Source organism: Perna viridis, chromosome 8, assembly GCF_037379345.1.
Source record: "Perna viridis isolate PV_CMFRI_1.1 ecotype Kerala chromosome 8, ASM3737934v1, whole genome shotgun sequence".
Taxonomy (NCBI): domain Eukaryota; kingdom Metazoa; phylum Mollusca; class Bivalvia; order Mytilida; family Mytilidae; genus Perna; species Perna viridis.
The window spans coordinates 18,009,890-18,068,399 of NC_142452.1; the positions used below are offsets into that span (position 1 = coordinate 18,009,890).

General features: G+C 31.9%; 2 protein-coding genes across 4 annotated transcripts; both read right to left on the bottom strand.

Annotated features, from left to right (window-relative positions):
• Positions 1–276: 276 nt before the first annotated feature.
• Positions 277–3,973, bottom strand: LOC148609603 (vitelline membrane outer layer protein 1 homolog). The gene is made up of 4 exons (XM_088543132.1): positions 3,802–3,973; positions 3,205–3,311; positions 2,184–2,372; positions 277–626 (listed from the first exon to the last, which is right to left on the bottom strand). Exons 1-4 carry the CDS (start codon positions 3,971–3,973, stop codon positions 375–377), a joined length of 720 nt encoding a protein of 239 aa, XP_088399258.1. The 3' UTR covers positions 277–374.
• A 21,600-nt stretch (positions 3,974–25,573) lies between these two features.
• LOC148609604 (uncharacterized) lies at positions 25,574–38,709 on the bottom strand. 3 transcript variants are annotated; one of them, XM_088541925.1, is made up of 5 exons: positions 38,464–38,709; positions 29,128–29,230; positions 28,601–28,746; positions 27,014–27,427; positions 25,574–26,269 (listed from the first exon to the last, which is right to left on the bottom strand). In XM_088541925.1, exons 2-5 carry the CDS (start codon positions 29,205–29,207, stop codon positions 25,752–25,754), a joined length of 1,158 nt encoding a protein of 385 aa, XP_088398051.1. In that variant the 5' UTR covers positions 29,208–29,230; positions 38,464–38,709; the 3' UTR covers positions 25,574–25,751. The 3 variants fall into 3 exon arrangements, with proteins under 3 accessions (XP_088398051.1, XP_088398049.1, XP_088398050.1); XM_088541923.1 differs by having other exon boundaries at positions 38,263–38,709; XM_088541924.1 differs by lacking the exon at positions 38,464–38,709 and adding an exon at positions 35,035–36,090.
• Positions 38,710–58,510: the final 19,801 nt, after the last annotated feature.

Below are 58,510 nucleotides of genomic sequence, written 5' to 3' on the forward strand. Positions count from 1 at the left end.
ACATTGGTTATTTATATCGAATTAAAAGATAACCATACGCAATTCATTTTGCAGAAGTTTTTCTACAAGTAAGTATCATTCACCAATAACATGTTATTGTCTAAACATTCTGTTATCTTCTCGAGGTTCAAACTTATATGCTCATAACATCTTATATGTAAGTAATTAAAAAAAGGCGTTTTGTTAACATTTTGTCGAAAAGAAAGAGGAGTCATTTATGAAAGGAAGTACTAAATTTATTTTATCCTATGGTTGGATTCCATGATTCGTTAGATCCTGTTGAATGGAATCGTATAATGACCCACACTCGGTTTTTCATCACATAAAATTATGAAAAACTCAAAACAATCTATAAATGTTCAAACTGTATTATTTTAAAAACAACAGAAAAACTTTGCGTCAGTCAGAGCGATGTCATCACCTAAAAATTGAGCAGCTAAAATCCTTGTCTGAATTCCACAAATTGCTGTTCCAAGAGGACAACTATCACTCCAGTTACCATACACACCACGTAAGTATGTAAGGTCAGTATTGGTCGCCTCTATAACGCTGACACTTGTCAAGGAATGCAGATCACGGCATCTGAACTTAAACCAGTTTGGACCAGAATTATCAGCAAATGGCCCCTTACGAAAGAGAAAACAATTGCAAAATATTAGATACTAAAATTGATACAGAATGTACTTAGATATGTAATGAACAAATTATATATTTGACACGTGGTACTTTTATGACGTGTGAGTCATCAACATTAATTTCTTTTTACTGAAATATCAAAAAGTCAACATTGTAGGTAAAGTATAATGCAGATTTAGTATTACAGCACTTAAATCATAGATAATTGTCATTTATTGCATACTAGTGCTTCACGTGCTAAAAATCAAAAGTTGCATTGAAAAGATCATACACATTTTTAACGAGAATCTTTAATAGTCAAATTATTCTTGTAAAAGCAGTTCTCCAGGTCTGCCTGAAAAACCAATCACAATAACACAGTTTAATCTTTATTTAGATTCAAAATGATCTGTGGTTGGCTCGCATCTAGTGGTTAGTATTCCGCTATAGTAAAAGGTGTTTCTAGAAAGTCTCCGACAGACACCTATCCTTATTTTTTTTCTAATTGGAACTCGGAATGTTTGTTTAATTTTCCTTTCATTTAAGTATTTGATTTTCTGAGTAAATAATTGTTATAACCTCATTAATCACCGCAACGTTTTTAAATCCTGAATTCATATGCTATATAAATCAGATGACACTGGAAAATTACATGTAGTAAGTTTTACCAAATTGTCTCTTAAACTTTTGACTTCAAATAATATGATGAAGGTGAAACCTTTTAACGTTCCAGAAGAAACATGAATTAAAAACAACTTTTATAATTTTTGTCAACTGTGATTTGATATATTATACTTATAACCTTCAAATATGGTACATTTTGTAATGATATATGCCCTAAAGTATTAAACTAATTGTCATGGTCTGATATGTCTATTGGCCGAAATGTCCGGCATTCTTAACTTATAATTGGTATTGCCACGGTCCGAAATGTGTTTGGGTCCGAATTGTCCGGCTCTGGTTAACATTATGGTATTTATAACTTGCGAAACTTCTTTAAATATTTCTTTTAATTAAGTTTCGCTTCATTTTGTTTCGATTTGTAACATTTAATTGTGTTTTTTTTATTACGATTTGATTCATTTTATCGAATCGTTTCGTTTCGATTCTTTCTTTTATCGATTATTGTCTTTTCGTTTCGTTTCGCATTTTTTATTACCCGAGAATTATGGGTAATATTGATTACGTAATTGTAAGCATCAGGGTGCCATACTGCAGGCCCTATCTTGGAAAACCATGATTGGATTTGTATTTAATTATCGAAACTAGCGAATATTTTCCGAGATTGGTTTGGCTCTCAATTGAATATATACAAGTATACGCAAATGAAGCTGCCATTATGCTGTTTTTCAGCTCCTGAAAATGAACGTAGAAACCAGATACTGATGCTTTTTCTTGCCATAAGTATTCAGAACAAAGTTGATAAAAAAACCATAAACGCTCCCATCGGGAGCTTATAAAAGAAAACTGAATTGAGAGGAAAGAGAAAAAATAAAGAAAAAAAATATTAAATTATGAATGCACACATATTTTAGAAAAACATCGGAAACATATTTTGAAAATAACACCTTATATTCCTCGGCTTGAATGCTAAATGATTCCATGAAGGTTTTCTGTGGGCATAAGATATGCCTCTCATAGTCAACCCATAAACCATTGCCTGAAGAAACACTATCATCGCATGAATATCCTACTTTTGATCCACATATTATCTCTACAATATTGGTTCCAGTATAATCAGGCTTGAAATGCTCACCCTATAATAATAATTATATTAATCATTAATAATTTTATCCACTTTTGAAGTAGTCATTGGTATCCTAAGGTCGTAGTCAAATGGGCAAATGAGATAATTATATACTACAAGTCAAAACAGAAAATGCATGAAGGTCAATAAAAACGAGTTTGTGTAAGTGTGAGCGTAATAAGCCAAATTTGTGACAGTTAAAATAATTGTTAATAACTACAGACCGTAAGCATATATAAGGTATTTAGAGACGTATGATTGTTTTACTTTAAAGTTTTTCATTTGGTATTGTTTAAGTAAAATTAATTGTTACAGAAAATAAATTTCAAAGTTTAATTATCCCAAATGACAATTTTTCTCGTTTAAGTGTGAAAATTTAATACGAATAAAACGAGAATGGATATGTGAAAGAGAGAACAACTCCACCGGGATGAAAAATGTCAGCACAGTGTAACTAGTTATAGTTAAATTTAATTAGCGACTCATTTAGTATTAATATCTAACACGTCATAAAGCTATTATAAACAGACGGAAGATGCATTTAATAATTTGTATTGAGGTATTTTCGTATTTCGATTTCAAAAGGGCTATGCTCCAATGCTTCGGCATTGTAAAATCAAGAACATAATATTTCGATGGATATGATGTATAAAGCGTTCTAACTTAATATGGATGCAAGTAATGCGACCTTCGTTTGCATTTTGTTCCATCAGATTAATTAAAAATAAAAACAAATACTAAATACTTTGTTCAGCATTATGGGCTGATACCACGTAAAAAATTACAAATGCGTTATATATCTTAAGATAATATTCAGTGTCATTAAATAAGCATATTATTACTTTTATCTTATAGCCAATGGCATAGTGGCCCTTGTTGCAATAATCTTCTTCCATCCAAGTTCCGATATCTACGCCATTTGAAACAACCAGTGGATCAGCCAGAGACTCTGAAATAAAAGGCTTAATACTAAAACATTTCTGTCTGAGATCTTTAAAGAACAAATGCTTTATAAAGATCTGTAATTTTAAAACTTATTAGTGTTAGTCCTTAAATTAGATTAAAACAAACGTATTTCTTACATTAAAATCTGTTTTGATTACAAAACAGGCAAGAAAAAAGGTCTCAATAATATTACATGTCGATAGATTGAGTAAAACTGTACAGCATCCGAAACTATACTCAAATGGTTATAGCGAATTTCATTTCCAATTTGAAAATTAATAAGTTAACTTAGCAAGATGTTTAATAAAAACAAATAGTAAACACCTCCTTTTTGGGAGCTAGCGTGTTACGAAGTTATATTAAATAGAATTTTATATTTGTTCAAGATATTCTGCTTGCTTGATATTAATCCCCTCAAGTATCGGAGGCCTGAAAATTTCTATATTCTACTGATTAGTTGAATGAATTGAACACAACTTTGGGAAGAAACTTACCTTCGTTAGTTGGTTTTAACTGCAATACGGAGGCTCCTGGCGCTGGTTCCTCCAGTATAGTACAGCAACCAGTCAATCCTATTCTACATTCGTTCGTAGACCTGATATAAGTTGCTTTGCAACATTTATCGCCCAGCTCTGAACATTTCCCTGCGCATGCAACTCCAGACATATAACCCACTGATACAGTTCTCGACGTTATTATTTGTACATCAAGCCTTTGCATGTATAAGTTATGCTTTTTTGTACAGATGGCGTACAAATAAGATATTTGTAGAAGAAGAAGCCGAAAAATTAATATGATTGTTTTGTCCATGAGTGTAGTAATTTATACTAGCCTCTGGTATAGTCAAAATAAAATTTTAAACTGAAGAAAGTGTTATCGATATTTTTCTTGATGAAGCCTGATGAAGTAGTTTAAATAAGCAAGTGCACACGTCAGTAGGACTTATACAACGATAACCCTATGAATATTTAACCATGTTAATTATATCCAAGGTTTCTTTAACACAACTGACATTGTAATTATACTTGCGTTTTGATTCTATTATTTAATCACCTTTGATTAATGAAAAAATAAGTGGGCTCTTCTATTTTGGTATTGATTAACAGTTGTTTTTTCACCTCTTGTGTTCTGCTGTTAGCACCTAAAGAAGATTGTAAGGCCGACAATTTGGACATTCTTTTTCTTTAATGAAAGCCGATTAATGTTTTGTACTAGTATGTACTTTCATTTTACATTTTTTTTTTGGTTTCATAATCAACTAAGCCACATAACAACTATAATTATTTTTGTGTTGAAAGTTTTGCAGAGTAATCAAGGGAACCAAGGTTATAGCGGTAATCAAAAGAATAAAATCCAGGGACTAAGACCAGACATGGAAAACACACATACACAACAAAGCATAAAGTAACTCAAATCATACATACAAAGTAATAAAAGCAAATTAGCAACTCGGACTCCACTAAAACTGGGAGCATGGACCAGATGCACCGCTAGGGTAAGCGTCCTCTGCATTTCTAGAAACACCCGCCGAGTTGCTCATAAAAAGTCGAGTCCGGGGTAGACAAACGAGGAAAGGAAAACTATGACCCGTTGAATAAATCAGTTTTCATGGTGCAGATGGATACACCACAAAGATTCACGAGTTCATGATGACGACTATAAAACTTCTGTAGTGATGACTTCAATCTTGTAGCAACATAACCCTGTTCCAGAAGCCTATTTGTTAGAGTTCTAGCGCGATACAAAAAGTCTGCGTAGTTTCGGCAAGCTCTGGCATAACGTATGTTATATGATGATATGTGATATGAACACTCCATACGCAAGTGCTGAAGGGATGTTGCCACAGATGAAAGGAAAGTTGACAATTCTGAATGAAAAGTCATCACATTTGTCGTACAGTTTGGTCAATAGTTTTCCTTTATCATCGATTTCTAAGTGTAGGTGAGGCTGACTTCACAGTGTCTGTAGTATCCTTTATCTCAAGTTCTTTAGGGTAGATGCGATGTATCAAATCACCGAAATTAGGATTGTTTAAAGATAATACGTCATCTATATAGCGGAAACTTAGATTAAAGGATCTAGCCAAACGATATTCTTTCTTTCGGATCAAATCAGCTATAAAATCAGTCTCATAAGAGTGAAGGAATAGGTCAGCAACTAAAGGAGCAGACACTGAACAAATATGTTGTCGATTAAAAATTCCAGCATTTTGTAAACATATTCCTTTGTATATATGGAAGATGATTTGGAATTATTTCTCTACCAAGAACTATATATTTGTATCTAGGTGTACCATCTTTTTTGGAAAGAAAACGATGTATAATGTTTTAAGTCGAGATTTTAACTGAGTATGGGGAATGGAAGTATACAGTGTTGAAAAATCATAGATTTTAATGTTATTATATTCAGATAATAATCTTGAACCGATTGTCTCTAAAAGATCTTTGGAACTTTTCAGGATCCACATTGAATTAATACCACTACGGCTGTAACAAGTATTGTGGTAGGACTGCAAACGCTTTTGACAGCTGTGAGCTATGTAACGTTGTTTGTATGGGTTCTTGTGGAGTTAAGGAATCCAGTACATGGACGGTAAATCACAGTCATCGTCCTTGGTAGAGAGACCAAAAGAGGATAGCACAGATTCGTGATTTTCCACAATTTTTTATTTAGAGAGTGTGGTAGCAGTATAGGTTTTAGCACTACTATTATTTTCTACTAATACCTCTGATAATAAACGTTTGGTGTTAAACGTTTTGCAGACAAAAACAATGTTGTTTTGGGCTTTGTCTGCTGGTACGACAATATATTTGTCATGTATAGTAGACAATGTTTTTGCTACATCGGGGTTTTTGAAAATTGATGTAGCATTTGCACGCATTGACCTACTTAAAACTTTTATTCGTTGCAAAATTAAAGACTTCACGACCTTTAACCACCTAATGAGAACCAATGTCTTCTTGTTCTCGTTTTATCCATTTTCTTGCATAGTCCTCGACGGCATTCATAAGAACTTTGAAGTTATAACTTTAATTAAAGGAGCGTACAATCAATATTATCTTAATGTTAATGAAAATGTTAACCTTACTTTTTTCATGCATAAACCCACCCTGTCTATTAGGTTGGGTTTGTTAAAACTTTCGATATTTTAGACAGTCAACTGAAAGAAATATTATTATAGCTATTTTGTTTCTATTGTCATATTACGCAGAACTAAATCAAATTGGTTTGTTCTAGTATCGAATTTTTTTATCGAATCCAAAAAATCAAACTGTATGTGTAGCCGAATAGAGATTTTTAAAGGGGTTAAGAAAGGCTTATTTTCCATGGTATCAAACAAATGCTTTGTGTATTGTTGAATTGACGATATGATGATAAACATAACCGTCAGGAAAAATTAATAGATCTACACATATTCTAGTATTAGTATGGAAATTTAAGAAAATGATGCGTCACTGTAATTGAATATAACCAAAATAAACCTTTTTCATATTTCCGACTTTCACATCGTTTTTTTAATTAAAACCAAAGGGAAGTAACTCTCCAACTAGACAGACTGGTTAATCGTTCGTTTGAAGCAATGGACAACAGTAGAATTCAAATTTTTATATTTAATGTATTGGAGCTGCGGTAGTTAGTTGTATTGTTTTTTTAGAACTGTCATTGAATCTAAAAGTCTTTTTTTATTACCCACCTCACTTTTTTATTGTTAATCATAAGCGAATGGAAGTAACTCTCTAAATCGACAGACTGGTTTACTGTCCGATAGGAACAATGGACAGCAGTAAACTTTAAATCAAAATATTAGATTTATTGGAGCTGCGGTAAGTACTAACTTGGATACTTTTAAATAGCTTTATTCAAACTACTAATACACTTACCGAAGTGAAAATATTTAAAGTTAAAAAGAAAACGGTTAACTGCTGTTATTTCTTTTTCCTATGAGACTGCCAATTAGGTTGTCATGTGTTGGAGGATTTTACAAAATCTTGTTAAAATGGCTGGTATTCCGTAAATATGGTATATTGTAAATCATGCCTCATTTGTCACTTTCAAATATTGTTACTTTTCACATGCAAATTAAATGGATCTTTAGTGCATTGTTATTATTAGAAATAATAATCTATCAATGTACGAACAATAAAAAAATGTATTTGGCCCAATACCTCTAATGAACTTTGACATGAGTCAAATAAACTGGACAGACACTAACTTCCAACTAATACTGAGACGTCAATATCAGTTACATAATTAAATCAGAGTGAAGTGTATTAGAGACTATAAAATCTATGGGATGTTTGACAAAAAAGTTAGGAAATAAAATATCTCATAAAAGGAATTATTTCAGAAGGAAACCAAGAACCAGTTTCAATGACTATTTTGGTTATCCGGAGGACATTTAAAAATTACTTTGGGGTTTGGAGATTAGTTGAAAATGAATCTCCCTTCCTCCCGACATTTAAAATGGAGTATTCTAGGTGTAATCTGGTCAATATGAGTTGTTCCTGATATTCGTATGAATGATATGGTCCAAGGTACAGGCAAAAGTTCACAAGTGTTAGCGGAAATTATGAAACGCTATGGAATCAAATATTGACGGTCATTGTTAGCAATGTAGTTCAATCAAACAACAGTTAATTATCTTTTATTCTGAAGCACAATGAATTAGCATAAGTTTTGATTATCATTAGTTCAATTTAAAATAATCCAAGCTTTTTTTAACATAAGAACAAATTCCACGTTACCTTATCTATCTTTGATGTTAAAATGTTTATTAGTCCACTACATAAGTAGACTTTAAAAACTGCAAACCGTCGATGTGTAAAGAATTTAGCAACTCACCATGCGCAGTTTATGAAAAAATAAAATAAAGTAAAGTAATCCCATGTAACACATACGCACACATTCATCGTAATCGAATCTTTGAAAAGTTTTATGAATACGCACCGTTAATTCATTCACTTAATAACCGAGTGATGTTCAATCGATTGAAGCACAATCAAATTAAAGTATTTCTAATTGTCTAGTTTTAGAAAAAATATGATTTTCAATTAGCATGTCAACTCAAATTTAAAGTATTTCTTGTCGTATCGTGCTAAAATCATTAGAGGCCGACGAAAGAAAAAACAAATGCATTAACGCGCAATTTTATCTGAATACAAATCATTAGAAATAAAAGTAACAATATTTGAAAGTGACATAGATGTAATCATCACAAATGAGGCATGATTTACAATATACAATATTTACGAAATGCCAGCCATTTTAACAAGGTTTTTTTATATTTTCCCAGAGGGTATAATCAACCCAGTAATACATTTTTTTTAAATTCATGATTTTGTGCCTGAGGGTGTCATCAACCCAGTAATATATTTTTTGATTAATGGTTTTAACAAGAGGAATGAATGAAAAACTGGCTCGGACGTCGCCCAGTATAAACAAGGTCCGAACCTGACAGCAGATCGGACACTCTGTTGTCTTGTAAGAATGTGGTGTCCCCAGATGGTAATCTTAGCACACTCATATCTGGTATGGAAAGTGCCCCGACCATTTCAACTAAAAGTACCCAATCACAATCACACGTTCAGTCTGCAGACCATCTATTCCTGTGCAAAACTTCTGACTATTTCAAAATTATCAAACCATGTTCTACCACTTTAAATGATATATTTGACTATAACGATGACGAATCACATTTGTACCATATCAAAATGTGGTATCAAATGTTGCAAAACATGCAACATTCTTTTATCCGACTGTAACTTCTCTAGTTCCTTTACAAACAAAACCGTCCATACAAGAAGTCACGATGACCTAAGTTACAAATCAACAAACTTAATGTATGGATTAGAATGCAACTTATGTGGTTTAGTATATGTCGGAGAAACGCAAGAGCGATTAAACAAAAGAATGTGCGGTCATCGTTCGGGAATTAACACCACCAAATTGTCGACAGTTTATCAACACTTCCATCAAAAAGATCATTCAATCCTCTCTATGATAGTTTGTATTTTAGAAAAAAAAATTACCATCCTACGAACAGTCCCGTTTTAAGTAAAAATTATCGTAGGGAAAGGGAGTAGTACTGGATACGCAGACTAGGTACTACAATACCTTACGGATGCAATGAAAACATCAAAAGTATAGGAAACCTTCCAAAGCAATATAACAATAGCATAAATGTGATGAATTTATTTGACAAAAAATCCAAGACAGGAAAAGAGTCATGGCAATCGCCACTACACATCACCTAAGTTACATGATGTCTCCATAGATGGTCTCCTTCCTTTCACACAAAAACCTCTTGGACTTCATCACATTAGAACCAAACTTTATTCTGTACCTCTCACTTTACTACACTCCCTTTACAAAACAAGTCTTGACACTCCTGTTTCTGACCCCAGCTCATCATTATACAGACTTGTGGCCATCATTTTGGATATTGGTTTCCACAGACTCTTTAAACCAGTTTGTGTGAAAAGTCAAAATAAAGAAAAACGATCATTTCTTCTACTACCGTTTGTCAACAAAGGTATAGATGCAATTAATTTGGCTATCATCCTCCATCACAGAAACGTTACCAACAAAATCCCCCCATATTTCAAAGACAAATCCATACCAATTATTTCATATTCCTATACTTCACTCAGTGCATAAAAAATTTTTCGATTATAATAGGCTATTGCAGAACCTCGAGGTTGAGGACTTCAAGGCTGAACCACCTGAATGTTCTTGCAAAAACTCTCCATTCAAATATGATCCTTCTCGTCACGTCGTTACAGGAGATTTAACCATCATCGAAAACGAATCTCTGCGTAATATCCTTTCTAAAGGTCCCAAGTACTGTGAACCACGCTCCATAAATTGGAATTATAACTTTAAAGTTCTTATGGATGCCGTCGAGGACTATGTCCGAAAATTGATAAAACGAGATTAAGAAGACATTGATTCTCTGTTAGAGTGGTTAAAGGCCGTAAGGTTTTTAATTTTGAAACGAATGCATGTTTTAAGTAGGTCAATGAGTGCCAAGGCTAGATTGGTTTTCAAAGACCCCGATGTAGCAAAAACATTGTCTACTATACATGACAAATATGTTGTCGTACCAGCAGACAAAGCCCAAAACAACATTGATTTTGTCTGCACAACGTTTTACATCCTATGTTTATCATCAGAGGTAGACGTAGAAAATAATAGCAGTGATGAGACCTATACTGCTACCACACTATTCAAAGAAGAAATTGTGGACGAAAAGACCAAAGACGATGATTGTAATTTACCGTCTATGTACTAGATTCCTAAACTCCACAAGAATCCATACAAACAACATTATACATCGATGTTTTTTTCAAAAAAAGATGGTACACCTAGATACAAATATATAGTTCTTGGTAGAGATTCCTCATATTTTGTAAGAAATAATGCCAAATCATCTTCCAAATATACAGAGGAAGATGTTTAAAAAATGCTGGAAGTTTTAATCTACGACATATTTGTTCAATGTGGTGGACGTGTTTTTCAACAAACGGTCGGCATTCCAATGGGAACAAATTGTGCTCCTTTACTTGTTGACCTTTTCCTTCACTCTTATGAGTCTGATTTTATAGCTGATCTGATCCGAAAGAAAGAATATCGTTTACCTAGATCCTTTGATCTCAGTTTCCGCTATAAAGTTGATGTATTATCTTTAAACAATCCCAATTGAAGTGCTTTGATACATCGCATCTATCCAAAAGAACTTGAGATAAAGGATACTACAGACACTGTAAAGTCAGCCTCATATCTTGACCTACACTTAGAAATCGATGGTAAAGGAAAACTATTGACCAAACTTTACGACAAATGTGATGACTTTTCATTCAAAATTGTCAACTTTCCTTTCATCTGTGGCAACATCCCTTCAGCAATTGCGTATGGAGTGTTCATATCACAACTCATACGTTATGCCAGAGCTTGCCGAAACTACGGAGACGTTTTGTATCGAGCTAGAACTCTAACAAATAGGCTTCTGGAACAGGGTTATGTTGCTACAAGATTGATGTCATCACTACAGAAGTTTTATGGTCGTCATCATGAACACGTGAATGGTTATGGTGTATCCATCTGCAACATGAAAACTGATTTATTTTTTTGTCAAATATATTTTATTATGATCAAAAGTGACATTTTATGGTATTAACACAAAACAAAAGTGTATGAGAAAAAACATGTATGTTACATAAAGTATATATGGTAAACTGGTTTTATACTATTTTTTCATTCAACAACATATGACTTGTAAAAATTCACTCATCGGACTGAAAAAGATTGTCTATAGATTGCCATTTTAACTTGGTGAATAGAGACTGTCGGTTTGTTCATAGATATAATGATTTTAGATCAATATCTCTAAAATATTTTAAGGTCTCCAAACATTTTGTCCAATTCAGTTTTTGGATTCTACAAACATAAATGTAATATCTAATGATTATGAGCCACGTATTCAATATTTCACAATTTTCATAAAAAGGGGGATAACCTAATGTGTATGATATTGGAGTGATATCCATTGTAATATTACATTTTGATCTCAGTTCATCCCTAAGCTGGAGACAAAGAGTGCGCACTAAATTACATTCAAAGAATAAATGAATTAAGGATTCTTTTGTCTCAAAACAGTAGCTACATAGCTCTGTCTCAGAGAGTTTGCATTTCAAAAGAAGACTATTTGTATATAAAATTCTTAAATTTATTTTATATTGAAATGATTGCAGTTTTGTGCTAAGTAGGGTTTTAAATGGAATGTCATAGTAAATTTCAAAGTTTTCATCCTCCACTAGTCCCAGATCTCTAATCCATTTGTTTTTAGATTTTTTAGGTGATTCAAAACATCTTTCCAAAAGAATATTATAAAAAGGTCTCACAACTTTCTGGTTGACACGAATTAGAGATATATATTTATTTGTGATATTTTCAAGTCTTTCGACTCTATTATCAATTAAATAATTTCTCCACCTTTGTGGGATAGCATGCACCAAACTGTGATATTCTAAAAAGTTATGTGCTATATCATATTTTTCTTGTAATTCTTGTGGGGTTAGAAACATTCCAGCTTCTTTTATCATATCATTTACAAAAAATAGTTCTGGTTTAGCAAAACGAGAAAAAGGTATGGGTGGTCCACCAAACTTAATATTACTATTATTCCAAAGTGGTTGAAAAATTATATGCTCAGGGGCTGTGGATGGATCTTCTTTAATAGATGCCCATATATTAACAACATCTCTCCAGAATGGATTTAATCTATTTGAAAAATTGTTTAGTGCACTTTTAGTATAAAACCAAAACTTTTCTTGGCCATGATTGTTTAAAATATCAGCCAGTGGGACTTTCCATGGGGCAGCATTATTTGGATCCAAGATTTTCTTAATCCAAGAAAGTTTTAAAGCATGCATGAAAGACAGGATATGAGGCATCTTTAGCCCTTCCTCATCGTAAACTCCCACAACCGTGGTTCGCTTAACTTTATCAACTTGACTATTCCAAAGAAAGTTAAAGAATATGTCTTGAATTTCCTTAATAATGTGCCCCGGTGGATCAGGAAGAACTGATTGCACTAAAAATGGGTAAAGCCATGTATTTTATGACTGTAATTTTTCCTACTAGTGATATATTTCTTAATGACCAATTTTTTAAAAGTTTCTTTATCTTAGTGATATTTTGAGTGAAGTTATCAATATATTTCTCTTGTTTTGAAAGAGAATACTGAATCCCAAGTAACTTAAAACAACCTGAGTGATTCCATTTTACAGTAGTTTTTGTCGGAAGCTCCATTCCACAGCTCCTTCGAGCCCCTATCCATACAGCTAGTGTTTTATCAAAGTTAGCTCTCAACCCAGAACAAGTAGAGTAAGGCTCAATTAAATCTAATGCCTTATTAACAGACTGTAAATCATCATCAAGAATCAAAGACGAGTCGTCGGCGTATTGACTGATTAAAAATTCTGAATTGTTTACACTTATCCCTTTAATTTGCGGGTCAAATTAAATGGCAGCACTGAGTAACTCAACAGACAAAATAAAAAGATATGGAAAAACTGGTTTATTCAAAGGGTCATGATTTTCCTTTCCTCGTTTGTCTACCTCGGACTTGACTTTATGAGCAACTCGGCGGGTGTTTCTAGAAAAGCAGATGATGCTTAGCCTACCGGTGCATCTGGTCCATGCTCCCAGGTTTTAGTGGAGTCCGAGTTGCTCATTTGCTTTTGTTACTTTGTATGTATGATTTGAGTTACTTAATGTTCTTTGTTGTGTATGTCTGTTTTCCATGTCTAGTCTTTGTCCCTGGGATACACTCTTTTGATTACCGCTATAACCTTGGTTCCCTTGATTACTCTTCCAAAGACTAGGCCACCCTTTATACACCTTATATTATATCAGAACCAATGTGAAATCAAAGACTGAAGTCTTCAAAGTCGCTTATCGTCAAATAGTCTATGCCACTGATTTTGGCTTGCTTTCAGCATCCAAGTGAATTCAACGATCTACTGATATTAACTCCCAATCAATCAGTGGTTTACTCATATTCACCATTAACCCTGGCGTAGATATATGTGTATGGAATTGGTTCAGAATTCAAATTTTATTACTAATTTTAGTGAGCTGAAACTTGAAGATTTAAGTTCGATTGATAATATACATTCATGTTCTTTTCCATTTCACATCTTTTGACATATCGTGCAAAATAAGTATTCTTTTTTCGAACATACACTTGACATTTTAGAACTTTTTAAAAGCTTATGTCGGTTTTAAAAGCTTATTAGAGATTGCGTTGTAATTCTTTATATGTACCGACTTTGAATTTTTAACTTTGTTGTGTAAAGCAACATTTCGTCAATCGGCTAAGATCGGCAAACCTCAAGCGAATTTGCGATATGCTCTATTTCAAATAAGATAACCGTGATGACCCGAATGTTTCTCAATCAAAAGAATTCGGAGACTAGGCGTGTCTCATCTATATTACAGAAAGTTGAATGCTGATCAATCATTTCACCTTTTAATATTTCCAGCTCTCATACAAAAAAAGCAGACGTAGAACATATGTACATGTATGGTATTCACGAAGTACATTTTGATCACGTATGAAGTAACAATTGACGGTTCTTCGGCACTGACCAGCAGTTTAAGGGGTGCAGTAATACATAATAATGCAAATTATACACGAGTGCACAGTACTGAAATTATGAGTGCGAGAAGTCGCTTACAATATTAGAAACTTAATAAATCTGTTCTTCTGATTGTAAGGTTTATAGTGACGACGTGCAGCATTATTATAATTATTCTTATAATTTTTTTCATATTTATTTCCTTTAGGTCTTTTGAACCTTAATACCTAAGATCTTTCTTCTTATTGCTGAATAAATTGAAAACAAAAATAATTTAAAAAAAATTACTGTTTATAAATCTTAAAGGGGGGGTTTTAGTCGATTATTCAAAAACTTTAAAAGTCCCAATAATAGTCATTTATTACATTTTTTGCCGTAAATGTTCCATAAAAGGTTTTATTTTTAAATCAGTTAAATTAAATTGATGTTTTCTTTTCAAATATTCATTTGATATTGTTTTAGAATAAAAAAAACGAAATAAATGTAAAATTTCTTAAACAGTTGCAGCTAAATTTTAAGTGTGCCCTCCAGTTTTGCGCGAATTGCTGGGTTTGCCAGGACGTGCTTTTGAAGGGAACTTGTGCCAAACGAAAGGCTTGATTTTACATTATTCTGTTGTATATTTACTGCAAAGAATTACCGATCAGCTTTTTTATTATCTTTCATTTAATTTTAATTGTAGAGATTTGTTATCACAGACAGCTCTTAACTGATTACCGTTAGTCCACCAACGCAGAAAAAAATCCCGAAAAATTCCGCACCGTGATATATATGTAAAACTGTTGGATTTGTTCTCTTGTTTCAACCAAGGGTATTTAAACTTCTTTCGATTGATCTTTTCTTGTTATAAAGACAATGAATATAGTGAATATGTCAAAGAGTCAACCCCCCCCCCGGGGATGAATACTATCAGCTCAAGGCCACCCATGGGTCTTCAATGACCAACGAGCAAATTATCACATCACCGGGCAGGCTGCAGCTGGCCCCAAAACAAAAATTATACACAGGTAGAGCGAAAAAAATGCCTCTATATACCCCAGAAACATAAAGTAAACTGAAAGTGAAAACGAAGCATGACATTCATATACTGGAGCTAGAAATTTCTGACTTAGGACAAGCGCAGAAATGCGGTGGGATTAAAGTATTTTGGCATGATCCCTTTTAAAACTGACCAGTGTGGAAAAAAATATTATACAACTAACATACCTAAAAATCAATGAAAAAATGTCTTGGTCCAATGTTGAAACATAAAAAAAGAAACTGACTATACGTCACAAAAATGCACAATGATAGGACTACTAGCAGTTTACTGGCATGTCAACTCCAAACCAGTAGGTCACGCATTCATTGTGTGTATAATCAATTTCAATTTGTTACATGCGGGGTTCAGAACAGTGGTTAATCTCAAGTCATACACTAAGAAACAACCCATTTAATGCCAAAACTCCTTAAAAATAAAGTGTGTTATTTACCGAGCTGCATTTCCTTGTGTTAGATTAATCACCATCCCCCGGGGTGTCTTAAATCAAAGCTGACTCGCAAATATTAAACATTTGTTTTATACGATGAAACTTATACGACAAAAACGTGGGCCGTGATCTTAATCGATGAGACAGTCTTTCTGGAAAACCCGGCTTATTCAACCTTTCGAAATACAAGCATTTGATTACCGCATTTTGATTTTTGTTTTGAAAATTCAAAGAATCTGCTGAACAAGTATTAATCATTAGTATCACACAAATAACACGTAATCTTCTTTCGGAGAGAAAATAAAAAAAAACAAACAAAGAGTCATAACTCGAAATGTACATCAAGCCTACAAAAGAATTGTTTTTAAATATTTACATTTTATTAAAGGGCTACAAAAGAATTTGGTTAAAAATTTTAAATACTATACAGGCATCATAAGTTTACAAATTACAAATCTTCTAAGTGAAATTAATTTTCTGCCAGTACGACGGAAGCAAGTAAATTATCAATATGTACTCCAATTGTAAATACGAAGATGTGTCTGTAATAATTGACAAAAGGCATGATATGTCAATGTTGAATACCGTGAGTAGACGTCTGGATGATTCATATGACATGTCACTGTTGAATAACGTGAGTAGATGTGTGGATGGTTCATATGACATGTCACTGTCGAATAACATGATTAGATGTCTAGGTGGTTCACATGATATGGAATTTGCATGTGAATATGTCTTTTTTATTTATTCTTTTTGGTGTTAGCAAAACAGGAACAATTCAACTGATTTTAACTGTACTTTAAAACTAGAATTAATCATATTTTTTATGGCATGTGGTCTTTAAAATTTTCTTAACTCGACATTAAACATTTTTTTTTGTTGGTTTTTGACATGCTCTAATTACCTAATGTCTTCTTTGAAGCACTGTTTGCTAGGTATTAGTATTTTGCATGTGATGAGCATTCGGTGGTACCTTATAAGGTTAGGATCTTCCAGAATTAATAGTAGTTTTGTTTTTCTTGTCTGATAAAGATATCCATCAGATATTCTCGAATTCAATAATAGTAGATATTTCCAGTAATCTAATACAATGTTTGACACTATTTAATTTTATCAATTCTTCTCATGCTATCATATTGAAATTCCAATAACGATTTTGGAATAAAGTTTATTTTATATTAACGAGATAATGCGAAAAGATAAATAATACATTATATTGTAAATCAGATAAGACAGAGAAAAAAAGATTCAAGTTTTTCTTGATATTTGATGTAGTTTGTTTTAAGTATGAACACCCATTGTCAAAAGAGTCGATAATAATAAATATTAAAGCGCGTCTAAGTTATTCTATCATATTATTTTGAAGGTTGAGTCATAGGTATATTTTTAGCTATTTTTCTTAATTTGTATTCAGTCAAGATTATATTCGTCTTTCATGAGTTTTACATAATATCACAAACAGCCTCAAGAGGTACAGAAAGCAGAGGAAAAATCAGTTTGGATGGAGTTGCCTCTGTTATTAAAATCTTCTACTTTTATTAAGCTGGTTTTACAATTCGTAGCACGGGAATATTAATTTTCGGTGTGGAATGCACTGGGTATCATTCTGTTTTAGCCAAGGAAACATTTAATACCAACTATAAGCATAAATAAGGTAAAATAATAACACTGTCAGTTGTTGTATAAACACAAATATGATAAAATGATAACATAATCAATTGTAAGATTATATTTATTACACGTTTAATCCATTTTCTTGTCATTTCTATCAGTAAAACTGCAGTTATTGTTGTGTCCATATTTTCAGTTTCCGAAGTGTCTGCTGTTTAATTTCTTTCGTACTGTCTTTGGTTATAAATGTTTTTGAAAGTATATAAAATTTCCTTTTATTTGCATTCCGATATACAGAAAAATTGTGTGCATATGCATATACATGTATGGTGCCCTATAGTAAAGAAATAATTTTCAGAAAATTTAATTTCAAAAATGTTAAATCTGATAAGATAGGATTTATCATGGTAATGGCAAATTATATTATTGCTAAGGCTGAGTTTGACAGATCGAAAAACAGTAATTTGATTATTTAGCTTGATATGCACTCGTTCACATTTTGTATTAAATTCAATTAATATATTACGCATACTCCACCAGCGAACATTTGATATTAACTATAAGGAAGTTGATACGTATAAAATTATCAAATGGTAAGGTATGAGATTTAACGACATTTTTCACTCAATTGTCACACTAGACCTATTTAAAGACAAACACATATCTTTAATAAATACATATCTTAGGACAAAGAGTACAATGATGAATAATCAAGAACCATCAGGCATCGAGTAACCATGGTGCGTGCGAGATGAATATTCTAAAATAAACAATAACGACAATGCAAAATCAACTGAGTCACAAAATTGTAATACATCTCAAGAACCGGAAGAAAACACAAAATCTTGATTTTTTAATAAATGAGTGAATACTTTGATATTTGGGTCAGAAAGGTCTTATTCCAGGAGTTAGCTTTATTGGATACAACAAAAAAAAAAGCAAATTCGTTCAGCAGTGTAGGTTAAACGGAATGGAGAAGGATAGTCCCATGTGTAACGGAAGTATGAGCATATTTACAGATGAAAAAAACAGATATCACTATACACTTTTCAATTGGGTATAATAAGGGTATATTCAAATGAAATTTGTCCAATTTATTCAGTTTAGTTTGCTCTCAGATCCTTTGTTTCATTTATACATACTTCTAATTAACAGCCGCGGCGTGGTCGTAGTATATAAATAAAAACAAACTCCCACTCCTATCGAAGCGTTAACAAGTGCGAATTAATTTCTGAATAAATTAAAATTTATCAGAAAGTCATAACACTGTTTAACATGGTGCTAGTGTTAACGCTAAGCACGTTTCCTTAATCTACGTGATTATTACTTAATATTCCCTGCATCGTCTAAAATTTCAGCTATCTAATTTGTTAATATAAAATATGTTTGATTGGGAAACCTTTCCGAACTTGACGAAAATAGCATAAAAATAAATATTTCCCTGTATGAAATGATAATACTGATATATACAGTAATGAAGAGATTATAGTGGCTAAAAGATTTGTTCGCTAGACCTGAAATAAAATTAACTGGTTACTTGTTATACTAGTATTTTTCTTAACCTTCGAGAGAAAAATAATTTAACTGCAAATCGAATTGCCACTTTAAAATACAAATATTGTTCATAATTGTTCACGGTTACTTAATCTGTTTACGAAAAAAAGTGCCAATTATGTTTTACTGCAACTCATGCTGCAAAGATTTTTTTCAATAGTGGAATTTTTATGTGCATAGATATGTCTTAAACTACATTTATCAGCGAAAAGAAAGTATGTATTTCTTTGCTGCAGTTTGTGAATTTTGAAACCTGTAAAACGATATCCTTTTATAACAAGTTAGCCCAATTATTAACCCAATAAATCGTTACTTATTCCGTTGACTCGTAACATCAGTGAATATGTTCTATTATGAGTTTCCATATTTTTTATCGATATATTGATATATATTATAAACTTAAAATATTCTGTGTAAGCATTATGAAATTAAGTAATTATGATAGTAGCACATTTTTCTCTGCCTAAAGAAGGTTCAATTATAAGTAAGGAAAATGATTAGCTGTTTGCCTATTCCACTTTAAAAATACCAATTATCTTTTTCACATCAATCGGTAATGCATGGGCAAATTTTATAATTCTGATCATTAACTATTCCAGAACAATTTGCTTTGAACATTTAAGTTCATAAGTCAATTATACAGTTATAGATGTAAAACTCATAAACGTGTCCCGTTCCTCGAAATTAGAATTACTTCGAAAGACGACATTACGCTTCATTAGTTGTTATGACAAAACCTTTACTAAAATGAGAGAGGGCTAAATATTTCAGCTAGCAACTAGTCCTGATGCATGTATGTGTTCTAAGGGCATGAACAAACCAACAAACAATTATATTATATAAGAGTAATCAAGGAAACCAAGGTTGTAGCGGTAATAAAAAGAATGTAATCCAGGGACAAAGACCAGACATGGAAAACAGACATACACAACAAAGAATATTAAGTAACTAAAATCATACATACAAAGTAACAAAAGTAAATGAGCAACTCGGACTCCACTAAAAACTGGGAGCATGGACCAGGTGCACCGGTAGGGTAAGCGTCATCTGCTTTTCTAGAAACACCCGCCGAGTTGCTCATAAAAAGTCAAGTCCGGGTAGACAAACTAAGACCCGTTGAATAAATCAGTTTTCATGGTGCTGATGGATACACCAAAACGATCCACGAGTTCATGATGACGACCATAAAACTTCTGAAGTGATGACTTCAATCTTATAGCAACACGACCCTGTTCCAGAAGCCTATTTGTTAGAGTTCTAGCTCGATACAAAAAGTTTGCGCAGTTTCGGCAAGCTCTGGCATAACGTATGAGTTGTGATATGAACACTCCATACGCAAGAGCCGAAGGGATGTTGCCACAGATGAAAGGAAAGTTCTGAATGAAAAGTCATTTCGTTTGTCGTACAGTTTGGTCAATAGTTTTCCTTTACCATCGATTTTTAAGTGTAGGTCAAGATATGAGGCTGACTTCACAGTGTCTGTAGTATCCTTTATCTCAGTTCTTTTGGTAGTTGCAATGTATCAAATCCCCGAAATTAGGATTGTTTAAAGATAATACGTCATCTGTATAGCGGACACTGAGATTGAAGGATCTAGCCAAACGATATTCTTTCTTTCTGATCAGATCAGCTATACAGTCAGCCTCATAAGAGTGAATGAATAGGTCAGCAAGTAAAGGAGCACAATTTGTTCCCATTGGAATGCCGACCGTTTGTTGAAAAACACGTCCACTACACTGGACAAATGTATAAAAATCAAGCGCACAATTTATAATCCTTCACTTGCATTCAACGGTATGCAGGTTATTGTGTAAGTGTGTAAATTTTGTGAGAATACAAACTCCGATGCTTGGACGTTTGCAGTTCTGATGCGCCAGACATATTCAAAATTATATGTACATCTCTTTGCATTGTGCATTTCAACTCCTAAATATCCTTTTTGTATACTTTCATGTCTATCCCACTTCAATTTCAATACATATTCTTCATGCAACCTTTACATCTCCAATAGATTGTTATTTCAAAGATACATATACAAGAGCATGCTATTATTGTCTTAAGATAGTTCGTTGTTTATTAGGAGACGTATTAGCATAAGCTTGTTTCCGAATCCTTGTGTTCTATTATATTATTGTCATATTATATATTGATGTATTCTTTGAAATCTAATATGTTTACACTATGATTAAACTCATATTATAATATAAATTTTCAACCTACAATGAAATAAACAGGACTGATTAATGTACTGAACTATATAGGAGACATTCTTCACTATAAAAGCAAAATGATAATTAAATGCACGCTTGACTAAGAATTTCATCTTTACACCGGAGGTTGAACATAAACGATAATGGCGTTCGATGATCCTTGTCATTCGACCATTCCTTAAGTAGGTCAACATTTACAATCTTGATCATGTTTTCGACATTAATAAGAACAATATCTGTACTTCGTATATAGAACAAATGCCTATCAATTTTTGTTTTCATTTTTATCGGGGTCTATATATTTTAACCACTAACAAGGGGTTTACCCACTATGTTTCCTCTAATAAATGATTAAAAGATTTACAGGTCTTTAAACACATACATGTACATGTAGAACCTGTAATACATGTCAGATCATCATTGTTATTACCGCATACTACAAAATATAAAGAAGGATATTGGAAAATATATATGAAATTCCAAGCGTCAAATTCGGTGACGCACATTGGAGACCTGAATCTAGAAATGTCATCAATAAGCTCTGATTTAGGAGGGATTAACTAAGTTGATATTTCATATAAAAAATATAATGCCGTTCATATTTCTTCATTAATTACTTTATATACTGGGGAACATATTAAGACACTTCTATAACATGTTATCGATTTTAGCAAATGCTGCAAGGTTCAGATTGTATCAGATCTAGTTATGGTTTGCATTAAATGTGTCATATGATTTTGTTGTTTATACTTTTTTACAAGGTCATTCATCATCATAATTGAAATCTTCAAAAACAAATTTATAGTTTATCTTACATGTATTGTTATTTGAATAAACGTGATGGACTAAAGGCATTGGCTAATGAATAAATGAATTAAGTATTTATAGACACATAATAATTTGATGCAAAATATCAGGGTAATTACGATACGTTTATCAAAATACATCTTTTACTTTAACTTCCAGATATAAATCATAAGTTGGGATTCGGTATAATTAAGCTTTATGGTGAAATTACATTTAATATGAATTTGTAAGTATATAATATTATAATACCAATACAATTTAAATAGTACATCTCGGTAACGTGTATTTTAATTTGTTATTGTACCCTGTTCTCTAAGTTGCAATGTACCAATATCTCCGGTCTTTTGATAATATGATAGTCTGTCGTGAATATATAAGTTGTAGACTAGCTCAGGAGAGCGAGAATTTGTAAGACAAAGGTACATTCACCATTTCTTTAGACTACTATCATCACCACACACACACACACACACACACACACATATATATATATATATATATATATACAGACTGATAACTCGCTGGACTGTCGCGTGATTGGTTTTACTCATGGATGTCGCTAGCGGAACAGGACAAGCTTTTTCAACCGAAACGAAACCAAAATACAAACAAAAAATACACAGATATACAAAACAAGTCGCATAACATGAATAAGTAAACATAAGAAAATCCTTGATTCTTACAACGTAGTCGAAGGTGGTCTTCAAGTGAAATAGCGAATAACATTTATATATGACTTCCCCAATAAACCTGCGTCTACAGATGGCAAAGATGATTTGAAATTATGTAAGTGCTATAAATGATTAGTGAGAATTTGGCAGTATGGTCATTTTTATGTTGTAATATCCAATGAAATAAAATTCTTGAAAAGTAATATCGATTTCACTTAATGCAGACCTAAGACTTCAAAGCATGCATTTCTCGAAGTTTTATGATTTAAAATTGGATCTTCACTCAAAAACCTGCATTACATATCAGTCAACATTGGGTAATGTATCCTTTAGAAAATATACTAAAATCCTTTATGGTATTTGAAGAGTTCACCTAAATATCATCATTGCATAAACATCATATAAGGCCATTTAAATAATTTTCATTTTGATGCTACTTGAATTTAAACAAATAATAATGTACAGTTGCGATCATTTCTAACCATTCATAATGTCTGTCAGAATCTGTCAGGAAAACTGGGTCAGGACACATTTTGCCCTATTCCCAAACAGATCATGACAGAAAATATCCATGGTCGTGACAAAGAAATACGAAAAGTAGTTCTAAATTGTCACACCCCTGGACAGTTCCTGACACTGAATCTTTTTTAACGTGTGTGGCGTAATTTAGATCAGGAAGTCCGCGATTAATAATGGAAACTGAGTGACTAATGTAAATCCGTAAATCCGATTTGGAAAAAGATCTTGATTTCAAAATTTACATTGAATTTCAAATCATATCTGGCTTGTCTTTGTCATCATACCAAATTCACTCAGTCGTTGTTCATTTTCCAATTTTCGTCACTCACTGTCAAGTCAGTGATCGTTCAAAAATTATCATTGTTTATATATATATTAATTTTACATTTTGTCACAGACCTGTAATTAAATTAAATTATTTTTTAATATAAAATTAAAGGTCTATGTAAAAATTGTAGATACAAATATCATACTGGTAACTAAGATATATATATTTCAATCAAAATCCTTAAAATTCACAAATTTTTGCAAGATGAGTGCGAGCACTTTTAAATTCCATGAAGGTCTATAATTAATGATTAATTTTTTTTCCATATAACTATCATATTGGTGCCTGCGACACATATAATTTAATTAAAACTCTTAAAATTGACTTATATCTGCAAAATGTATGAGTGTGTACACTTTGAATTTCCATGATGGTCTAAAATTATTGACTTAAATGCTATTTTTATATAAGTATCATGTGGGTGGCTCCCACACATATATTTCAATCACATTTTTTTTAAATTGACATATTCCTGCAAAATCTATGAATGTGCACTAGTTTAATTTACTTTAGCCAATGAGGGTCTAAAATTATTGACTTAAATGCTAATTTTTTTTCAGGAGGGTGGCTGCGACACTTATATTTCAGTCAGAATTCTCAAAACGGATATGTATGAGTGCCAGCGCTTTTAACTTTCATAAGGGTCTTACATTATTGACTAAAATTCTAATTTTGTTCATATAATTATCTTAAGGGTGGCTCCGAAACATATATTTCAGTCAAAATTCTTGAACAATTGTATGCGTACAAACACTTTTAATTTCCATGAGGGTCTAAAGTTAACGACAAAAATGCTAAATTTTGCCATATACATATAACTGTCATGTGGGTGACTGCGACACTTGTATACCAAAATTGACATATTTCTGCAAAAATGTATGAATGCTCGCATTTTTAACATCCATGAGTGTCTAAAATTGTTGCCTTAATTGCTATTTCTTTTAATGTAACTATCATGTGGATGACTGCGGCTTCAAAAATGTCATATTCTTGCAACATGTATGAGTGTGAACACTTTTAAGTTCCAAATAGGTCTAAACTTTCTTTATTACATGTTTACAAAAGTCATCACTACATAAGTTTTATGGTCGTCATCATGAACTCGTGGATCGTTATGGTGTATCGATCAGCACCATGAAAACTGATTTATTCAACGGGTCATAGTTTTCCTTTCCTCGTTTGTCTACCCCGGACTTTTTATGAGCAACTCGGCGGGTATTTCTAGAAAAGCAGAGGACGCTTACCCTACCGGTGCACCTGGTCCATGCTCCCAGTTTTTAGTGGAGTCCGAGTTGCTCATTTACTTTTGTTACATTGTATGTATGATTTTAGTTACTTTATGTTCTTTGTTGTGTATGTCTGTTTTCCATGTCTGGTCTTTGTCCCTGGATTACATTCTTTTGATTACCGCTATAACCTTGGTTCCCTTGATTACTCTTTCAATATAGACCCTGTATCATACTGGTGACTGTGACGAAAAAAATCAGTCTAAATGCTTTAAAGTCAAGGGCGTAGCACCTAGTTACTTGGTACGACAGGCAATAATTTTTTTATGATTCTGCATGCCATACATAAAAGTTTTCAAACATAGCAAAGCTACCTCCCCGTCGCCCGAATCGGGATTTGGGAGCTACGTCTGTTTTTGGAATTATGTACATGTACTGTATGTAATTCAGTCAGAGAATTATTCTCTAACTAGTAACTGTCTGAATCTGTCAGAAACTATTCTTATCCATGTCTCAGTTCTACCTAAAACAGTTTCTGACAGAAGAGTGTCACGAGCCATGACAGATTATGACAGATCTTGTCTAAAGTCCTGACAGATCCTGACATGACCTGTCGTAGGTCAGAACAGTTTCTGACAGTTTAGAACTGTTCTATGACAACGAATCCTGACAGAATCGAGGGGGGGTAGATGTGATCACAACTGTACTGAAATAAGGATTTCGAGACATTTTAAAAGATCAAAGTACTCACAGGATATTTAATTCGAATTCAGACATTCAAAGAGCTACTATGTTGAAAAGATACGAATATAATAATTGATTTTTTATATAAAGCAAAAAGCATGTTACTGTTAATTATGTGGTAAAACCCGATTTACAATGGACATTGTTTAATTAGTGACATTGTGTTACACATAACTTGGATGACGGAGGGAAGCTTGTGACAGGATTTCTGTAGTTTCATTTCGTAAAGATAAATCTGATAACTCGTATGCTGATTCATCATCAGGACAATAACAAAACATCCTACAGTTCGGTTTCATTCTGTGACAATGACATCTCTTTGTAATGAAAAGACTAACAAGATAAAACACGCCATTTCCATAATAAATGTAGCTAATAGCAAATATGGCATCACCAGAAATAAACGTCCCATTAGCGTTCACCAAAATAACCACATGATAAATAAATGTCACCACAAAACACATAACCGACGCTGAACTAAACCAGTTCAGTACAAAAATGTCATCTTCGTTAACAGTTTTATCCAATACCATTATAGAACGTGGGTGTTTCGAGTATATTGTGACATAACAAACTAGTATAATGACGTAAGGTATGACAGTTGAAATAATAAGTTGATAACCAGACCATATAATGGCATGACTGTTGTAAGATGTAAAATCTACACTGCACATTCCAATTTCTGAAAATGAAATAGTTACATTAATTTTCCGCTCATTAATTATTCAATGGGAATGTGGAATAAAGGATAAAGATAAAGAAATCAAAGTGACAAAATATGATATTATATTGTAAAAACCAATAATGAGATTGCTGAAAGTCGACTGACAATAAATCGAAAGTCATCATAAAGACAGACATCGTTAATTCATCGTATATATACCCAATGATGCATGCGTCGAATGAAATGTTAGGCATTAACACGTCTTCAATAGACTTCATATACATATAAATCGTTAGAAATCGGAGAAGACAATGCTTTCATACGTTAATTGGGTACATTTATATGCATTTCGCTTGACTAAATCATGATGAATATCAGTTAATTTCAAAACTAAGTTCGGAACTTACACAAAATTTAAGACATGATTAATATAAGATTCTTGCTTAGGACGCGAGGTTTTAGTTCTCATATATAGACCTATAGAAAATGAAGACTGGTTACACACAACATACCAGAGAAACAAACGCTTAATAAAAACATATTTAAGTTAGAATTAATTGTGGCGAAGAAAACAGTTATTACTGATATAAAATAAACACTCTTCTTTAAAATTTCATCAATATTTGATAATTTTATATCAGCTTTTGCCAATTATTAAGTTTTTCCTTGTTCTTTTTCGAACGCTGAGAATATTACAAACGGATGAAATGTTTCTATTCTAACGTGAACCATATGATGTATTGATATAAAACATAATAATACCTTGAGCTTCTTGGAAAATCGTCGTGTATTGAATTAGCTGGCTTTTGTCTAACTCAGCTGATAATTTCATGTTGGTAATACCACATTTTTGACCAATGTTTTGTATCCAGAGGGCTGAGTGTAGTAATTGTTTAATGGAGCCATTTGAATATTTTGTCCATAATACATCAATACCTGCCCTGTTAGGGGATCTGATTATAACTCGTACCCCTTGTGACAGAACAATGACACGTGATGCAACTCCGACTTGTGATTCTAAATTGTTTGAAATTAAATATGTGGGGTCGTGAATTTTTCCTTGTTTCACAGCCTCTTGTACAGATGATAAATACATCATTATTGCATCAGAAGGAGCTGATACTTCTGTTTGATTGTTCATATATAGTTCAAAGGTTGCCTGAAGATTGACATGTCCTACAAATAAATAGCAAAGTATAGTATATTCTAAAGCACCAGAAATTGATTCGTAGGTCTTCATTGCTCTGGCTACTATTTCTGACTTTCTTGGAACATCGTCGTCGCTATAGACTTTTAATATTTACAAAGATAGTTGTAATGTCTTTATAACTGTCAATTGATTCTTGCAAGAACTCGTGAGCTGGGTTTTTTAAAAAGAAAATATGTTAATCATTCTGTATTAATATGTCAGTTTAGTGTAATCATTCCGTATTAATGAGTTAACTTAGTGTTATCATTCCGTATTAATGAGTCAGTTTAGTGTAATCATTCCGTATTAATATAAGAGTAAGTTTAGTGTTACTTCATCTTTCGTGTTTTCTTATGATATTTCTGAATTAATTTTGCCATTGTTTATTTAAGAAATAAATCACGGAAACTTGCTATCGCTCGTGGTAAAATAATGCGACATAAATGGTCATTCCGTGGTAAAACAATGATAAAATGGAGTTTCCGTGATGTATTTCGATCGGTACGTTTTTACATTTTCATTACCTATTACAGTAACCTTAGACCCGTCATTTTTTTTTCATATTTGACTGACACTTTACGCTATGTCAGTTAAAATGATCGCTAGTGAAACGTTGCTTTGTTTTTTTTTATAACAAAAAAAGGGCGTTTTAAGTAGGACGATTCTAGATATTGTACAGTTATTTGTATTATAAATTTACAGTGTTCATACATGGACAGGTAAAATGTTTCATCATTGAAGATGTTATTGTTTGTTTTCATACTTGATTGATCACGTTGAGAGTAGTACCGCATACGAGTGTAAGTTATTTTTACGGAATATAATACAACGTTTCTAAAACATAACATTTAAAATTTTATCATATATGAATTAACGCTACTAAAATGAATGACAACACCTGATACATATCGAAATGTCACGTGTGTTTGTTTACATGATTAAAGTGGACAGTACAGTAATTTTCATACACAAATAATACACGCCAATATAGCAATCGAAATTCAACCACTGTCGAGGTCTCAAAGCCTTTTAAGGACGTTATAAATATATACAAAACTTTGTTATAAACATCTTTCGATAAAGATAATTCGCCGAATCATTTTGGCATCTAACTAAAATCGAATATTGTAGTTAAAAAAGTACTTATTAAGATCACTAACCTCTAAAATATGAATATTCACCCAACCCGTACAGCGGACCTGATGATAAGAGTAGAACTAAAATGTATATACCACAGGTTATGATGTTGACATTTCTTGTTGAAAAGGTTGACGGATGATCTAAGACCGCCAGGAACCTATGATATCTGTAAAATAACTTAGTATGTAATAACTAATATCGAAAAATCAACAGGGCTAGAAGATAAATTGAAGAATAGGTAATGGGATTATTTCTAATAAATGTTATTGTCATCCTCTTGGTATTCTCTGATGAAGAAGCGATAACACTTGAGGAGGACTTCTTGGTATTTGAAAAATTTCGACAGAAGAGAAACTTCTATATATTTTATTTTTTTTATTTTTGATACTGTAATTATTTTTACAATTATCAGGCGAGTCCTTACAGTAACGCTAGGGTAAAGACGTTAACTTTGTTCCCTCGTCCTTAAAAAAACAAACATTACTTCTCTGTGTTTAAAAATTAAATCATATTTATATATTTAATTTGTTGAAAATTAATGCATTACCTTTCTATTGAGACAACTGCCATTACCCAAACACTTCCTGAGGTTAAAACCAGATTAACAAATCCAAATATCTGGCACATAAAATTCCCAAGTATCCATCCTCCTACAAAAATAGAATACTAGTAATTCAGAATCATGAGAATTTTATTTAACATCTTTGCGCTCTATGGTGTTATTTTCGTTAATAATGAGTTTATAATGAGACTTTTCATAAAAAGAAAACAAGCAACATCAAACTTATCCGAAATCGTAACTTAGGTGTGCTTGTGTAAATTTTTAAACTGTGTTATATGATCATCCGTAACACGCAGTTTCTTATAAGCTCATTTTGGCGTCATCAAGATGATTGGAAATATATCTGTGGTTTTTAAGAATAACTACCATTAATTTTGAAAAATGATTTTCCGACAAAACCAACATGACTACTGGCAGTAAATGATAAAGACGAACCTGAACAATTGCGAGTGTGTCCATTGTACGCCCAGGCAATGGATAGCACATGACAAATTGGTAGCACATGACACAGTTTGTTTTTCAAACATTTTTTCTTCAATTGGATATCACAAATTCAGATTTTCTAAGAAATGAATATGTGTTCATAATTTACATAAATTGTAAAAAGGAAATAAATTTCATAGGAAGCAAGCACTGTAAATTTTGAAATAAAGGGTAAAACTCTTTGATCTGTTTATAATTTCAGAGATTTGTTTATGACAAAGAGTCGTCTATTTTCGATACGGAAGAATTCCTGTTCTTTTCTGACATCATAATGAGTTTAACATTGTATTGGAAAGAAATAAAATGTATGTGATAAAATTTACTCTGTGTCGCCCATGCCACAGGTTCTGCCTTGCTTTTTATATGGACAGTCTTGAATGAAAATATCTTATTCCCTTTCTTTAAATAGGTAGATTTGCAAGAACATAAAAGTTTTAGAGGCTGTCCATGTAAAAATCAGGCATATAATATTGGTGACACAAGGTAAATTTTATCTCCTTGTTTTTTGGGGGTTCTGTTTTGTTTTTGTTTTTGTTTCATATTTGTTTTTGTTTTTTTGTTGTTTTTTTTTGTTTTGTTTTGTTTTTTTTGTTTTTTGTTTTTTGTTTTTTTTCTTCGTCTTTTTTTAAAAGATTTTCGTTGTAATATTACAAGTGATGAGAATGATAACGAAAAAATATCCTTTAACCGAAAACACTGATGCATTCTTAACAAATACATTTTAAAGTCGAAACCTCGATTATACACCGCAATAGTATGAGGTTAACGAGACTACAAAATGTTTAGCTCAAAGGCATGATGTTTTTTTGTTTTTTGTTTTTTTTGTTTTGGTAATTGTTTTTTCAATTTTATTATAAATATCTTGAATTTGATGGGAATAGGTTTTTATTCAAAACAATCTGTTTATTTAACAAATTGTTACGTGAAAAAAGTTCATACATTTAGTCTTTTATAGTTTCCAAGTGGGGCTGTTTTATCCGTTGTATGGACAATCCTTGCTAATCCATTCGACAACTGCTTTTAAAAAATGGTATTTGGTATTACTTGCGTTGTAATTGTGTTCCAAATAAAAAGTAGTGGTACAAATATTGTTTTCAGTTGATAATTTTCCAAATCGACTACAGTAGTGTGTTATTCGTGTCAAGGAGAATTCGTTCAACTAAGATTAAATACGTATGAAGTTTTAGATGCATTAGATGTACTCTATTAAGAATCCCCTTAACAGATAATGCCAATCGCTCATTTTCGGCAGAATGCAATATTTTTGACTGATTATTAAACAATTGTTTTAGAGAAAGTTTGTCTACTAAATACAGTGATAAATTAAGGTTGTAATTTCCGACGCAAACAAGAGGCTTCCAATGATCTGATTGTTAAACTAATATCCGTTGAGTCACTTGTATGCCTATTACATATATTTTCTGTCTCTATATGCTCCTTTGTTAGATCCATAAATGAAACAAATCAGTTTGATATATCCTGTGATAAATCAATCTACAGGCTTTTTAGCATTCGTAATTAATAGAAGAAACCTTGAGTAAAGGAAAACAATACCAATAAATTCAATAAATACCGACGTAAATGTCATCAAATGTGTCTAACCACAATTGATGGTAATGACTGGTTATTTGATTTTAAAAATCTAATGAATTTGATTAATTCTCTTTCTTTGCTGTATGCAAAGTGGAGCTATGTAAAAATTAATTGATCGGAGGTATTTTATTTGTATTTTTTTTTTTACTATTTTTTTATTTTTCATTCTCTCACTCTTGTATTTTTTATTAAAAAAAATCATTTCAATGGGTTCTATATTGGTGAGTATTTTTATTTCAACTTCGACATTGTGAATTATTGATAGTGCATTAAGCATTAACGAGCACATCATTGTTCCAAATTAATTACATGTACATATATTAATTGCCAACCTTTGTATCTATACCTTATGCTTTCTGGACACATGAATATATAAAAGACTAGATGTTATTATAATCAGTATGTAATATTTCGTAAACAGCTCCATGATGACTTTTATAGATTGTTTATATCATAGAACTGATGATTCAGCCTGGACTAAAAATCAGTGTTGTGCTGACAACTTATCATATGCATCCTTGAATTAACACATTATGCGTCGTTTTATCGTTCTAGTCGTCATCAATAAGTGTAATAGTAAATATTTTCTTCAGTGAATACAAGTTTCACCCTTGAGGCTCGATTTAATGTTTTGCGACCTTATTTCATATCTGAAGAACAAAGTATGTAGCAAATTAATGTAGTAATACATGTAAATTTCAAGTTGATTTTGAGCTGCCTTTCGTCTGATTATTAAAGCGATTTATCGTCGTGATTTATCGTCGTTCCTCTTAGTTTCATTATGTTCCACGATTCATATCGTCAATTACACCCTATCAGGACATTTTATATGGCATTGCTGCCTCGTTTGGGGTATCGCATATTACAAAATTTGCATGATTCTTATAAAGACTGATACTTAAAACAAAACAAACAAAAAGTAAATTGTGCTCATTGCCCTACCAGTGACACCGTATGTCGTGACCTTTGATTTAAAATAATTTGTTCTGAAATTGGGTTTAATTGATACATTCAACAAGTCTAAACATTATAAGATGACAAAAGTGCTAACAGTTCACGCAAAGAGATCATTTATTTAAGACACGTGGTTCATGTCCAATGAAAGAAAAAAACGTTCGTTATTAGGTAATTCTTACAACTTTTAAGTAGCTGTCTTTGTAAGAATCGTGCAAAATCTGAAAAATGGGATATATCCCAAAAAATGCTACATATTTTTATTTTTGTAATTAAGTTGTTTATGGGTCTATATTATGAAATTTGTAATTATTCATTCAAATCTGCCTGCTTTTAAGGGATAATCAACATTAAAAATCTGATAGATTCTATTGTATTTGAGTGTCATTTACAGAGTTATCTCCCTCAATTTTGAATTCTACAGTGTATTCTGTACAATTTTTATCTGCTATGAGCACCGGTTATATGAAAAAGCAAGTGTTAATTTCTGTTTACTAAAGCATTTTAAACAAAATATCAAAAAACAAATATGTAGGCTTTCCAACCATGTATCACATTTGCATGATTCTTAGCTGAAATGCTACTTAAGTAACAGTCTTTGTACGACTCATGTGCGATACACTACTAAGATGCTACTTTGTTATTAGGTTGATTTATGAATCCATATGATGAAATGTATAATAATTCTTACTAATCTGTCTGGTTTAAGATAATTCACATGAAAAATCCAAAATATTCTATTTTAATCCAGTGTCAGTTACATAATTGTCTCCCCTAATTTTGAATTCTACAATATAATTCATATTATTTATTTCGCCTCAGATTAAGTGGTATACGAAAAGCTACCTGTTAATTTCTTTTAATTGAAAAATTTTTAACAAGATTTAAAAAATAAAGTTATGTTGACTTTTCAACCAAGTATTACATTTTGCATGATTCTCTGCAAGAGTGCTACTTAAGAATAATTCAATGTGATGTCTTAGTTCTTGTACGATGCATATCTCAAATCTATGTTTATATTTTATGCTCTTAGTATTTGCTCTTTAGAACATATGCACTATTTAACTGTGGTAATGGATTTAAAAAATGTGAGAAAGAATGCATGGAACTAAAAGGACTGTCAAGTACATTCTGTGTACGAATCAGGCAATGAGTAGCACCTCATTTTTCTCAGTTTGGTCTTCCATTTCTCAAATATTTAAATACACCAAGAAACAACCAAAAAACTGTTTAAGTTTATCCTAAAACATCCGTAAGGTAGATAATTTTCTGGGTGCTTATATTGGGAAAAGTGCAGCAAAATGTTCCTGCTCTTTCCCAAAGAGTAATCATGGTAACCAAGGTTATAGCAGTAATCAGAAGAATGTAATCCAGGGCCAAAGACCAGACATGGAAAACAGACATGCACAACAAAGAACATAAAGTAACTAAAATCATACATACAAAGTAACAAAAGCAAATGAGCAACTCGGACTCCACTAAAAACTGGGAGCATTGACCAGATGCAACGTTAGGGTAAGCGTCCTCTGCTTTTCTAGGAGCACTCGTCGAGTTGCTCATAAAAAGTCGAGTCCATACACCTCATACTCAAGTGCTGGTGGGATGTTCCCACAGATGAAAGTGGAAGGAAGGTTGACAATTCTGAATGAAAAATCATATCATCACATTTGTCGTAAAGTTTTGGTCAATAGTTTTCCTTTACCATCGATTTCTAAGTTTAGGTCAAGATATGAGGCTGACTTCACAGTATCTGTAGTATTCTTCATTTCAAGTTCTTTTGGGAAGGATGCAATGTGTCAAATCCCCGTAATTAGGATTGTTTAAAGATAATACGTCATCTGTATAGCGGAAACTGAGAATAAAGGATCTAGCCAAACGATATTCTTTCTTTCGGATCAAATCAGCTATAAAGTCAGCCTCATCAGAATGAAGGAATAGGTCAGCAAGTAAAGGAGCACAATTTGTTCCCATTGGAATGCCGACCATTGAAAAACACCTCCACTACACTGGATAAGTATGTTGTCGATTGAAAATTCCAGCATTGTGTAAACACTTTCCTCTGTATATTGAAGATGATTTGGAATTATTTCTTACAAAGTATGATGAATTGCTACCAAGAAGAAAGAGCATTTTAACTTAGCTTGACTTGTCAATATATGAAAAAGGGAAATTGTATAAGCCCTTTTATAAAATCTCTACGGTTTTTTCCTTCATGCGCCACACCGTGTACACATTTTGCCTGATTCTTAGACGGATAATAACTTAATTTCTTTTCTATCAGACAACAGTGCCTTATAGACAAGGAAATAAAAATTCAATGTTTCATAATACATTTTTAAATTGGCATCAGATAAAAAGTCTGATATGTATTTAAAAGTTGCTTTGTTACTTAAAGCAAAGCAGACATGTGCCTTTCTTCAGCCTAAAACCATGCTTGAATTAGAATAAGAAAAGGAAGAAGTTCAATTGACAGAACATAAAAAGGAAGATAAAATAATTAGTAAGTGTCAAATCGAGCCTTTTTTGTCAGACTAGTTAAAATACCAACTTTTTACCAAATATTAGCTCAATTATAATGTTAGAAAAAGGTTTTCGGTATATTTTTCGTATATGAAATGCATTCGGAATAATTGCGATTAACCAACATTTTTAAAATTTGTGTATCTTTTTACATGAAAATACAACCTGCAACAATAAACAAATTGGTTTTTTAACTGAAAGAACCTGTTTTACATGAGATACAGATTAGATTAAGATAATTAACAAACAAATATGTAACAACTATGTAAAATGAGCACTAATTTTTAAAACTTTAATTAAGTTAATTCAAAGAAATATAATAATATTGAAAGTTAATTCTACCTGCACAAGTTGAGGTAAGAAATCCTGTTAGGTTCCACAGACTGCTTATAAGTTGAGATATAAGAAATATCTTGATCATTTGCCTTGAGATTGCGTCATGGTAAATTGTAAGTTTCTTGAACACGTAAAAAAGTAGTCCGATTATAATGACAACCCACAGTATAATTACACTTGTGATTTTTAAAGATTCTCCTTCCATTGTTCATAAACTGAAAATTTCTGATAATTTTGAACCAAAACACACTTTGTGACAAATTGATACTTTAAGTTTCTACCATTGTTTAATTGGCCTCGTATTTGTTTATGAACCAGCGACGTCTATTTATCAATAAAGTGTATTAAATAAGTAAGCAAACACATATTTATACGAATATTTCTAGCAGCATGTCTTCGGTGTTTACGATGGCTGAAAGCGGTAAATGTGATGATAAATCAGCATATCGATTTCAATATTGTTCCGGGTTCTGACGAATTATTATCAAATAAAATAAAAGGCGTATACAAAGAATAGGCTTACAGATTAAAACAATTAGATGAGGTCGGAATTTATTGGTTGGCCATGAACCGATGATTTAAAAACGAAGTAAAATAGGTTTAGACACGATTTGTGTTGACATAAAAAATTAAACGTATAGTTCACCAGCCCCGATGAAAGCATTAGTACATAAAAGAGCTACATTTATTTACAAAACTACGAAAAACTTTATGAAACAATTTCTTAATGAAGTGAAAAAAGAAGTCTTTAAGAAGCGATGAAAAGTTTATCTATACTATACTCAGAAATGTACCCCCTCTTTTTAATTTTTTTAAAAGAAAAGAACAACATGAACATTGTTACTTTATACAAGTATACAAATATGACAATTCCAAACATAACGCCGACATTGCGATTAAAAAACACATCACTCGCTGGAAACAAATATAAACTAAATTGGTATTTCGTAATTAAGAAACAAATCTCAGGAGACTTGTTATAGAGATCACATAGATATTTATCATATGATTGAAATGAGAGTGTTTACAATCACTTGCTAAAGAAAAAAAGCGCCGCTTAAGCAAACCTCCACCTACGTTCTCGATTGTCGATTGTATATGAAATCTTGCTCAAATGAAAAGATGACGTATGTCAATAGGCTTAACTTTATTTCCTGCCATAAAAATATGCCTTATTTAACTATACACAATTCCTTGATGATTGATACATGAATGAGCCTTCAATTTAGGAAAACATATACATTTTTAGTATGTACAATATACTAATGTACTAGCTCTATTGAATGATGGATCTCTAGGTGACGCCATGAATATTAACCCATTTTGTAAAATTTAAGACGTGTTTTCTATATCCAGACACATGTCTTGTTGAAGATCTTACCATATTTATCTTCCCTGACTTCTTACAAAACGTATAAAGTTTACAAGGCATGACATAACACATTGGTTGCAAACATTGTTTTCAAATAAATATATTGTATGATCTGATGATTCTCACTTTATAATTTAGTGTTGATACTAATGCTGTAACGACATCAATAAATTAGTTCATTATTTGTTTAAACATATCCTGGGATTAAATATGTTTTAACCGTGAGAGAAACCATCAATCAACAAAAATTACATTGTCAATAATATGGTTTCTTTTACTTTTAAACAGAAAATAAGACTGAAAATATATTACCAAATTTCATGCAAAACTAACATTGATCTGGTAAACTTGATTATAATTATTTCAATGGATGACAAACTTATGCGTAAAAACCAAACCTTTTCTTTCTATTTATTGTTCGGCATATTTAATTTAATACAGACTTACAGGATGGTAGTTGTCTTAGTAAAAAACATGGGCGCCATTCCATTCCGGAGATCCGGCATTTTTTACCGTTTTTAATCGGTATTTTTTATGTTAGTTTTCCTGTGTGTGTTGATAAAATTATTTGTATTGTTGATTTTCTCTTTCTCGTTGTCCCATTTGTGTTTCCAGCTTTGTTCAGTCCATGTAATCCCCATAGTCTGTATATTTTTATTGTTTCTTCATTTTAAACCAAATCATTCATATACCATAATGAATGGTTAAAGACGTGTATTTATCTCTGTTTGACCATTTACATTTCGAATTAACATGTCGATTCATTATACGTTTTTACAAACAATAAGTTTTCCATGTAAAATTGATCATTCGTTGGAAAACAAAACAAATGAAAAGAGAAGTACTGTAGGAGCAACTGAGACTTGCCAAATTGAGTGCAACCCGTCTACCGTTCTCTTTAAATACAATTTAAAGAATTATTTTCAATCTTGTTATAGTCTAAAGATGTACATTTTTTAAATATTTTTTAAATATTTGAAGTTTATATTCTAACTGATTTACTCCTATTGTAATATCCTATTATATTTATTTTCAGAGTTGTTAGTGATATTGAACCAAAGGCATTTAACAAACATTGAAATACTTGTCATCGTTTTTGTAATAGAAAAGACAACATACCCGAGTTAGTTTATTGTTCTATAATATTGCATTTTCTCAGTCTGTCTTGAATGATATTGAATAAAAGATGTGTTAATTGTAGAACACAAATACCAATATAACATACTTGTTGTTGATAGCAGGACCGTAGCTAATACTGTTCATCTCATAGAGAACATTGATACATTGATATATAAACTCTACAATCACAATTTGAATACATAGTTCACACCATTTGATTTTGAGAATATTGAGTCATTTCTTTAAAATTCTAAAAGAAAATTTTAAATGCTTATAACTGTCATTTATAACTTTATGTAATCTCCATCCATGGACTAGGAGCACCGGTAGGATAAGCGTCCTCCGTTATTTTTTTTTTTTTTTTTTTTTTTTTTTTTTGTTTTTTTCGTTTTTTTTTTTTTTTTTTTGTTTTTTTTGTTTTTTTTTTGTTTGTTTTTTTTTTTTCTAGAAACACCTGCCAAATTGCCCGTAATAAGTCAAGTCCAGGATAGACAAAAGAGGAAAAGAAAATTGTGACACGTTGAACACATCAGTTCTCATTATATAGATGGATACACCGTAAGAGAGGTCGTACACACAGTTTTGTCCTTTTGTCCTATGATATTTCAAGGATAGGATCTAATTTATGGTTATCCCGAGTTTATTGAAAATAAATTGTTATTTTTACTTAATCGAGACAGATGACAAATTGATTTGTTAAGTCTATGACTAAATGACAAATGAATTCATGCGATGAGACCTACCTGCTATAGTTGAAGTAAGAAATCCAGTAAGATTCCATAAACTACAGATCAGTTGAGTAATAAGAAATATCCGAATCATCTTTTTTAAAATAATGTCATTATAAAGAGTGAAGTTTTTAAAAATACAAATAAAAAGTCCTATCACAACCGGAAGCCACAAAATAAAAACACAAACAATTCGTAAAACTTCGCCTTCCATACCTTTAACCTCGAAATCGGGTATTTAAAAAAAAAACTGGAGCCTAAATAACAGACATTCGGTCTGTTACAATCGATTCAAACATTTTGATAGTTCCTATGCCTGGAAGCTATATAACTGTTAAGGATGACTTATATGACCCAAGTAGGTCTGTTTCATCAATAATGTTATTGTCATGTCTCCCGTAGTTGGAAGCTGTTTGCGGGTGATGTGAAACTGTAAAACGGGATATTGATTTCGTTACTAATCAGAATACTGACAGATCCAAAATACAACGGACTATTTGATTAGAATTACGGTTTAATATGACATGCATGAGGACCCACAAATTGCTCTTCTCTTGACACAACAAATTATACTTTCTCGTTTATTTTTCATTCAAATAATCAATCATTAACATGTTTTGTCAATTAAAGGAGATTTAATTCTGTTTAAGATTGTGAGGCTTCCAATGCATGCACATCATCAATCATTCTTGAAAAAAAGAAAAATATTTAAAACAGTATTTTCTCAATAAAAGTGGTAAACAAAGGTATGAAAACAAATAGTTCATATTTTGGAAAACCTGTTCAATTTAAACATATTTCAAATAAACAGATTGTCACGCCATTCTATTGATGAAAACAATTTGTTTGCCAATCTATTTCATTTAGTTTCGAAAAATTTAAGTTTGAAATGACTTCATCCTTACAAAATACAGTGAAACTTCCCCGAACCGCACCCTCAGAAAACCGGTCTTCCCTTCAAACCAGCCGATATAGCTTAAAACCTGTCTGTTTTGTCTGCAATAGACCAGCCATACTCCTAACACCGTACATCAGCCGGTTTTTTACAGTTTTATTTACATATTTCAAATAAAAACCGCCCGGTTATTGTTCGCATTTACCGACTGGTTTGCATTTCATCGGTAGACAGATGATAATTAAGAAGACACAGTATTTTAAAAAAACAAATTTAATCCAGACATCACATTTTGTCACTGGATGGGTGTTAATTAGTGTGTACACACGTCAGGCAATTGGGGTCATTTAATAGTACGATCTTAAAACTGTCAATTTGAGTGATCTGTACCCAAGTCAAAACAATAGAGGGGTGAAATTATTAGACTTTGTTGATAGGTTATTTACGAAAACAATACAAATGATTAATTACCATCAACAGCCCTTTGATCTTTAATATACTTTCTTTCAAAACCGTGAACATTATTTTGTCGGCAATACCGTTTGTAAAACAATCATTTACAAGTGATGCAAGTTTTGAAATGTAATAAAAGGCATAAAGTTTGGAATTAGCATGAAACATGTCTCGACCAACAAACTGACCAGGTGTGGGATTATAGAACACATTGATGGAAACAACTCTTAGAATGCATTGCTTTTTTTCCACAAAACCGTCCACCCCTATAAACCGGCCATTATTTCTTGTCTCAGTGGTGGCCGGTTTGGAGAAGTTTCACTGTACTAGTGTAATGCTTTCGATATCCTTTTTATTCATTTTGAAAACAAACCAACCAAGTTAATGAGTAGTAAAAGTCTTATTGTGAGGGCTACTGTATCAACCAAATGAAAATACATATTTCTTGTCTTTACGGAAGAAAGGTTTTATGTGCTTTTTCCCAGATTTCGTGTGTATAATATCAAAGGAAATATTTCATAATTGCCTTTCGCCAATTCATTATAACTTTCAATCAAATTCATCTTTAGATGTTTCTCACCTTTGATAATTTATTAATTGGTTATGTTAAAAAAAACTTGAAGAAAATCAAATAAAACATCTCACCAAAATTAATGCAGAATCGAAACTCTTTAGCTATTTGCTTATGTTATCAATATTTGCCTGTTTGTTATGTATTGAAAAAAAGATAAAAGTTCATCACTATAAAAACGATATGACAACTCTGAACAAATAAGTTTACATATAACGGAATGCCAGCTATATTCCTTTAACTACAATTATAATCTAATAAATTGTTTGATCTTGTTATCTCGTAGTATTTTCTATAAGTCATTAATTGTTTATACTAGTAGTTGACAGTGACTCACAAATGTTTTTATGTGTGTTCAGACATATCGAAAATGAAAACAAAGTTTAAAGACATTGTTGTAAATCATAGGGTATCTGAACCAACATTATTTATATTTTTATCAACAAAATACAAAATACTTATCAAACTCCTAATGAGTAAATGTCTTGATGGTTCATTTCCTGGTCTACGATGGATTTCCTATTCTAAATTTCATCTTTTGTTCCATATTTCACATGATGCTAGTTGTTACAGGCAAAGTAGTTTATCTAAGGTATAAGAAAATTATTAAGATATGTCGTTTCACTGATCTGTACACCGTGTACATAGATTTCGGTTTTTTGTAAAGTTTGCTTTTTGAAAATTCAAAACTAAGCAAAACGTAATCAATGGAACGCAGATTCTGCCGCAAATCAAAAGAATGTAATCCAGGAGCAAAGACAAGACATGGAAAATGAACAAACACAACAAAAAACATAAAATAACCAAAATAATACGCACTAAACAATAAAAGTAAATGAGCAACTCGGAATCCTCTAAAAACAACGGACCAGGTGCACCGGTAGGGTAAGCCTCCTCTGCTTTTTTTATAGAAACACCAACCGAATTGCTCATATAACTCAAGTCTGGGTTAGAAACGAAGATTAAACCGATATTTTAACACACGAATACGCACACAACAAAAAAATTGAAAAAACATAACATACTTAAATTACTCATACTAACAACGTTGTCACCACAAAAAAGAACAAAAAGCATAAACATATTTATATTTTTTAACGTCAGAATATACTCAAGCCTTTAAGGATGCACAAGCAAGGTTGTTGAATTAAGCATTAACCATACGTTAAAAATATCCTTCTTATCTAACAATTGTTTTCTCAACATATTTTCTCAAAATTATGTAATCAGATTTGTAATCGTTTTGTGACAAATAAATATATGCTGCAGTTCACATCGCTGTTAAGTCTTGTTTCCATTTCTCGACAGTTTTGAAACATACACTCAATGTTAATATAACGTAAAGTATTAAGTACTTCTCCGTCCAAGAATCGGGCAAAATATTATAAGGTGTGGTACATGAAGGATAAAAAAAAAATTATTTGTATTAACCAAGTATTTACACCCGATAATCCCCATAAATAACCATCAAATTGTTTGTTAAAATGCCTTTTTAAGATATTGGTGGTTTACATTCAGTTGAAATGTACCTTGACAAAATTGCTTCGCATCTGAGAAAGGGTTAAGCTAATTTTATAAAACTTCAACAATGATGATTTTTCAACAATTCTTTCATAGTAAAGAAAGAGGTGTAGAATTATTTTAGGATGATTCCAGAGAGTATTACTATCACGACCCGATTGCCCGATATGGCTGTTTTGAATAAGACAAGTGAAATCCATCTGTCACTGATATGTTTCCTGCTTTAAACTTCAACAATCAATAATGCAGTTGATGTTCTAATGGAAGAAACAGTTCGCTAACTACTTAGGAGTACTTTAGTTTTCCAATGAATTTGGGTGGAATTGTAAAAAGGCCTTCCAAGGCAAACAATGAATTGCATGAATATTCGGAAATGTTGTGAAAGGGGGATAATGTTATATTTAACTCCCGCTTGAATTATCAGAATCAAAGCCTCGCCATTGGAAAGGTTTGCCCAGTGGGTTAAATCTTCCGGCTACAATCGTGTGTAAAACAATCAATTTATTGTTTTATTAGAAATTTGTTCCGGTGAAAAACATTTCATTTTAATATTAGAAGTGCATATATGTTTTACCATTAAGTTCAAAGTTGATGTATTTTTGAAGACCACATCAGTGAATACAGTCAGGTTTTTCTCTATCCCATCCGGCTTCTTCCAGCTCTGACGAAGACCGTAAGACTTATATTTTTGTCAACATGATTTAAATGTTTTAAAATTTAGTTTCGATTTTACCTTTTGAATGTGGTTTCCGTTAGCTTGTTTATTATTCATACGCTACCGTTCAATAAAATCAGTGACAGTAATTAGTGAGATATGTTTCATGAGATATGTCCTGTTTAAACTTTTGTAGCAATGTTTCATATCACCCACTGATAGATGTCATGACAATATCCCAGTATTATTCCAGGCTTTTGCTATTTCCGATGTACAAGAGTTGGTAGTTAATTCTCTGGCATTAACACAGATATTGATTTACCATCCATTTAGCTGATCTTCGACCGATTTTAGTAATATACAAATAATGAGAGAATAAATTCAATCAGTCATCTCTGGAAAGGTACTTATAAATCTAAATGTTTTGATTTATTGCATGAAATTTGTTTTTCACCATAAGCAAAACAGAACGTTTGGGACAACATTGTGTCTTGACATTATAAAACAAAATAAACGACCAAAACTTACTTCCGGTATTTTTTTTTTGTAACTTTTATCACTTTAATTGTACAGGATGTTTTTGTACATTGTTGTTTTGTTTTTAGTATTTCGTACGATTTTAAGGAATGAGAAATGAATATATTTATGTAAACGGCAGCTTGAATGGAAGTAGATGGGACGTTTTAACTAGCTGTTCTCGGGGTCAATTCTCTCTTCTTGTCAGATTGTTATTGTTGCTGTTGTTTTCTGTGTGATCTCTTTTAATTTCTGAGTGTGGTTAGGTGTTCCTGTTGTCCTGTTTCTACTGCCAATAATCACATTCGAGCTGAGCTATCATTGTGGTACCCTATTTTCCTCTGTGCTACCCCCTCCATGATTCACAATGACTCAACAACAGTCGATATATACATGTACTTACAAAAAAAATATAAAACGAAATAAACGACCACAGCTTATTTTCCACCATTTTTGAGCGTTCTTGTTTATATATATATATATATATATATATATATATATATATATATATATATATATATATATATTGGTGATTATTCATATCTTTGATTTTAACTACGACTTTCTATTTTTCTCGTTCAAGTAAGAAGTTGTATTGCACTGCGACCTGTACAAAAGTCATTTTTATAATCTACCTTAGTCAACTGCACAATTATTGCAACAATTTGTACGAAGCATTACTGCTTTTGTTGAAATCATTTTATTGGTCAATCTTTTCAAAAAAAAAATAGTCATGGAAAAGATGAAATTATTCCGTTTTAATTGAATAAAAAATGAGATACAGACAGACTCAAAATTTTATCATACTTTATAAACTAGTTTTACTTTCAAAGGATTACTTAATGAGGATATTGAACAGATGCATTCGACGGACGTCATACATAACCTAAAACTAAAAGCAGCTTTCAAGCATTGAATTAGAGTAACTAAACCTTCATTCATTGTCAAACAAATATGTTTATATTTAAAATCCCTTATACCAATTACTATACTGTCTAAAACATATTTTGTTTCGAAGGATATTAAAACTCCAAAATTAGATAGTCACGTGTATACTTGTAAAAGAGTAATCAAGAGAATCTAGATTCCACATCAAAAGAACAGTCATGGAAAACAGACAAACATAACAAATAAATAAACATAATAGTACGTACAAAGTAACAAAAGTAAATGAGCAACTTCGGCACCCTAAAAACTGGAGGCATGGACCAGATGCACCTCTGTAAGCGTCCTCTGTTTTTCTAGGCACACCAGCCTGGCTGCTCATAAAATTTCAACTCAGGGGTTAGACGAAAGAGGAAAGGAAAACAATGACACTTTGAATAAATCAGTTTTCACGGTGCAGATGAATACACCGTAACTTTCCATCAGTTATGATGGTAAATGATAAATATAAATGATATAACAAAACAAGGAAGTATTCTTGTAGCATTTGTATTCGTTTTATATATTTGTTATCTATGATCCCTCGACAATAAAACATGATTACATCTGTAAATGTATGGAAGCATGTAGAGATAGACTATTGATCATTACTACTGAAACTAAGACTGTTAAACTTGTGACTGTGCTGGTTAAATATAAAAATATATATATATATATATATATATATATACGTAAAACGCCTCCTTCTCGAGACTTAATTCATCAAAATTGATAAATACTCGCCTTGTTGTCGTCGGTCTTTCCTGCCATAAGGCAAAAGTCATTACTCTTGTTGTAATAACACCATCAACCTAAAGAATAAGATCGGAACTAATCGTATCAGGAAGTCATTTGTTACCAAAGAAGCGTTAGTCAATCAATTTTTATTGTTGGATAATGAGCCGAGAGTACATTTAAGTATACAATACAAGTAAGTGTCAGACAAAACAAATGCATGAGGTTTATGCTTATAAATTTCTTTAGAAAAATGTTCATAGACTACACGTATAGTATAATTTAATTCACAAGGAAGGGTGTCGTTACTAAAGTCCTATTATTGTTGTGGGATCTTGTATCGATTATTTTTTTATAAAGTCTAAGGAAAAAAATTGCATCGAAACATGAATATCTCTTGTATGTAGTAAGAATATGTAATATAGGTACCGATTCTAGATAATAAAACTTTTCAGGCATGTGTGAAACAATCATTTGCTTTAATGCATCAAGTATGGTATCTTTCTTTCAATAGAAACACATAACGTTTCACATAATAGTTCACAGCAATGTAGTGAGCTGTTCCTTATGAAATTTTGTTTAAACAAACTGCCGAGAACTTTTTCAATTAATTTTTTTTTATACAAGGTGTATTAAGGTTGGCGGAAAGGTGTTTGTTTCTTTTTTTGTTTTGGTTTTTTGCTTTTGTGTTTTTTATTCATACATTTTAAAACTTAATTGAGTAGTTATCAAAAAATTAAAACCAAACGCGAGATTCGAGCAGAATTCAAAAAGTATAATCCAAGGAAAAGAACACAGAAAACAAGCACAAGAACATGAATAAGTAAAATAGCACAAAGAAAAAAAGGTCTTACTTAAGGAGGTAGACTTAGGGTAAGGAACACAACGTTTATATTCAGCATTTAACATCAATATCATGTAAGCATCACAATTAAAGGCGTTCGGGAAAAACAAAATTTAAGCGTTTATAATTTTGATTCAATGTATGTCTTGATCATCTGCTTGCCACAAATATCCTGGTAAAATGCGGTCACTGTTGCAGTATATATCTTTGTTTGTATTATATCAGTCGTTAAGTCGTTCATGAAATAAATATACACGAAGTCTTGATTAAATACAACAACGACTTGTATCGGGACGATGCTTCCTCATCAGGTCTATTCCTATAACAAATTACATTCCGAGTAAAGAAGACTCATGTTTACTTAAGTGGTATTGTTGGCAATCAGGAAAATAGTCAAATAAATTCAATTAGTTTGCTTAAGGAAAATCCTCGTAGCTCTTTACAGTTCACCAGCGCGACGTAATGATAGAAATATAGCAAGATTGGGTAAAGAACTATCTATGCAAAAAAAAATACAAATGGTACTTCTATGTTCATGAATTTTTCCAGATAAACACTATCATGTTTCTGTTGTAATATTGATAACAGTGAAATTGTTTTTGTATTGAAAATTTTGACCATGTCAGGTCATTACGAATACAGATGAAATGATCAACAGCAAGTCAATTGTTGTATTAAGTAGAACTTTTCTGTTGATGAAGCAGTCTTTAAGAAAAATTATCATTTATATTACAGAATATTTTGTTAATACAAAATGATAAGAATCAGTTTACGAGTCAAATGGCAAAGCCAGCACAACCGAACAAAGTCTGTCTGTCGTTAAAATATTGACATAATTCGGTTACGAAGTAACAGTTGATAAGACAAACAGGTGTCACATAAATTTACCGGTATGATTAAGTACCACAGCAAGAGCTTACTTGAGCTCGATTAAAAGGTGAAGAACAATTGTAGTTGATTATCTTCTTAACAATATTAATTTATGTTTCCTTCACTATAAATTAAAAATATGCCTTTAAAATTTGATTATATTTTTAATGATTTGTGCTAAAGCTGTTTTTATTATATTATTTGCATGTTTCTAATACTTTTTTCTAATTACCTTTAATTTGTTTTGCTCTTCGTTTTGATTTGAAATTCGAACTTTGGGTTTTTTACATCCTGTGTTCTTTAAAGCAGTGTTCCATTCTCAATTGCTCTTAATACTTCTGCAAATGTCAAACGGACGTGTTTACTGCTTACCAGGAACATAATTAGGATGTTATACAGATGGAAAGTATAATTTAGTTTAGTACACTGGTTTGTTTTAATTACCTCTAAATAAGCTTGAAAATTACCACTGGAGCGTCAAAAGGAAATAATTTCCACAGAGAACGGCCCAAAACAGTAGTTTATTTTAAAATGTGTATGTAGTGCGCTGACTTATATATAATGTCCAATACTACACAAAGTGCGACTCTTCCTAAGTACGAGAGGACTATCAATATTTTGTATATAGTTCAATGCTATTTCTAGAAAAGCAGAGGACGTTTACCCTGCTGGTGCACTCAGTTTTCAGTGGAGTCCAAGTTGCTCATTTGCTTTTGTTACTTTGTATGTATGATTTTAGTTACTATATGTTCTTTGTTGTGTATGTCTGCTTTTCATGTCTGGTTTTTGTCCCTAGATTACATTCTTTTGAATACCACTATAACCTTGTATCCCTTGATTACTCTATAATCCTACAAAATAACAAACGTTCATCCAGATAGCCATCTAATGCTGAGTATTGATATTTCGAATGTGAGTTATCATTATAAGTTATATTGTAACCTGCAATTTATGTTTCCCTCAGTCGTGGATAGTTAAAAATAGTTTAGGGTATTAAGGTACTAAGATAAAATATTTATAGAGAGATATTCCTTTAATCCGATTAACACGTAAGAGGGCAAAAACCAGGCAGTGGTGGCACATGACAATTTCTTTTCTTTAAAATATTCACCCATTTCATACATTATGATACTGTATGAAATGGATGAATATTCTAAGGAAAAGTATAACAATTGTCATTTTTTCCTCCTGGGAAACCTATCTACCGAAAACATCAATGCAAAATAATTGATTTTGAAGCCGTTGTCTCTTTCTGTGCCTTATTACACCTTAATTCTTCTCAAAAAGAATATCTGAATAGAAGTATAAAATTGTTTTATGAACATTTTTTGTTGTATTACTTGATTTTTATAATCGTATTACAGATATTCTAATACAAAAATCTTGAAAAGCAAGTCTTATCTACTCAAACTGAACGAATTTATCACTAAATGTTAAAGACCTTCCTGTATGAACTTACAGGAACTGACTAATTTACAGATAGAAATTTTATTATTCAATTTTATCATTCTGTCAAATTAATGGCATCTTGTTTATAGATTTCACGACTTTGAATATATTTAGGTGATTGAATTGCCTTATCTGTTTTCAAGGGGTAACATTTGCCTGACATGTTATTTATCCAGGATGGACATTGATGTAGTAAATATTGGCAATAGTCTGCTTAAAATGGAAACAGGACAATAAAGTTTTGATGGGTTCTCAATAATACGTTCTAGCATGCAGTAAGTCTCAGCCAGGAACGTATAGTCCAGTGGTTGTCGTTGTTTTTGTTTTTGTTTTTTTGTTTTTTTGTTGTTGTTTTTGTTGTTGTTTTTTTGTTGGTTTTTTTTTGTTTTTTTTTCTTATTTGTTTCTTTGTTTTTTTTTACTTTGTGTTCATTGTTATTCAATTTGCTTTTTTTCTATAGATAAGGTCGATTTCCGTCTTTTAAGTATAGTTTCCTTGTCTCTGTTTTTGGACCTTTTATAACTCGCTTTATGGTATGGTTTTTTGCCCATCATTGAAGACCGTTATGTGACCTGTTGAAGTTTTGTTGTAACTGGTTATTTGGGCGATGCCTGTCTTATTGGCACACTTGTAATATAGTTTCATATCTGCGCTTTCGTTGTGAAATATAATTATAGAATCAATTGTATTGTGTGATATGTTTTACATACAATATGGATAATTTCTTTATTTTCTTTATTCAGAATGATTTTTGTTGAAGAAATGAAGACATTATTGTTTCATATATATAAATATATATATTTATAGTAATCTGGTCATATGGTATCAAATATCATAAACCATATGATATTACAGCAGACATTGCAGTCGTAAGAAATCAGTATATGATTTTTATTTAATTTTATTATCTCTTTGGTAGTGTGAAAAAAAGAACACCAATCGGAGAAAACATCCTACACACAAAGGATGGTTGGAATAAATATTGTACTGGCAGATATTAGTAGAAAAAATATTCCCACACAATGTTTTAGATTACTGTCCTGAAACATAATAATACGATAAATAATTTGAAAGAGTGAATAACAGAATTCGGCACGAGTGATAATAGTTTGGTTATTTATGACAACCATTTGACTGTCCGCAGTTTTTATCATAACCACACATTAATTTTTGGGGTTTTTTTCTGTAGAAAAGATAATGTCCATCAGAAAATTCATGTTGATAACTAGGTAAATTGTGTAACAAGGGAATTACACCAATCATTAATTGTTAACAAACGTATCATCTTACTGCTTTTAGGATGACATCACGTTAAAGTCTTATGAAAATAGTCAAATTTAAGGGAAGAGAAACAAGAGAACACTTCAAATATAGAATAAAAAAGTAAATCGGTACACTAGATTCTTAGCAATAATATTTCATAATTTAAATTGATTATTTATTTCTCATCCTGGCAAGATAGATTATTTTCCATGAACTAACTGGGTACTTTGACGTCATTAACGTCGATCAGTCTGCGGTTGAATCAAAACAATTCCAAGCTAAATAAGGCTTTGAAGGCTAAATAAGATAAGAAATCTTGTCATTATCTTTTATCAATTACATTGTAGAAATTAAATTTTAAGGATTGTTTTTAATTTTTGACTACGTCATGTTCGCATATCAAACTTGGGAACAGATTACAATTGTTCATGAAGCCTAAACTGTTGTCATAATGTTACATGGTAAAAAAATCAAAAACAATCCAACAATCATGTATTAACTTTGAAACAGAGACTAAGATATATGGTTAATCAACATCTACGGTAAACTAAAACTATTTGCCATGATATCGACTGTGGCACAGTAAGTAATTACTCAACATTGAATGTGAAAAGATAACATTATACTTAAAGATTATTTCCTGAAGCGTCCATTTAGTACTATAAGATACAAATATAGATGTTTACAATCTCATTTGTAAAATGTTCAGCATATTTAAAAAGTGTTATTTTTTATTTGTTATTTTTTGGCTGTCATGAATCTAATTGAAACAGGAACAGATATGGTGAAACGTAACGAATGCATGATCGTATAACCTTAATAGAAAGAGTAAATACTACAATTTAAGGTGAAAGGGATGATTTTTCATTCCCTATTGTTAACTATCTGTTTTTAGATTGTGAAATCTCCTTTCCACCTTTTTATGGTGTTTACATATTACAATTCTTTTGAATTTGCTCGTATGTATAACATTGTTTCGGATTTTAACGAAAGGAATCTTTTTATAACCGAAAAATTACTACGCCTACGATATCACAAGCTCGTAAAAAAAATTCAAAACTGTTTTCAACTGATACAATGAACTCATTCTTAAATACAGATTAATTTGTAAACGATTTACTTGCGGGTATCTCCAACCCTATTCCTCATGGTAATATTCATCACAAAGCACGGAAAGCTCAATACTAACCCAATAAGTTGATTTAAAAGTTAAGTAGACTAATTCGTGAGGGATATGATATTGATATTGTTGTGAAATCAATTTAAAAATAGTTTTTTCATAGGATCTTTACATAGAAACTAACACTGTATTTAAAAGTAGTTTTCGACTTACACGGGTTGTGTCCATATAGTATGACTTAATATGTACCGTGGTTTTCAACCCCGCATGGGACGAATTGGGTTTTTTAATATACGATTAGGGCGTATCTTTTTGTTGGTATAAACTGGTCTGGAGCTGGCATGCCAGTTAACTGTAACTTGTCCTTTCTTTGTTCTTTTACGTAACGTATAATCAGTTTAACCCATGCCCCCCTTCCGCATTTTTTGAGCCTGTCCCAAGTCAGGAATTCCTGGCCTCTGTATGTATTGTTTCATTTTCATTTTCAGTTTACTTTTTTTGTTGATGGAGTACGCAGAGGCAATTCTTTCATTATACTTGTGTATAATGTTGTTTTGTGACCGTCTACAGCCTGCCCTGTTTTGTGAAGTTTTTTTGGTCGTTCATTGAAGACTCATGGGTATCCTTGAGCTAACATTTTTCATCCCTGTGGAGTTGTTGTCTCTTTGACATATTCACAATTCCCATTCTCGTTATATTACAGCGATCACCAAAAGGTTTTCAATAAATATAAACACACCTTTAAGTTAGCTCTAAAAAGCCCGACAAAAAAGTAATAAAATAATAAAATCCACGGTAACATATCGATGGCACTTCTTCATAATAAACTAAAAAGTCAAAATATCGCACGAAGACACACTTACAGTTTTACATGAAGCAGAAACAATCCACCTTCCTCCACTTCCGGGTTTTGTTTTATTCATGACTTCTTCATGTGTGCGTTTTTAGTGTCCTTTATGTTAAATGTTTTGTACTCCGTTTTTTTTTTTTTTTTTTTTTTGTATGTTAAGTTTTAATAGATGTGTTTATCTGATGAATTCTTATTGTGTTACCTTTGGTATAACTTCTTTATCAATGTATGATGTTTATTACTGACTCAACCAATCTACCAATAACATAACTAAGCAAATCTTGAGGCCGAATAAATTTTATGTCCATAATTCACTTGTGTATACAAGGTACTTCTAGATACATGCAAGTGCTACTTGTATATTTCTTTTATAATTCACTGCTTTTGTTGTGAACAGTTATATAAAACAATGAATAAAGACTAATTATGTAAATGTGGTCATAGCTTATATTTTTGTGCAGATAGATGGTGTAAGGTATAGGCAACTTATATCATACTGTGGCTTGCTCGTATTTTACCGGGTGTCAGTAAAAACGAAATGCTCTTCGTAAGTACATAGTAGATAAATTACCAGACCATTAACCGAAAAATTGACCCCAAAGAACTCTTTGGTATGCTGCAGACATATTGAAAAAAGGAGGCCAGAGCTGAGAACTTATTCAGGAAAACGGTCACCTAGTTAATTCAGATAAGACCTTGTTCCCTTGAGGGGAACAGAAGGAACTAACCCTATTTTATAGTTGATAAATTTGTTCCATCCTTCAACTTGCACCATTTAACAGAATCTATTATTTTGATATTTATTCCAACAAAATATGTAGAAGTGAAAATTATTTACACACGGAAAGAAAGATAACTTGAAAGTTGTTTGTTTTTTAATTGCATGTTAAACGGTGTGTACGATGCTACAAACATCAAATGACATATGTGTGGTATGGACATTAAATGGTATTTACTTTCCCACATACATTCAAATGGTTTCCACGTTGCTGCAAACATTACATGATTTTATCGTAGTATTATTTTTGGTAATTTTATGTCCTCGTTATATTTGTCTGTTCCCTTTTCTGGTCTTTGTCCCTGGATTGCGTTATGTTGATATGCCCTAGAATCTTGGTCTTATAATCAACCTTGATTGGCGCATTGCTATGGACATAAAATAAGATGTAAGCAGCAAAAGACAAAGAATAATGTTAACGTTGCTACAAGCATCGGATGCAATGTACTTTAGCAGACAAACAATGATTTGTACGTAATCTTATAGCGTGTACGTTTATTGGATTCCACATTGTTTGCATAGTGATAATTTATAAATTCAATTGCGGAAAACTGCAAGAATGGCCCACCCGTTTAAATGAATAGTTAAAAGACATTCCTATAATTTAGTACAGTACTATTAAGTATTATTCATTATTACCGTTTATTTCCATTTAATATTTTATGCTTAAGCCTAAGGTTAATCTGAAGGAAAACTGAAATGAAAACTATATCGAATAAGTAATGAGCAGTATATGGTTTAGTGGTACAGTTACCACATGATACATGATTAAAAATTAAAACAATACAGACGTGATACCCAAATTTCTTCATTTTTTTTTATTAAAACATTTAATAGAACATATCAATACGCAGGTAAATATGAACACTCGAATATAACCTTCTTGAATAAGTCTACAGTCAGTAGTATTTATTGAATTATTATTTTGTTTCTTTTGCAAATAAACTTTGATATCATAAATAATCATGCTCTGCTATCCCACACGTTCAATCATGAAATAATTCTGAACGAATGCATTTTTAACAGTATTCAATTTTCTGCTTTTTCTTTTTCTACATATCTTTCCTTTATTCTTGAGATATTGTATTACAGAGATGTCTTCCTGTGAAAAAAACGCGGTTTTGTAATATGACTGATGATATAATTCAGAAAACAAAAATTAAAAATTTAATTCAAACAAACTTATTTGAGTTATCTTTCTTTCCCTACAGTAATTCTACTAAAATAGGCTAAAACAAGATGAATTGAATACATTCATCAATGTATAAACGGTAAATCTCACGCGACAATCATTTTTATCTTCAAAATGATTCATTGCCTCTTCTTGTGTAAATGAATAAATTCACTTAGTATTACAAGTTTAATTGTGATATATTGAATAAATTGAATAATGAATAGGAAACAAATGACGTATCTTGGTATCAAATAGAGTGATAAGAAATAGACCGCCTGAAGTGTTACTTTCAATATCTTATAGACTCTGGCAACGTCTTGTTTATATAGGTATCTGAAATATGAACTTCTCCAAAATGACGTACCACGGAAGTTATATACATGTATTTAAACATTTAATAAAAGACAAAGCGAATGTATCTTTTATTAATTCAACGATAGAAGCAAACAGGATATAGAACTACACACTTACAATTAAACATAATTGCAAAATTTGGGCTGTGAATGTAATCAGCCTTTTAATAATGGTGTCGCACATATCCCGGCTGGTCCAAATATCACGAATAGCATCATAAGTAAATTTGTATTGAGTGTTTCAACTGTTCAATGAAATGTTTATTGACACATGTAAGTCATTATTATTTCCATTAGCGCTAAGCACTTTTAATAAAGTATTTTAAAAAAAGTGTATGACTCTTATTTTAGCTTAGTAACCACTGAAATTATGTCAAATATTAGACCTAAAATTATATTTTATGTAGTAGGAAAACAGAATGCCCGAGAATACATGAATGTGTTTGGTATTTTTGGTAATTTGACATTGAAACGCATGAATAGTATCAACGGCGACACCAATCAATGATTAAAAGAAAATAAAAAAACAATTCCAAGTTAATAGATGAAAGCCTTATTATGGAATGACTGAATTAAAATGATAAAACTGTAGGCTTTGGTTCAGAATAACGTGAATAAAAATGTCTGAGATCTACATTATTATCTTAAAAAATTGGTATACGGATTTCTAAACCTCAGTTATATTCATCCAGCATTATTTATATTAACATTTCCTTATGTGCTGACAATCTTCCTATTATGAATGGAGTATGTTTTCATGATTAATGACAGTTAATTTCATGACTCACAAGTTTGTAATGAAACAATAATTTCCGATGTCTATACAGGGTATTATAATATGTTTTATCCCATTTCCCACATAGATACTACCATAGTATGCATTTAAGTTTCTGTGCCCTTTTCTTCTTTCAACGTTACACCTCTGCCAAACTCAGTGCTATAGGCCACCCCTTTATGCAAATTAGTACTGTATACCGAAACAACATCCGTGAATTTGTTCTTAGTGGTACTTTTGTCCTGTGATTTTGTTTACATCCAACATAGCCTAGCGAAGTGATACGTAGTACATTAGGAAGCGATCTTAAATGAATAAAGTTAACAATATGATATTCCCATAACCATATTACGAACTTATTCTACACCTATTTCTTGTAGTAGTGGGTGTTCCAGTGGAAAACATTTAGAAGATTTTATATCACCGAGACAGTTTGGGTGCAATTTTCCGTTGTAACATCTTCTACTACCTAACTTTTTAGGTATCATATCAAATTTGTGTGTGCGGAAATTATAAAGGATTTCCGGTCAACAGGACGATATATTTCATATCCATGGTGGTATATACAGTGGGGTGATACATGTATTGTCGTGAATATTGCAGTAGTACAACGTAATTGTAACCATGGTAGACGTTGTCATAACATAAAAGTTGAGTTCTGAAAGTAAACGTGAAACTCTACACTTTCTGGTCTAAAATATTATCATCGCTAACTCCCCGAAATGTATATCATGTTGATTTACTATGACGGTTCATCATTTGACCAATCATTGTGGAGTGAACAAAGAATAGAACATAATAGTTTATGCTGATTCTGCTATACTTTAAAAATAGGGGTGTCACCACTCCCGTAGTGGTATTATTTCAATCTGGATCCTGAAAAGTTCGAAAGATCTTTCGGAGACAATCAGTTCAAGACTATTATCTGAATATAATAGCATTAAAACCTATGATTTTTCAACTCTGTATACTTCTATTCCCAGATATTCAGTTAAAATCCCGACTTAAAAACATTATACATCATTGTTTTTTTCTAAAAGAGATGGTACACCTAGATACAAATATATAGTTCTTGGTAGAGATTCCTCATACATTGTAAGAAATAATCCCAAATCATCTTCCAAATATAGAGAGGAAGATGTTTACAAAATGCTGGAATTTTGAATCGACAACACATTTGTCCAGTGTGGTGGACGTGTTTTTCCACAAACGGTCAGCATTCCAATGGGAACAAATTGTGCTCCTTTACTTGCTGACATTTTCCTTCACTCTTATAAAGCTGACTTTATAGCTGACCTGATCAGAAAGAAAGAATATCGTTTAGCTAGATCCTTTGATCTCAGTTTCCGCTATATAGATGACGTATTATCTTTAAACAATCCTAATTTCGGGAATTTGATACATCGCATCTACCCCAAAGAACTTGAGATAAAGAATACTACAGACACTGTGAAGTCAGCCTCATATTTTGACCTACAAGAAATTGATGGTAAATGAAACCTATTGACTAAACTTTACGACAAACGTGATGACTTTACATTCAAAATTATCAACCTTCCTTTCATCTGTGGCATTATCTCTTCAGCACCTGCATGTGGAGTGTTCATATCACAACTCATACGTTATGCCAGAGCTTGCCGAAACTACGCAGATTTTTTGTATCGCGCTAGAACACTAACAGATATGCTTCTGGAACAGGGTTATGTTGCTACAAGATTGAAGTCATCACTACAAAAGTTTTAGGTCGTCATCATGAACTCGTGGATCGTTATAGTGTATCCATCTGCACCATGAAAACTGATTTATTCAACTGGTCATAGTTTTCCTTTCCTCGTTTGTCAACCCCGGACTTCAATTTTTATGAGCAACTTGGCGGATGTTCCTAGAAAAAAAAAGACGTTTACCCTACCGGTGCACTTGGTTCATGCTCCCTATATTTAGTGGAGTCCGAGTTGCTCATTTGCTTTTGTTACTTTGTATGTATGATTTTAGTTACTTTATGTTCTTAGTTGTGTATGTCTGTTTTCCATGTCTGGTCTTTGTCCCGGGATTACATTATTTTGAATACCGCTATAACCTTGGTTCTCTTGATTAATTGTTATTATAAAACCTCTGAATAAATGTTTTTTGTTTACTGTCAAGACTTTTATATGACATTTTGCTATAATCAATTGTATTATTTAGCCATGTCAACCACTTAAAAATACTTACAATGCTTAGAGAATGTCATATATAGTAACAACAGTACATGCGATTTTGTTAGCATTTGGTCAAATAAGCATGATTTATATATAATAACGAAATGATGTTCCCAAAAGAGGTTGATCAGCAATTAATTCTTGTGACTAACAATACATGATACACTCTTAGATCGGGTGTGATATAGTTATCTATGAAAAGTGATTCAAATCTGATTAGCACAGACAAGCTCTAATGTAGACACGAAAGACGTTGCTCGTGATTTTACTTTCATATGTGTTACTGTTTTGGGTGATTGAAGTTATTCACTATGCTTTCGTCCATCTTTAGTTTTGTTTTGTTTTTTTTATTTTATTTTGCTTTGTTTTGTTTTGTTTTTGTTTTTGTTTTTTTGTTTTTTTGTTGTTTTTTTTTTGTCTATGTTTATGTTCTTTGAGTGTGTGTAATTATGTGTCTAATTTTCTTATCTTATTGTTGTCTTAATCTATTTTACTGCTCTAATCGACGGAATAAAAGTTTTTAACTGATAAGTGATATATATGTCCTTGCTTCTACTGAAATTACTGAAATTCTTACAAAAATAAGGCAACGACACTATGACGTCAAAATTCAAACATTTTGTACTGACAGTAAGCAATTAAATCAATGCCCACAGCAGGTACTAAATGGTCGTCCTTCGATAGTTTGGTCTCACCAATGAATTATCATATGCGTAAACTATGATCAATTTGTATTAAACCAATCGAGAAATTACATTAACTTAGAAAAGGTAATTAGCAGTTTTTTGTTGTTGTTGTTGTTTTTTTTTTGGTTTTTTGGTTTTTTGGTTTTTTTGTTTTTTTGTTTTTTGTTTTTTCTGTTTTTCTGTTTTTTTTTTTTTTAATGTTTAAGTTACAATATATTTTTATTTATAGATATGTAGATTAATTGAATTACTTTCAGTGCATATAATGTTGAATTACCTCCATTTTGTGAAAAGAAAATACCAAAGCATCAAAATAGTAAGACAATTGGTACAAACCATGGAAAACACAGACAATCAACATGTACACTATAGACAGATATAAAAAGTGAAGATAAGAAAGGTAGACAGCACATAAACATTTAAAGCACTTGTAATTGAAACTTCCATAGTTACTGTGACGTCAGTCTCATATCTCGACCTACACTTAGGGATCTACAGCAAAGGAAAACTATTTACCAAACTATTCGACAAACGCGATGACTTTTCATTCCGTATTGGCAATTTTCCTTTCACCTGTGGCAGCACCATCCCTTCAGCACATGGGTATGGAGTTTTCATGTCATAACTCATACGTTATGCGAGAACTTACCGTTACTACGCAGACTTTTTGTATCGCGCTGGACTTCTTACAATTATATTTCGAGAACAGGGTCATGTTGCTACAAGATTGAAGTCATTACTACAGAAGTTTTTGGTTGTCATCATAACCTCGTGCGTCGTTACCATAAAAACTTATTTGTTCAACGTGTCTTAGTTTTCCTGTTATCTTTCGTTTACCCGGGACTTGACTTTTTAATGAGCAGCTAAGCGGGTGTTCTTGACAGCAGAGGACACGTACCCTACCGGTGCATCTGTACCCATTTTTTAGTTTAATCCGAGTAGCTTATTTACCTTTTTACTTTGTTTGTATTCTTTTGGTGATTTATATTCTTTTTTGTGTTTGTGTTCCTGGTGTGGTCCCTGGATTACATTATTTTGATTTCCGCTGGAATCTGGGTTCCCTATATTACTCTTCCATTAAACTACAGCAATGAAATCTGGTGATGATCAGATCTTCTGCTCCGCTAGTGATCAATGTCAAAATGCAAATGAGTAAAACCAGGTAATCGATCGTCGAATTCGACGAGTTGTCAATCTGGAAAAGCGTTAAAACATACTGAAGATATTGTAAAATCAATCAGTCAAATTGTGATGACAGCAAAAAACAACAATGATACGAGGTTATTAATTTTGCATACAAAAATATGTTTTCAACGTCGATCTCAATACCAAAAAAAACGATAAATCACACAGAGTGGGCCCACTGAATTCAAAACCATGGAAAGTTACAAAAATACCAACCATGCAAATTTCTATATGCTGTACATATGTTTCAAGGAGTAACCTCTCGTCAGGGGCCATAAGATATATAGGGATTTCTAAATCCAAAAATTAATTATATAAATGAAGTACTCAAAACCAAACCTATCAAGGTAGGAAGCAAAAACCAATCAGGAAGAGGTGCTACCATGTGGAATACAAAGTATGCAGCCGCAGTGTTTTATTTATTTTGAAAATTGTAATACTGCAAATT

Bases quoted from the DNA above. Each gene is read 5' to 3' on its own strand.
- LOC148609603 (XM_088543132.1), bottom strand. From the start codon at position 3,973: ATGTCTGGAGTTGCATGCGCAGGGAAATGTTCAGAGCTGGGCGATAAA. The intron at 3,312-3,801 runs GTAAGTTTCTTC...CTTTTATTTCAG, and splicing joins GTTAAAACCAACTAACGAAG to AGTCTCTGGCTGATCCACTG. The intron at 627-2,183 runs GTGTTATTTTCA...CTCTTTCGTAAG, and splicing joins TTCAAGCCGAGGAATATAAG to GGGCCATTTGCTGATAATTC.
- LOC148609604 (XM_088541923.1), bottom strand. From the start codon at position 38,461: ATGGAAGGCGAAGTTTTACGAATTGTTTGTGTTTTTATTTTGTGGCTT. The intron at 28,747-29,127 runs GTAATGCATTAA...GTTATTTTACAG, and splicing joins GCAGTTGTCTCAATAGAAAG to ATATCATAGGTTCCTGGCGG. The intron at 27,428-28,600 runs GTTAGTGATCTT...ATTTATTTGTAG, and splicing joins TGAATATTCATATTTTAGAG to GACATGTCAATCTTCAGGCA.